Source organism: Coffea eugenioides, chromosome 7 (assembly GCF_003713205.1).
Source record: "Coffea eugenioides isolate CCC68of chromosome 7, Ceug_1.0, whole genome shotgun sequence".
In the NCBI taxonomy this organism is placed as follows: domain Eukaryota; kingdom Viridiplantae; phylum Streptophyta; class Magnoliopsida; order Gentianales; family Rubiaceae; genus Coffea; species Coffea eugenioides.
The window spans coordinates 20,643,529-20,715,617 of NC_040041.1; the positions used below are offsets into that span (position 1 = coordinate 20,643,529).

Below are 72,089 nucleotides of genomic sequence, written 5' to 3' on the forward strand. Positions count from 1 at the left end.
GCGGTAATGGGCAAAGGGGCCACTACTAGCATTAGACTAGTGTGGTGACGTCCATTCATCCATCACAATCATTCACGACCATAAAAAGCGAGTAGACATGCGAATCACTTATAAACACGTAGCACATAACACTTAGCATGCTCGACTAGATGCAAGGGCCTAATAAAGCAATTAAACACATAGCAACCAAAACAAGTAGTGAACCTATTACACTTGCTAACTAAAACAAAAGGGGAAGGGGTAATGGACAAAATGCTCTCCGAGCCCTATCTATTACAAGTCAAGAGGTGTACACATACCCCATAATGAATAAATTAATAAAAGCGAAAGTAAATGAAATAAATGAAAGGAATTAAGGAAAAGCGATGAAAGCAAAGTAGGCATGCAATTCTCACTTAGCACGTTGGATCACATAGGATCAAATAAAGTGGAAGTAGGGGATAGAATGTACCTCCCTTTGAATTGGAACTCTAATGAAGTGAATGTACTTATTTACCCTCCAAAATAAAAGAAAAGGTCAAGGCATCTCAAATAATCTCATAAATACGAATTTGAATAATCAAAGCCTTTAGTGCCCAAACAGCCCATAGGACCCAATTGAAAAGGAAAAGAAAGTTTAAGGGATCAATTTATTGAATGGGAAAAACCTTAAGGCGACACCTCTGAAAATCAATCATAAAAATCCACCCAATTGAATAGAATCAATTTACTACATTCAAAATGCAAAATACCCAAGATTCCACTAAGGATCCAAATTAAAGCTAAAATTTATCAAGAACACATTAAGTACTCAAAATCAATCCTAAAGACCCTAACCAATCTGCCCAAAAACAAATTAAAACATACTGAAGGCAATTGACTTTCAAAAGGGATCAAATTGAATGACTTCTTTTATTTTGGGCCTTGGTGGAGTCAAACAAAAATTAAGGGGCCAAATTACAGATCTTGGAAACTTTTGCATGCAAAACTCACGTAAAAGCTTGCTTTCTTCTTCATTTTTGTTCTGCAACTTCAGTCTATTTAACAACCCAGGAAACTAATAATGATTTTAAACAAAGCTTCAAACTTAAACACTGGCCAAACTTCATAAACCATCATCCAACCCAAGATTAAAAAAATACAAACAAGGAAAATCTAGGATAGAGTGGGGCTGAAAAATATAAATTTCCAAACAGATTTCTGCAACCTGGCCGAAGCATTCTGAAGCTACAGAAGTCCCTCCATCCAGCTACCCTTTAAGCATATAACACAGATTGGGATAGGGTTCTTCCACTCAAACATCAAAACGTCAAATTCTATTTCCCAAATATGAGCCGTGTATAACGAACCATGCGGCAAAACTCAGACAATAGGTTATTCTTGGAAGGAGGACAACGAAACACAAGAGATATGAAGCTTTTCTTCCAATTTTTTCCGGGCTTTCAGTGCAAGATGTGCAAGTTATTCTTTGTTAAATATAGCTAAAACTGAATCAGACACCAGCCTGGATCAATGAAATCACATAAAACCAACCATACAAGCATACAAACTTTCGGCAAGCACTTTCTGCAATTTTCTGGTTTCATGCCTACCGCGATCTCATCAAGACAAAGCATCCAACCAAACATCAACTTTGAACCAAGACAACTTAAAGATATAACTCCCAATGTCAAACAAATCAAATGATACACTCGGTCATAAGATTATAACAGAGAAATAGATATGAAACAGCAAAGAAAGAACAAGAACTGCAGAGAGTAAAAGGGAAAAAAGAAATCTGTCATAACATAAGACCAAACTTTGATGACGGAAGGGAGTTTAGAGATTACCCCTGATGTTTTAAACAACGGAACATCACATGATGCGGTAAGATGCGTAGACTCAAGGGTGAATGGGCTGCTGATGGAAAGCTGCAAAATTTCCTGGAACTGACGGGCCGCAGCTTGGAGCTGCAACCTAGTTTCTTCTCGTTCAGCCTTACACCTTCATTCTCCTCTGTTTTTCCTTTTCAGTTTGCAGCCGTCAGCTTGCTCTCCAAAACCTCTCCCCCTCTGCTGTTTTCTTCTCACAGCCCCTCAACTCCAGCTCTCTATCCGTATCCTCTCTCTCTCTGTTTCGTTTTTAGCCGCCGCCAACCTAAAACTCTACCCGTCCACTCTCTTTTCCTCTCGGTGGGTTTCTTTTGCTCAACCTTTGCTCGATGCTCCCTCCCCCAGATTCTTTCAGCTGCCTTTTCCTATGGTTTCTGGTTTCTTTTCACAGCCGACCACCTCTCTCTTTCGTTCTTTCGTTAATCCACAGCCGCCACCAGAAGCAATCTTCTGACCTTTCCCTTTGTCTAGTTCTTGCTCACGACTCACTCTCTCGGTTTTTTCCCTTTTGCTCTAGTTTTTCCGTTTTTGCTTTCTCTCCCCCCGCGGATCCTCTCTTTTGCGGCTGTCTTGCCTTTGCTATTTATACCAGCATCTCCAACCCTAAAACCCCAGCCATCTCTCCTATATTTGCAACTAAGGGACTGCCCAGGTCCTCTCTTGCAAGCTGCGAAAATACGCAGCTTGCTGTCGCGTGTACCTTTTTTTTTTTTTTTTTTTTGTAAAAGTATAATATAAATATAGATAACCAATTACCTACTAATAAATAATAATAAAAAATAAAAAATAAACGCAGAAATGCTAACGAAATGCTAATTTTCTTTCTTTTTCTTTATTTTTCTTTTTCCCTTCTTTTTCAAGAAAACATTGAAATTAAATCCCAAACAACTAAACATATTTTCGAATGCTTTTCTTTCTTTTTTTCTTTTTTTCGAGAAATTTTATGCTGAAACTTAAAAGTAAAAATAAACTAAAAAAACTAACACTAATAAGTGAATAAAACTAAAACGACAAATAAAAAACTAAAAATAAACAGTAAATAAAATCACACCAAAAATTTGGTGTCTACATATTGCATGTAGTTCTTTTGTGAGATCTTTCTCCATGCGAGTTGACTAGCTAAGTATAGTATTAAAATTCAGTTTTTTACTATTTTATGACTCGCTTTTAGTTCTTCCAAGCTTTGTTCTCTGTTTTCATTACCGTTCTGTTGTCTGTATTGGTTTGTAGCAATGCTTATCGTTGGCATTAATTTTGTATTAACTCCTTTTGATTTTTAGGAAGAAAAACAAACATGGTAGCATACTATTAGGTTTACAGCTTGCTGTTTGAGGTCATGAATGCTATAAGGTGCGCATATCAATCTTTATAATCAGCAATTACAAATGGATTTAGGTATTATATAGCTTTATTCAAATTTGAGTGTATTTGTTTTTACTACAATTTGTGCCATTGTTATTTTTGTTCCTTTAATCTTATTTTCATATATTGAATGTTGTTCTGCTTGTCAAGATAGTATCTCTTGTGGTTCAATTTGTTGTGCTTTGTCATATCTCTATTATCTTGCTCAATAATGGGGTGGCCCAGAAAATATGCAACTCTTCAAGACCTGTATATTGAAAAAAATAGAAGGCATCGACAACAGCGGCATGCTGCAAAAGGCAAAAATAAAAATGATCTTTGTACTGGTGTACGTGCGGTTGCAGTCATAGGATTTAGTATTGCTGAAAATATGATTCAGCAAGAAAATGTTGGGGCTGTTGATGGTCAACACAGGCCATGTGTTTCATCTACTAATTTTTGTTATCAAAAGTTTATTGGCATCAGTGATCCTAAAATTTGTGGTGGTGTAATGAATCAGTCCATTCTACTTGATAAAATCTCTGCAAATGATCAACATAGATGCAATCAGCAAGTGGCTCAGATGTCTCTAGTAGATGAGATTTCTCAATCAATGCTTTTTGATATATCAATTTCTGCTAAAAGATCTGATGATAATTTACAATATACATTACATAATGTTGCTGTTATTGTTGATAGTAGTTTGGCTGAGGTGACAACCTTACCCAATAAAGGCAAAGACCAAGGTCAATCATTGCAAGATAAAGGTGCTGAGAGTAGAGATAAACAACAGTATCAAAATATAAATCTTGCTAATCCTGCATTTGACGTACTTACTGATGTATGTTGCTCTCAATCAAGCAATGTTATTACTTCTTCCGTTCCATCAATGGTTGATGGTATGACCAAAAAGGATAAAAGACAGAAACTTACAGAGAAAGCATTAGACATGTCTGGTTTCTACCAATCTATAGATGGTTCTTTCCATGATCTTTCTCATGATGATAGTGTACCAACAAGTGAAACTTTACCGAGCACAAGTACTAGCTTTCAGGGTAATCGAAAGAGGAATCAGCAAAAGAAAAATAGAAGGATCCATTAGATGCCATTGCAACTGAGCCTAACTTGTTAGCAGCAACTCCTAACTGTCAATATTGAAATGCAAAGCGCTTCTATCCCGAACCTCCAAGATTTTGCTGTGCTTCTGGAGAGATTTAATTAGTAGCAACTGAGATGCCAAGGGAACTGATGCTGCTTTATTTTGATGATAGTGAAGATGCCATAGAGTCTCGTTGATGTGTTAGAAGCTATAATAATGTATTTGTCTTCACATCCATTGGAGTCCACACAAATCAATCTCTTGGCAAAACATACAATGGAATTTATACTTTTCGAATCCAATGATAGATGTACCACTATATAAATCAGCTCATTCCTACTGATGGTGAACAGCCAAAAAATCTTCAATTATATTTTTTAACATTGATCATCAGACAAACAATAGACTTTCATTATCTAACAGGTTTACTGAATCACTTATTAGTAAGTTAGAAAGTATCTTGAAAGTCAATCCTTATTTTGCCTTCTTTTGAGGATTGCAAACGTTGCCAAATCTTGATGATTGTAAAATTGTTCTGGAGGCAAATCCATTTGTTGACCAGTGAACCTTTAACAAACCAACAGTTTCATAGGTGGGAGGTGTTTGGCTTGAGACAAGTGATTGTGAGTAAGTAATGTCGAAGCATATTGAAGTATATGGCAAAAATGGAAAAACACAAATTGTCAAGCATTACTATGGCTATTATGATTCTTTACAATATCCCTTGATATTTGCAAATGGTGAACCAGCTTGGCATCCAAGAATTGAAAGAATTATGCAGAATGATGATCCATCATGTGAACAAAGAACATGCCAGGGAGAACAAGTGTTATTTTCTGGCTCAGCAGCTTTAACAGCAGATGACGTTATCCGTGCTGAAAATGAGGGTAATCTTATTCTCAAAAGCTCCTGTGTTATCTTTTTACAGAATGATCAAAAAACAAGGCTACATCTGCTTACACTTCTTATTTCCCCTCATTTAGTAATCAGAAAAACAAAACGGAAGAGAAAAACTGTTTTGTGTTGAGAGTATTACTGCTACAAGCTACACATCAGAGAAAGTGATCGATCGATGTTGCTTCACATAGGTCGACTCCTACAACAGTATGTGGTTGATATGTATGTCAAAATTGAATTGACAAGGCTTGATTTTCATCGAAACACTAACAAACGAAACCAGATGCACACAGAATTATACCAAGGCATAGTTGACAGTATCTCTCAAGGAGAAGCTTCATCTTCAAATGTTGGCAAAAGAATTTTACTCCTGCAATCATTTATTGGAGGATTGCATGACATGAAGCATGGATATATGTATTCTTTGGTCCAGCGATAGACATATTTTTGACAATGACATGCAATCAGAATTGGCCGGAGATTAAGAATGAGTTACTTAAAACTGATCAAGTTGAGAATCATCCAGATCTGATCTCGCTAGTTTTTAGAGCCAAATTAGAAATGTTGAAAAAGGAGCTACTCAAGAAACATAATTTTGGAAAGATTGCAGCATACACGTATGTTATTGAGTTCCAAAAATGAGGCCTACCACATGCTCATTTTTTTGTTATTCTCAAGCAAGGAAGCAAGATGTCCTCACCTCAAGCATATGATCGAATTGTCTGTACTGAACTACATGATCCTCATGATTAGCCATACCTACATAGTCTTGTTTTGAAACATATGATACATGGGCCATGTGGTGCAATGAATCCAAAATGTCCATGTATGAGAAAAAACATAAGTTGTAAGGACAAGTATCCAAAAGAATTCAATGAATGGACACGTCACAATAGCAACTCATATCCTATATACAAACGCTCCAATGACAAGAAAACAGTCAAAGTTCGTGGTCATCATTAGGATAACAGGTAGGTAGTCCCTTATAATCCTTATCTATTGTCAAAGTTTAACTATCATCTTAATGTAGAAATTTGCTTAACTGTTCGAGCTGTCAAATATATATATATAAAGGTCATGACAAAATTTTGTATCAACTCAATAAAACTGAGGTTGATCAGTCATTTGATGAAATTAAAAGTTTTGTAACTGCCAGATGGGTATTTGCTACTGAAGCTATGTGGCGCATATTTGCATTTGATCTCAATGAAATACACCCATCAGTAACTCTACTCCAAGTACATCTGGAAAACAAACACCCTTTAGCATTTCCTAAAAATAGATCACTTGAAAGTCTATTGCAAAATCCTATTTCTTCAACAACATTGTTAACTGAATTTTTTGCAATGAATAGGCAAGATGATCATGCAAAGTCTTTGAATTGTCTCTATGCAGAATTTCCAGAACACTTCGTTTGGAATAGAACAACAAAGCAATGGGATCACCTCAAAACAAAGAAGTAATTGGCAGGTTAGCTCCAGTTCATCCATCCGAAGGAGAACGCTACTATTTACGGATGCTATTAATGCATGTCCGAAAACTAACCTCCTTCGATGCATTAAAAATAATCAATGGGATTACATATGCTACATTTCAGCAAGTAGCAGATAAGCTTGGCTTGCTACAATCAGATGATGGTGTTGAATTGTACCTTTAAGAAGCTACTGTATATCAAATGCCATCTTCCTTAAGACATCTGTTTGCTACTCTTTTAGCTTATTGCATACCTAAAAATCCAGAACAAATATGGCTCAAGTATCAAGATTTCTTATCTGAGGATATTCATCAAGATAAATCTATTTGCCAAACTAAAGTTGAAAAGATAGTTCTATAGATTATCGACAACTACTAACAATCTATGGGAAAATCTTTGAAAGATTATGGATTTAGTAGCTTCGTTCGACAAAGAAATATCAAACAACTGGTCACAAAAAAGTTTAGAAACTGAAAATACCATTGTTGTTTCAGATGCCGATCTTGCTGCATTGCATCAGCTAAACGGTGATCATAGAATAGCCTATGGCAAAATTATGAATGCAGTATTAAACAAAAAATCAAAAGCTTTTTTTTGTTGACAGCCCTAGAGGCACTGGTAAGACTTTCCTATATAAAACTTTGCTTGCAACAATCAGGTCAAAAGGCAAGATTGCCCTTGCTACTGCGACATCTGGTGTCGCAGCATCCATCTTATCTGGAGGTCGAACTGCTCACTTCAGATTTAAAATTCCCTTATATGATGATGATACTACAACTTGCAGCATTGGAAAGCAAAGTGCCATTGCACATTTTATTAAAAATGCAGAGCTAATCATTTGGGATGAAGCTACTATGGCAAAACGAAAATCAATTGAGAAATTCAATGAGATGCTACAAGATTTGATGCAAACACATTTAGCATTTGGTGAAAAAATTATTGTCTTTGGTAGTGATTTTCACTAGACTCTACCAGTGGTGTCAAGAGGCCATAAGGAAGATATCAGCAATGCAAGTTTTGTTAAGTCTCCTCTTTGGAAACAACTGACAAAATTAAGGCTTTAACAAAACATGAGAGCACGCAAAAATCCTGATTTTTGCAGATTTCTTCTTAACATTGGTAATGGAACTCAAAAAATCAACAGTTCTGGTGAAGTTGATAAAACATCAATGAACATACCATTCGTTGATGATGATTCGTCACTTGAAACACTTATAAATGTGATGCGGTCATCCAAGCTACCACCAAGGACGTGGTGATACCAACCGGACCAATCACTAGAGTTCGTGCCAAGCGAATGAAGGAACAATTGAATGTCTTGGTACGTGTGGTACAAGAAATTAAGGAAGGTAGTTCGATCTTCGAAAACGATTCGAAACACTTGACTCTACTCCAACTAGAGGATCAAAACCCTTGACACAAGGCATTTCGATTCACAAGATCCATCAAGTTCAAGTTAATTAGTTTTTCGTTTCAATTAGTAGAATAAAGTAAGTGACTTCAGTGTGTAGTCCTTGCCGTTTTTAGTCATTAGTTGCCTTATTTTAGTTATTATTTTCGGCCATATTCAGTTAGAGGATTCGGCCATGATGGACCATAGTTGGGCCGATTTCTAATTTCCAAGCTTCATTAGGATTTGAATTGTAAGAATCTATAAATAAGCTTCAAACCTACAACACCAAGCAGATTTGATTCGTTAATAAAATTGAGAGAATTCTCTTGGCTTCTTGTAAGCACCCCTTGAACATCTTAGATAGGTTTCTAGGAAGCTCAACTTGGCTTATCAAACAAGAAACACACTTGTTTGTAGCACCATCCTACCAAAATTCCTTGGTTCTGTGAGGACTTGAAATTTTCTTATTTTATATTATTCTACTGGCTTAATTAAGTATTTATTCACCCATTTTCTCTGAATAATTTATTTCAAATCTTTTTAGACCCAATTACATGGAATTATGACTTACTTATATTTTTAAAATGACTCGTTTCAAAATTTAATTTTTGAAAGCTCGTAAAGTGAGAATAGTGAATACGCGATTGAAAATAATAATCGATTCGAGAATACAATAAGCTTGAAAAATTGGAGACTTGTACATTAGTCTTGAAATAGGTATTTTATGTTTAAGTGTTCAACTATTAGTTAGTGATACTATCGTTATAAGGATTTATTGGAATTTTCACTTTATCACGCACAAATCGAAAATACGCGTTTTTACGCGCACGATTAATTGAGGGACTTAAAACCATTATTTTTAGACCATTAAGAGTGAATAATAATAGTACGAATACAAGTGCATTAGAGGTTTAGAGCACAAGGGAAACAAACTCGAGAGGAATCGAGCACGAAACGCGCGCGTACGCGCACTATCCTTAGTTGACTTTTGGAGCAATTTTGGCCACACATTCTTAAGCTTCTCATGGAACCATCACACCAGATCAAACCCCTTCTATTCTCACCTCAAGTGCACGGCTGAAACTCTCATTTTCTCACCTCAAGAGCCGGCCAAAACAAGAAAGAAAAGAAGGGAACGAAAACTCTTCATTTTTACCTCAAATCTTACTCCAAATCACCTCAAACTTTAACCAAACTTTGCAATCTACTTGGTGAACCACTCAAGCTACAAAAAGGGGCTGCTTTCCACGATTTTCTTGAGCATTTTTGGACTGAAATTCCTGCCTTGGTTCATCTAAACAAGTAGGTGATGATCCATCTTGAAAATCTTGATTTATGGAAGTTCTATTGCACATATAAGCTCATGCATGCATGTGGGTAGCTTTATTTATGTTGAATTTTGGTGTGTGGGCTCTATGAATTCCCACTATGGTTGGATGGACTGATTTGATGAATTATGATATTATTAATGTTGGTTTAGTGCTTAATTTAGTGGAATAATGTTGTGTTGTTGGTGGAAACTCAAAGGATGTGAAGAGGGAAATTTTTTCGATTCTGCCCCTGTGAATTTCGTGCACTTTAGTGCAAATTTTTGAGGTTCTAATGACTTGTTTCTGATGTATATGTGTAATATAAGTAGTGTAAAAAGTTTGATCAAAAAATTTCATGATTTCGTTGGCCAAATGTTGTGTTTTCGGAAATCAGCAAAACTGGAAATTTTTTCCATAACTGCTCTGGCAATGTTTTTGTTTTGGCTATAACTTTTTGCTCCAATGTCGAAATCGAGTGCCGTTTGCGGCACTAGAAACTAGATATTCCTGTCTTTCTAACGGTATAAAATTCACATCTTTGTTCCACTTGAGTCGTCCATACTAATCATTTAAACATGACTGTCCTGTTTTGCGTTTACACTGGGAGCTCTGTTTTGAGCAGCGAATTGGTGCCCAAATATGAGCTAGCCGTGGATAGATTTTGGAAAAGATTTCTTCTAAGAAGTTGTAGCTTTAAAAATCTAGTTTTCAACGCCACCAACCATGCTCAATTCCTAGTTGAATTGAGTGATTTATGACCAGATTTCGAAACTGACTTTGTGGGAGAAAACCCTCATGTTGGACAGATTTGTAACCAATCTTGATTTGAGACTTGCTTTTCCAAATTCTTGATGTAAATCACCTACCAAATATTTCTTGGATCCTTGTTAGACCTGGTTATCATGAATGAGACATGTTTTAGGCATTTTATTGGCCAAAGGTTTGAGAAAAAGAAAATTAGAGGTGCATGGCAGCTTTGCCTTGGAGATTTGGAAAACTTTGATGGTTTTGTTAACCAACTTTTCGAATGAATTTTCCAATGAAATTTAGTAGAGGAATAGCCCTTATATGATAGAATAATACTACCAACCTTGGTGCCATTCCGAGTCCATTTTGATGTTCAACCAACGTCCCAAATTTAGCGATTTAAATCTGAAAAATTGACCTAATGGTCTCATTTTTCAGCAACTTTGAACCACCATATCTTGGTGCTCGAAATCCAATTCTGGTTCCGCTTTTTGCGTTGAAAACTTTGATTGTAACTCTAATTGATTTCCAAATTTCAGAGTCTAGCTTGAATTGTATGAGTTTTTCTGAATTTTCAAACTTTGTCAAAAATCAACCCAAATCTGTCTTGACTTTCTAAAACAGCAACTTTAGGCTAAATTTCAAATATCTTCCAACTGGAATCATGGAAAAGTGTCTTCTAAGAACTTTTAGTACTTTGGAAGTAGTTTCCAACGGTACCAAGTTTTCCAATTTTGGACTTGTAGAGAATAAGATACAATTTTTCAAAGTATGGGTGACAAATCTGAAATTTCCGAACTTAAAGGAAATTGAGGGTTGCGAACCCTCTATTTTCCTTCGATATTGCTAGACCGTTTTACACTTGATTTCAAAGATGAAAATCAGATTTCGCTTTTGTTTTAAAATCCCATTTTTGACCCTTGATTTATGAGTAATTAAAGCTCATTTTCGTGAAATTTTCTTAGATTGTACAAGTGTGCAATCTTCCTCGATAATTAGGGGTTTTAAGCGATAGTGTGTAATAAACAATTACTATTTGCTCAGGTGCTCAAGGAGACCTTCAAGAGGATCTAGAGGGGAACACCTAAAGACTCGTTTACGCACTTACTCTCTTATTTCGATTGGTGAGTGTCAAGTGCATGAATTTGTTGCTAAGTGGTTAACTGTTTCTTATCCGTTATACGAATTTGAACTTTGTGAGACGAATGTGTACTTTACCGCACTCGTTCTCCTTCAAATGAAATTATATTCGTATTTGGCTATGTGAATTCATATTCGACTTGTACTTAGTAATGTGGATGTGATTTGTATTTGTTTGAAATCGTCGATTTGAGCGTTGCTCATCGACTTATATTCGTATTCGTATTCGTATTCGGGGGACGCCCAAACTCGTTAGCTAACTTTGCGAATCGAGCTAGCATGGGCTTGGTCGATAAGCTTAGCAAACCATGAGATATTCGTAGAGCATGATCTCTTGGAGAGATCTTGCTCGGCATTACTCACGCAGTATTGCCATGATATACTCGAGTATTATAAAAAACTTTGATGAGCGGGCCCAGTAAAGGGGTGTAACGGTGACGGGATTCGAAGTAAAGTGGTGTATCTACGGATTTGATACTTATGTGGTTGACGGAGTGTCAACATGAGATGTGATCAAGACTTCGACTCGACTACGTGGAATTTAGTTCCTGAGAACTACAATATCCTTGAATTGTTTCTGTTTATTTTTCTATTCGAAATGTGAATTATTCGAACTTATAGCTTTACTTACTATGTAATTTGTGGCTACTTGGATTACATGTTTGCATGTGTGTTTCTTGGCCTCACTGAGTATTGGCTCATCCCATTAGTTTGTTTTCCTTAACAGGAACCCGATTGGAAGGAGTTAAGCAAATGCCGACTTGAGACACTTTTGTATTAGTGTTGTAATTGTAATCGACTAGACATTTTAGAAGTTGTATATTTTGGAGAAAGTGATTGTAAATTTGAAATTGTGATGTAAGACTGGATATTTATGTATGGAAATGATTTCGTACCTTTATTCCGATTTTCATTGTTAGTATTAGACTAAATTTGAATTGGATTTGTCTCGAGTCCTGACCAGAGTTGGGTAGGCGTCCCGCGGAAACCATTGGGTTCGCCCTTGGGAGAAGTGGGGGCGTCACAGGTTCGCTAATTCATTAAGTCGCGAGTTGAGATCGTATCAAGAGTGTTCGTAACTTAGAGGATTAGATTGGATCGAAAGGGATTCCACCAACCAAACCTGGAAAATTCTACATCAAGATCGTGGGTTTCGTGAGGATGAATTTCACCGTCATGGAGGAATTCGCATCAGTTGGCATCAGAGCTGGTTGATAGTTTTCCAGGTTATATCTTCTTAATTCCAGCCATTGTGTCATGTTTTCAATTCGTAGATGTGCCTTGTCTTGTTTCTTATTCGGTTAATCCAGCCAAAAACAAAACAAAACAAAACAAAACCCGCTAGTGTTCTTAGTGTCGCGTCCTTATTGCTGTTTCTATTAAATCTTGTGCAATCTATCCGTGTCTTGTTATTGTCAATTTCTATTGAGTCTTGTGTGTTAAATATGGTTGTGTCTTGCTGTTATTACTTCCACCGCTTGGGTCCAGCAAACTAAGGTGTCCATCGGTGTTGAAAATTGTGTCCAAGTCGCACAACAAAACATTGAGTCATTCGGATTTCTGTCTTTGCCGCACTTAACATTGTTTTCTTGCATTGACCAATCTAACCGAGTTGTCTCTTAATTGTTTGTGCCTATTTCTTGTTCAACATCTTGTTGTTATCGTGAGTAAGTCCAAACCTGAGTAAAAAAAAAAAAGCCAAAACAGAATCTGCTTGTGTCGCTAGGAGAAGGTTAGCCACCAACCTGATTCTTGTTGTTGCTTGCACAAAAAAAAAAGGAAGGGAAGAAGACAGCGACTGATTTCATTAAATCCTTGGATACCGATATCAAAACTTGAGTTTCTTGGAATTCTTAGTTGTTTACAACAACAATCTTGAAGTTCTTAAAACTTTGGTTGCGATTCTTGAAGCCCTTGAAACCCCAACTGTCTTTACAAAACCTGTGGTACTTGGGCTGTTAGGGGAGCGAACTCATCATCAAGTTGCGTTTCTCGAATTCTGGAAATTGATTCTTGAGTTCTTGAACGAAGCTTGAAGGTTGTTGGGAACCAAACTCGAACCAACCAGGCCGCCCAAAAGAAAAAAAAAATTTTCAGCTGCACCCTAGTTGCTTCAAGTTCTTGGTTGTCTAAAAAAAAGGAAACATTTAGCCACGAAATTGATGTTGAAGACCTCCCGAAATTGATTGTTGGGGGTGTCAAAAGTATCCCAAATGGCTGAACATCATCAGCCCCCAAAACAGCCACTAAACCCTACTCCAAGTCCAAGTTGGATTAGGTTAGTTTAGTCCTAATTGAACCAGCTGTCCAAGTTGTTTTGAATTTCATTTTTGATAGCCAATCAAATCCTTATTGGGATAGGAAAAGGGGAAATATATCCAGAATTAATACAAAAACTTTCGCTTGTCAATACTTCCTAAATCTGGTGCAACAATAACAAGCGGCAACAACATCCTTTGACTAGTGTCTTGAGTCCCATCATTGTAATATTCTTAAGTCGTTTGTCCAGATTATTTTCTAGCCTCTTTCCAGTCATAAAAAATCATTTTAAAAGTCCCGGCTTAGTGCTTCAAATTCCAGTTTTAAACGTCTGTCACTTGGTCATTGTTGTGTCATACAACTAGTACTCTTCCCGCAAAAAAAAAAATTTTTCCAGCTTTGTTTATTCCATTTTCCAGTCTCCATTACTTCACTTCAAATCTGACCATGCCCCATTTAAGTAGATTATTGGTTGAAGCTAGTTGACTTTTGAGGAAATTCTTCTAATTTCTTCAAGGGAAGCAAGTGGGGGCCTAGAGAACAGTTTTGTGAGGACAATTCGAGGGGAAACTAGAGTGCCATACATGAGCGTGAATGCATACACGTGAGGGAGTGAGTGAGGACAACACTTGCCTTCTTATTTTTTTCACTTGTTTGCAAGTTATTCCACTATGTCGCAAGAAGGAGAAAGGAACAATCCACCACTAAGTGCCCTTCCATTTGACATAAAGCTATTGGCGGAGGCGTTGGAGGCAAAATTCAAGAGGATGTTGGACGACGCTTTGGAACCTATTCATAGCGAGTTGTCCCGCAACAAAGGTTCCCTAGGTACACCTTATAGTTCTCGCGGGAAATCTAAGGTTGTGGAGTCTGAAAGTTTCAATGATGAAAAGGAATTCATTAGGCGTCCCAAGCCTCAGCCACAGACCCGAGAAGAATCCTCCGACCCTTTTCAAAGGCATTAAGATGAAAATTTCTGAATTTAAAGGAAGCTCGGATCCAGAAGCGTATTTGGAGTGGGAGTCGAAGGTGGAGATGATTTTTGCTTGCCAAAACTATACGGATGAACTAAAGGTGAAATTAGCCGTGATCGAGTTTAGTGAATATGCGGTCGTGTGGTGGGATCAACTTACCGCATCTCGATGAAAGAGTAGGCTACCGGAGATCATGTTTTGGACTGAGTTGAAGGGTATGATGAGGACTCGATTTGTGCCAAGCCACTACTATAGAGATTTGTACCAATGGTTACAAACTCTTACGCAAGGCACTAGGAGTGTAGATGAATATCACAAGGAGATGGAAATTCTCATGCTCAGAGCCGATGTTCAAGAAGACAAGGAAGCAACCATAGCGAGATTCTTAAATGGCCTTCGACCTGAAATTGCCGAGAAGGTCGAGTTGGAGCATTACCTAAAGCTCACGAGTTAGTGGCCAAAGCTGAAAAGGTGGAGCACCGTCTTAAGAGGAGGGGTACCACACGAACTGGATATTCTTACTCTATCCCGAACTCAAGACAATTCACCCTAAGGAATGAACGAAGGAGCGACGACCGAGGAGGCTTCAACCAAGCAAAACTCGAGTTTCCTAACAAAGTAAAAGTCGAGCCAACCAAGGGAGACAACAAGGGAAAATTGGTGACCAACCAAGCCAAAGTAGGAGAAAGAGATGATCGATGCTTCAAGTGCTAAAGGCGGGGACACATTGCCAAGCATTGTCCTAACCAACGGATCATGCTAGTCCTGCCTAATGGGAAAATTGTCACCTATGACGGAGCCGAATATGTCGATATGCCACCATTAGCTGCAGATGAAGATGACTCGGATGAAGGAGCAGAACGTGCACTTGAGGGTGAAGTGGGATTCGGGTTTGTTGCACGATGAGCCTTAACCGCGCGATCCCTAGAGGATGATGAGTAATGACAAAACATCTTCTATACACGTTGCTTAGTCCAAAACAAGTTATACAGCCTTATCATTGACGGCAGCAATTGCACGAACGTTGCTAGTACTATTATGGTGGAGAAGTTGGGCTTGCCAACAAACTTCAATGGTTTAACAATAGTGGGGAGGTTCGAGTAGTCAAACAAGTGTTGGTCTTCTTCAAAATAGGTCGCTATGAAGATGAAATTTTGTGTGACGTGGTGCCCATGCATGCAAGCCACATAATCCTTGGGCGACTATGGCAGTATGATAGGCGAGTGAACTTCGAGAGCATGAGTAACAAATACTCCTTCATGTATAAGGACCGCAAGATTACTCTTGCACCCCTATTGCCTAAACAAGTTCGTGCCGACCAGGAGAATCTTCAAAAAGAATTCGAGTTAGAAAGTGATCGGAAAAAGAAGGAACTTAGAGCCGAACAAAATGAAAAGAAAAAGGCATATGTATATTCGGCTAGTGAGAAAAAGAAAAGAAAAGAGGGAAAAAATGAGGGAAAGCATTTGATGCTCGTAAAAGCCAAACAAGTACAGTGAACTATGAGTGCACGACAACCACTTCTTGTATTTGTGTGCAAAGAAGTAGGGTTGTCCAATGATGACCCATTTACTAACTTCCCAACTGTTGTTGTTCCACTTTTGCAGGATTACAAGGACGTCTTTCTCGAGAATATTTCAAGTGGTTTACCACCCATTCGCTAGATTGAACACCAAATAGACTTTGTACCTGGAGCAACCATACCTAATCGTCTAACCTACAAGAGCAATCTCGAGGAAACAAAGGAGCTACAACGTCAAGTAAACGAGTTACTAGACAAGGGATGGGCGAGAGAGAGTTTGAGCCCTTGCGTGGTGCTGGTGATTCTAGTACCTAAGAAGGATGGCGCGTGGCACATGTACACCGACTGTCGAGCTGTAAACGCGATTACGGTAAAGTATTGTTACCTTATACCTAGGTTAGACGATATATTTGATGAGTTACATGGTGCAGTCAATTTTACCAAAATTGACTTAAAGAGTGGATATCATCAAATTCGAATTAAGGAAGGAAATGAATGGAAAACTGCTTTCAAAACTAAGTATGGTTTGTACGAATGGTTAGTAATGCCTTTCGGGTTGACCAATACACGTAGTACCTTTATGCGGCTTATGAACCATGTCTTGAGACCATTTTTAGGGAAATTTGTAGTAGTTTATTTTGACGATATCCTTATTTATAGTTGTAGCATGGAAGAGCATCTTGAACATTTAAAAGCTATTTTGGATGTACTTCGAAGGGAGAAGCTATACACTAATCTCAAGAAGTACAATATTTGTACTAACCGTCTTGTGTTTTTAGGGTTTGTGATCAGTGCACAAGGGATACAAGTGGACGAGTCTAAGGTACAGACTATCCAAGAGTGGCCAACCCCTAAGTCCGTTGGGGATATGCGTAGCTTCCATGACTTGCAGGCTTCTATAGGCAATTTGTGAAGGATTTTAGCACCCTGGCTGCCCCACTTACTGCACTCATCAAGAAAAACGAGAAGTTTATCTGGGGGGAGGAACAAGAGCAAGCCTTCCAAGCACTAAAGGATAAGCTAAAGCATGTACTTGTTTTAACCCTCCCTGATTTTGCTAAAACTTTTGAAATTGAATGTGACGCTTCAGGAATAGAAGTTGGAGCCGTGCTAATACAAGAAGGTAGGCCTGTGGCATACTTTAGTGAAAAGCTCAATGGGGCCGCTTTGAACTACTCGACCTATGACAAGGAATTATATGTCTTGGTTCGAGTAGTACGAGTATGGCAGCACTACTTGGGACCCAAGGAGTTCATAGTTCACACCGATCATGAATCTCTCAAGTACTTGAAGGCACAACACAACCTTAACAAGAGACATACGCGATGGGTTGCCTTTATTGAGACATTCCCGTTCGTCATCAAGTATAAGAGTGGTAAGAATAACAAAGTGGCCGATGCACTATCCCGCAGGTATTCTCTACTCACTACTCTTGATGCTAAGTTACTTGGTTTCGAGTTGCTCAAAGATATGTATGTGAGCGATATCGATTTCGGTGACATATTCCAGAATTGGCCTCGAGCTGCCCAAGGGAATTATTTGGTTTTTGATGGTTATCTTTTCTATTTAAATCGTCTTTGCATTCCTAACTACTCCATTCAATTCTTACTTGTAAAAAAAGCACATAGAGGTGGTTTAATGGGACATTTCGGAGTTGCTAAGACTCTATCTATGTTACAGGAGCATTTTCACTAGCCACGGATGTGGCGTGATGTTGAGAAAGTGGTGAGCCGATGCATCGTATGCAAGAAAACAAAATTTAAGGTACAACCCCATAGTTTATACTTGCCTTTATCAATTCCTGATGCATCTTGGGTAGATCTTTCAATGAATTTCATTCTTGGCTTACCTAGATCTAAGAAAGAGCATGACTCTATTTATGTGGTTGTTGATCGGTTTTTTAAGATGGCACACTTTATTGCTTGCCATAATATGAATGATGCATCCCATATAGCAGATTTATTTTTCAAGAAAATTGTTAGGTTGCATGGCAACCCTAGGACCATAGTATCAGATAGAGATGTCAAATTTCTTTCTTATTTTTGGAAGACTTTATGGTCTAATGATACTTGGATATTTTACGTATTTTTAGTATGTTTTATTAGTTAGTTTTGGTGTGTTTTATCTAGTTTTATAGTTAATTAACTAGGATTTTGGTCAAGATATCTATATTGCGGTTTAATTGGCAAAAATTGCATTTATATAGATTTTAACGAAAAGAACTTCATGTTTTTGTAGGTTTAAGGATTTAATCATCAGTTGGAGTGAATTGAGAAGAAAAGTGGATGATAATTGACGAATTGAAGTGGTTTAAAGAAGGCATGAAGTACAAAACATTCAATTGAGAGAATTCAAGTAAACGACAGTTTCGACATATCTTGATATTTCGATTATATCTCGAGCTACAATGATCAGATCGAGGTGATCTTAGTATCATTTTGAAGCTAAGAGATATATCTACATTTCGTATGAAAACATTAAAATCCAATTCAGCCGTTTTCTTGGTCAAAAAGTCGAAACACAGAAACTTATCTGGATGGTTGAAAGCTGAAACCCAGAATTGACCAGTCTATGGTATTTTGACCATATCTCCGTCCACCGATCTCCAAATTAGATGATTCTTGAAGCATTGGAACGCTAATTCAAAGGGTTACAACTTTTATGTTTGCATAATAGCCAGTTTGTGGCTATCATAAAGAAAATTGCAGTTGAAGTGAGGTCAAAAGTGAAAACGCGTATGACAGCCGAATTTCTGCAATTTGCTAAGTTATTTTTCTCATCTTCACACTACTTTCCAGCTAGAGTTGGAGAGAAAACGTAGGCTACACATGTTTCTGATGCACAAAGGAAGAAAAGTAGCTTATTGTCAAGTCAAAAATATACGGTAGAATCAAGAGGTTGGAACTTTGTTTTGTTGACTTGGTTAATACCAGATTTAGAGAATCAAAGGGGAGAAGAAAAATACGATAGGTGAATGGAGGATATCAGAATTTTAGAATAAAAACTAAGGCTGGTCATATTCTCTGGAGCTAACAATTTTTGCAGGAGCTTGGAAAGTGCAAGAATTACCACAAAAATGTAATTCTTCCATTTCTTTAGTGTAGGATAATTTAGCTAGTTGATTCATCTTTCTTGTATATTAGTTAGATTAGGATGAAGATGGAGATGAAGAATGAGGAGTTGAAACTCAAGTAACATGGGTTATCTCTTCTCCAACTCTTTATCTTTTGTATTGGATTCTTAAGTATGGTTAATATACAAATTTTGGATTTTATATTTATTATGTATTTCTAAAGTTAATGCCTAGAGTATGGATGAACTTTCTATATTTTGTTAGTGATGTTTATTTGGTTATTTGATGATATTATTTTGAGCAAGTTATTTATCACTTTTGATATTCTAATCATAATTAACTGGCCATTAATTGTGATTATCTAAGGTGTTAAATTTGCAATGAGAATTGAAATTTAACACTAGTTCAAGGAAGTGATAAACATAGGGAGTTCACTCACGAAAGTAGAGGTGCATCTATGTGGTTTAAGTGACTTGTTTCATGTAATTTCATAGAAAAAATGAACTTGTAGTTAATTTCATAATCACGAGAGTAGGTATGACTTAATTACAAGTATAGTTGATTCACTACGAGAGTAGGTTTCACATACATTAGAAAATTACACTATAACTAATCAAGATAATAGCATTCACTTAATCGGTAATCTCATTTACAAGAGTAGTGAGGAATTTCATATCTCTAGGAGTTTTCTAGTGTTAATTTTCATTACTTTTATATTTATGGTAGTTTAGATAATAAAGGAGTTCGAAAATCACCGGTAATTGCAATCTTCCCTATGGGATCGACCCTTAATACCCTATACTCGCTCACGATTCGTATACTTGCGATAAATTGCGTGTGGGGTATTTAGGAGTTTATAAATGTAAAATTTGATTGTGAATGAGCTAATTGTATATGTATACCCCGCGCACGTCATCTAAATTGGGCACTAAATTACTATTTTCAACCACTAGTCGTCCACAAACCGATGGACAAACCGAGGTTATCAATCGCACTCTCTCTACTCTTTTACACTCTATCATCAAATCTAATTTGAAAAATTGGGAGGAGTGTCTTCCTCACGTAGAGTTTGCATAAAATAGGCCTGTGCATTCCACTACTCAATACTCTCCGTTTGAAATTGTTTACGGATTTAACCCCTTGACACCTTTAGATTTGATCTCGTTACCTTTGAATGAAAGAGCTAACCTCAATGGACAACAAAAGGCTGAGTTTGTACGAAGGTTACATGAGAAGGCTCGCTTGAACATTGAGAAGCGTACGACACAGATTGTTCAACATGCCAACAAAGGTAGACGCAAGCTCGTGTTCGAACCAGGTGACTGGGTTTGGCTACACCTACGCAAAGAACGGTTTCCCATCCAACGTCGTAGCAAACTCTCACCTCGTAGCGATGGACCATTCCAGATCCTTGAACGCATCAAGGATAACACTTACAAACTGAATCTGCCTAGTGAATATGGTGTTAGTGCTACATTCAACGTCTCTGACTGAAGCCCATTTGATGTAGGTGACACGCTTGATTTGAGAGCAAATCCTTCTCAAGAGGAGGGGAATGATGCGGTCATCCAAGCTACCACCAAGGATGCGGTGATACCAACCGGACCAATCACTAGAACTCGTGCCAAACGAATGAAGAAACAATTGAATATCTTGGTACGTGTGGTACAAGAAGTTAAGGAAAGTAGTTCGATCTTCGAAGACGATTCGGAGCACGTGACTCTACTCCAACTAGAGGATCAAGACCCTTGACACAATGCATTTTGAGTCACAAGATCAATCAAGTTCAAGTTAATCAATTTTTTGTTTCAATTAGTAGAATAAAGCAAGTGATTTAAGTGTGTAGTTCTTGCCATTTTTAGTCATTAGTTGTCTTATTTTAGTTATTATTTTCGGTCATATTTAGTTAGAAGATTCGGCCATGATGGACCATAGTTGGGCCGATTTCTAGTTTCCAAGTTTCATTAGGATTTGAGTTGTAAGAAGCTATAAATAAGCTTCAAACCTACAACACCAAGCAAATTTGATTCGTTAATAAAATTGAAAGAATTCTCTTGGTTTCTTGCAAGCACCCCTTGAACATCTTAGATAGGTTTCTATGAAGTTCAACTTGGCTTATCAAACAAGAAACGCACTTGTTTGTGGCGCCATCCCACCAAAATTCCTTGGTTCGCTAATTCATTAAGTTGCGGATTGAGATCGTATCAAGAGTGTTCGCAACTTAGATGATTAGATTGGGTTGAAAGGGATTTCACCAACCAAACCTAGAAAATTCTCCATCAAGATCGTGGGTTTTGTGAGGATGAATTTCACTGTCATGGAGGAATTCGCATCAAAATGTAGTTTTCCCTAGCATGGAAAGCTTCATTATAAATCCAGCTGTAGTTGTTAATCGAGCAATCTTGATGACACGTAATGACTTTGTTCATGAGATCAACGACAGATTGATTGAAAATTTCCAGGACAGAAGAAAACATATCTGAGGTTTGATCAACCTATTGATTCTCGAGACCAGAGAGATACTCAAGATTTTCTAAACTCATTAACACCAAAAGGTATGCCTCCGCATGAGCTGAAGCTGAAAAGGAACTGCCCTGTAATGCTGATTAGAAATATAAATCTAATAGAAGGCTTATCAAATGGTACTCGATTAATATGCAAGCATTTCAACAACAATGTTATCCAAGCTGAGATTGCATCTGGATCATTTTAAGGAAAAACTGTCTTTATTCCACGGATTCCATTAGAGTGTTCATACGATGAATTCACATCTGTTCCATTTAAAAGAACACAGTTTCCTTTAAGACTCAGTTTTGCAATGACCATCAATAAGGCTCAAGGACAAACACTTGACTTTGTGGGATTGTATTTGAAAGAACTAATATTTTCCCATGATCAGCTCTATGTGGCACTATCATGAGCAACAAGCATGTCAAATATCAAAATCCTTATCAGGCCTCTCTCTTTATTCTAGGAAGCCACAAATTGCACCAAGAATATAGTATATAAAAATTTTTTTGGATTAGCTGAAAACAATTAGACTTATTATTGCCTCAACTTTTCTCCCCATCTTACATATTTGATGAATATATTTTATATCCATAATTTTTGCTCATCCCATATCCTAAATATTATCTTTTAACTTGCCTATCATTATTTTTTTGGTGACTGCATATTTGATCTGCTAGTGATATCGAGCAAAGATGTGTTTTGGTTCCTGCATTGATTGATACAAATGCTGATTGGTTTGCAAAATTGCTGATCATAAAGAAGACACCAACGCGGTTTAGCAAAAGTGGCGGATCTCTTTATATAAGATTGGTATTTGCAGATAAGATGGTAATTCCTTTTCAGCAACATTTACCTAGACTAATATGATTGAAATTTATATTTTAATACACCTTTTACTTAACAAACTCTGCTAAATCTTCTTTCTATTTTCTTAATTGTAGAACAATATTATCCAAACTATTATCTATGAAAAAGACATCCATGATGTCGATCCACTACTCCAGCTTCATTCCATTTATTATCTCGGCAATGCTTGGATCACGAAAATAACAATGCCATTCTACCTTGCATCATCCAACTACCAACTGACAATTTTAAAGAGAACCTTCATAGAACCTATCCCAACAGAGAGAGCATTACCACATGATAACTGCTATAGATTCACTCCATTTGAGGAACAGTATACTTTCATGGAGTGATACAACTGCAAAAATCAGTAAGTATACTATCACTTTGCCTTATTTTGCTATTGTAACAAATTCTACCACCTGACCATTAGTTGACTTAACGAAACTTTTTCTCTTTTATATATCATAGATATCTCATGCGCAGCAATACATACACTGCCATCTCGATTAGTTCCAAGAGGCTAGGGATATGCAACAATTCAAGAGTTTATTGTCCTTAATCATGAGTAAGCATAAAAAAATTTCTTCCAATTCCATTTCATAACATCTTCAATACTACAAACTACTGTTATAACATCCTATACAAGAAAAAGCCAATGATATTCACCATGTGGGACAAATTTCTCGCTGTTGAAGGTGCTATTCTAAGATCAATGATATCACAACAACCAATCATTACCATTGCAAGGCCTAGAATCAATTCTCACCATAGTAAGTAAACAAAAAATGACAATCTGGCAATTACCAAAACAAATAACTATATTCAACATACTAATTTTCTAAAACTTATATACACTTAGCTATATCAATTGGAACGCAAGCAACAATTGTGTTGCTGTACAATCCATAGATCACAGCAGCAACATCACTAAACAATTGGTAAAATGAATTTCAATCCTGTTCTATTTTCTATATATTTCTAAGTCTAACTCTGCTTTATTATAGGCTGAAAGAAAATACAGCTTACACTCGAACAGTCATTCAAGAAAAATTATATGATAAAGCTCACCAGATTGTACGTGCACGAACCACTGCCCAGTTGTATGACATTGCCAGCCAGCACTTATCAGGTAAAAAAAATTTACAGCACTTAATTTTCTCATAATGTTATAGCCATTACATTTCTCTATAACATGCTTTACTTTTACTAAAAACCAATCAATGATAGCCTATGCTTTAGAAGTCTTTATAAAATATTATTTATGTTGATACTCTTGCCATTAGCTACAAATTCTTACAATGTAAAAATCTGACCTCACTATTCCATCCTTTCATATATGTAGAACAAATCTTTTTGGATACAAGCAAAAATTCGAATTCCAACTATTGCACAACATTTTTATTTCCTCAGTTGTCCTAATACTGCATGTGTGAGACCCACTAGTGCAGCCATCAAGAGACGTTTCACCTGTAATTTCTGTCATATTGCGTACTCTGAACCATTACCAAGGTATAGCAATAAATATTCCTTTTACCCATTCACAATGTCAATAGAAAAAATGCACATTCTCTGCTTATATAACCATAAACGCATCAAAATTTTATCATTTCATCAGTCCGTGTATACATAGAGACAACTTACAACTATTTTCTTCATAACTTTAAATTATGTAGACTACGCTTTGAAACACAGCTATTTGATGACACGTCAATCCTGACTGTAACAATTGAGGATGAATACATTCAATCATTGCTTGGAAGCTCTACACAGACCATAATTGACATGCAAAAAGAGGTACAATTCTTTCATAAACTATCCTCACTTTAATTTCATAAGCATCAACTAACCTGTTCGATTCACACCTGATATGCTCCACAGCAACGACCTATTGATGTACACGCCGTCAACAAAAGACTCCAAAACCAACAATACTACATCCATGTTCAAAACACTGCTAGGCAGTCAGACATTCCACAAACACCATGATACATCATTCTTGCCTATTTGCCTATCCCAGCATAGGCAGCAACAGATCGGCATCTGCTGCTAGACTCTTCCACATCTACAACCTCATCATCACACAATCACCCTTCAACATATGAATGCACATCATCCTCAGTCAAAGCTGACAATATTATAAAGCATTCTGAACCTTCATTAGGTGTAGAAAGAACTGACTTGCATCAGCTTGAAAAATGCCAGATAATCCAGCCTGCTAACACTACAACCAAGCGACAAAAGACATAAGTAACATATCACCAATGCACTAAACAAACACAAAGATAACTCGGGTTTTGCTCTACAAAAACTTATGTAAATGAAATCTCTTTTGCATGCTATTTCGGCCAATTATCTACGTACTACTTTTAAATCCCACCAAATACTGTTAAGAAATCTAACTTAGTAGCTCTGTGTCCTTGCTCACTGATTTGTCTCCTACTTTCAGCGATGAATCCCTTTGACAGCTTTGTATTAACTGTTTTGACATCAGGAGACAACTACGTTTATTAGTTCTATGAAATCTACATCAAAACCATTATCTTTTGCTCCTCTTATATCACTTTTATTCATGCTTTGCTATATCTTTACTAAGATTCGTATTTTAGTAACTAAATATGCTTGCTAGCTGACTTGCATGCTGCATCCAGCTATTACTGCTCTTGGTGACTATACACATTATTGTTTAGTCCTCCTTTCATAAGCATTGAATACTCAATCAAAAAAACTAAACTAATTTCAAATGATTTTGTAATATGTATAGCAATATAACAATTAATTTTTTAAATAGCAAATCATCTTAGAAGGCAAAACACAATTGAGTAAAAACCATACATCCCAACAAATTAGATCATTAATACAAAAGAAAATAGTACAACTTTACTTCATCGTCACACCTAAACTTTGTTTGCACCAAGTACAAACTAATACATAACTGAAACAATAGACAAACAAAAACCACTTTATATACAATCTTCCTCTCCAAAGCCAACTGCAAACCTACGTAAACAATTTAGAAGCTATTTTACAATAAACCATAAAACTCATTGCCATGCACCAGCAACACAGTAAGTCAACAACATCTTAGCCTACTAAAAATAAACACAACCACTAAAGCCATCACAATGCATCAATTTGGTCCATCCCCTGCGAGTCCCTCATACCAGCTCCTCAATTCATTAGCCTCAGAAATGCCCACATCATACATGATAATAGTCCTCCTTTCTGTAGCCAAGGAAAGACCTAAAAAAATAAAAATGCATCAAACAAAATATAAGAACAACAATTCTGTTATTTAGCAAATCATTTGAGAAATCTATTAAAATGAAAATGGCTAATTTTAGGCCTGCAAATTAGAACAATAGAATGTTTATGTGCAATTTGCACAAGATATGCTCCATCTGTATCAATAAATTCTTCCCAGATCGCAAATGCCACTAGCATCATTCTATTAAAAATATTTGTCAAAAAACAACATATTACATATTAAAATATGCCAAAAACTGTATACTCTTGATTCATCAACAGAAATTCCTGAACTCGCATGTATCCGCCCCCGAACAAAAAAACATGCAATGGGAACACCTCAATCACCACACCAAGAATAGCTACAAAAAAATAATAATTGTTAATACATAAAAATAAATTTACCCCGCAACTGATTCCATGTAAATAAATAAAAAAAATATAAATCATAGTAATTATAGCATCTCGAGAATGCCTCAATGACTGCAAATGCCCAAACAGAATTAAATTATAAAGATTATTAATCGGCAATCCAGCTACACCATAAACCCACTCGATAAAAGTATGTTGTGTGAATGTTAATTCAAAAGAAACAGAGCCAAGCATTATTGAATTATCCATTAACCGACGAACAATCCCATTTCCAATACAAAATACGCAATAGCTTGAATTTGATCACCCTATAAAAAAAATAACTCATAAACAAAATTATAACGTGTCAAAAGAACGATAAAAAATAAAAAAAAATTAATCATTACCAAATTATCAGCAAAAACATATCACTGATAATGTCGACCCACATTAACATTACGACGAACAAAACTTTTCTCAACAAGAACAACCCAATCGCGAAACCCATCGTTCAGTTGACTAATAGATATTATATCTTGTTCTAAAACAATAATCCACAAAGTAAAAGAAAAAAAAAAGAGCAGAAACTGACTTCCAAGTCTACAAGTACATCTCTATAGACAAACTATTTTGCCTTTGCAATCCCGAAAGCTCCAAACTAAACACATACATTTATAATAGCGAAAATATTGCTACAAAGCAGAAATACTTACATGCTATCTCCATGCAAACATACTACAACTGACACCTATAAACATACAAGTGTCATACAAACTAAAATACTTGGCAATCATGCCAGAATTACAACCACCTTCAGTTGACACGCCATGCATCTCAAATCACTACATATCCAGACAAGTAGCTGGCACTCCATTCAATTCTTTCAATAACGTTACAATAAAGATTAATAAATAACAATTTTCCCATAATAACTAAGCCCTACCACGCCACTGCATCAGTATTACCATGCAACACTCTTCTCATAAATAACACCAAAATTATATGTACTAAACACAAACCTGGGAATAGCGTGGCCCCCAAAACTAGTCTTTAGTAAAAAATCATTTAAACACCAATAAATTTCAAAATTATTTTCTAATTTATTCTCCTTGTAACTTACACCTTTAATTGGAAATTTAACTATTTTATTAAAATACTCCAGCACTGTGCATCACTTCCAGAGGATTAGACCTCTTAAATACCCTCAGGTCCATTTATAACCTGGCAATAGAGAGAGAATGTTAAGCCAAATTGCTATGCACAATGAACCAATTTTTTTTTTTTAAATCAATGAATCAAATTTTTAAGGCAGTTAGTTGTGCATATATTGCTTTATCAGCAATTACAACTCTGTCAGGAATTTCTAACTTGGTTCCAGGTATTGTAGTTATTGTCACTTTCCCCTTAATACAAGAAGAAAAAAAAGGAGAAAATAAGAACTTAGTGCATTTGCCATATGGACACTAAACAAGAAATAACAAACCACACTGTACAACCACAAATTGCCACATGTCACAAGCAAATCTTCAAGGACCGATACATCCATAAAGCTTCAGAGACAGAGTAACAGGGAGACAAGTAGGTAGTTTGTATTACCTTCGAGGTGATGCCAGATCCAAACCATACGTCGGCGCTCATCTTTAGGCTATCTAGTTCAACAATACTGGGAATAGACTTAAAACGACTTAAGAAGTCGCCGACCTAAAAAGTTGAAAAACACAATTAGCAATATAAACAATTCAACCTGCAGAGAAAGATAGAGGGATTAAAATCTCAACCTTCTTAAATTCAGGTACCAATTCAATAGCTGGGTTAGTTGGATTTTTCCTAGCCACATTGCGGACCACATAGCCGTCATTAGACAAAGTGTAAAGGTTAGACTATAAAGGTTACATGCATGAATAAACGGCAATTCATATAGTATTCAAAACAGAATGCCATATATGAACCAAAAATTCACCTAGACGAGAAGCGGATCAAAAGTTGCCTTTACTGGGAGAAATCAAGATCGAGTAACATTGATGCCAATAGCACGATCAAAGAATTGATTGGCGATGGGGGGCGAAAGTAAATGATTATACTTCTTACTTTCGGTTGTTGGTAGAGAGGAGACAGCACAATGTGAAATGCTTTACTGATAAACCTAAACGAAAAGAAATGGAAAATAAAGATGTTTAAAATGAATATCAAGAGATAAGGTTAATGTACCCTTATTGCAGCACCATTAGCAGTTTCAAGTTGAAGAACTTTCACCCCATCTACTTGCTGTTAATCAGACAAAATTTAATAGAAGAACAGTTACATTGGCAAAATGCAGAATAGATAGTTAACAAATAGAACCTTTGGATTTGGCATAATCTCCATCTTCAGTGCACTTTCTTGTACAAGTCTTTTGATTGTTTTCAAGCTCAACCGTTTGCATGATAGCAGAAAATATATCATTCCATTGCATTTTCCATAGTGCATGAAGCAAATAACATTTTAGCTTAAGATGAGAAACATAACACTTACAAGTTGATGGTATTGAAAATTTTGAACTTCTCTATCGACTTGAATTCATTCACCTGTAAAACAAAGAGGAGCAGAACAATCCTTTAATATGAAAATGATGTCTATGAAATTGTGTAATCCAAGGAAAAGATGTTACATCAAGAATGGGCTGATTCTGGGTACCCTTTGTTTAGTTGCCTAAATAGGTCAATGCATCTAACTTCACATTAAGTAAACAATCGTACTCATTAACCTAGCTGGTTATATGTAACATACTTATACCTATACATACATTAATCCTAGGAACTTCTTATGAAGAAATAGTTATTTAAAGAGACAATGTTTAAATTGCACAAGAATGCTTGTAGTATGCCAACAGCTAAAAGCATTTCACTAAAAGGTAAAGAAACCAGAAGAAATTGAATCTCACATGTTCATCAGGAACTTGAGCAATTTCCAGGAGCTAGAACAAAAGACAGAAAATGAATTAATAGCAACTATTAAGCATGAAATACAAAACATTCTAGTGCATCATTGAATACATCTATCTATCTCATGGCATTGTTTAAAGCATTGAGCAAAAGACAAGTAAGAAAAATACCATGTAAATGATACAACATGTTTATCAATGTTGTCAAAATTTTACAAATAGATCAAGTTTCAATAGCTATTCCAATTTTCTCATAAGTACATTTGACAACTTAAGTCATTGTTAGATATGAAAAGCAATGCTTTACCAGCAACAACTAGCCTTGTAACTTTTACAGTGCCAACTTGATTAAATTTGTGGTCTTTCCACCACCAGTTAATTTTGTTAGAGTAGCTTTTACACCAAGCGATAAAAGTGATAAAACAGAAGTAGATGGACGTATCAAGCTACCTACAACTTACAACCAAAATATGGTTGCAAGAGAAAAAGATATAGTGAACAACAAAATTCAAGTTTACTGTTGCAACACACTGCAGTAGAAAAATGGTCTTTCTATGTAAGTCAGATGCTATCACCTTTGTGGAATTGCTAAAAGTCGAGGACTTGTGAAGCACCTTTTCTTTTCCTTTTCTCTTTTTCTATGCAAGCTATAGGGAGGAATACATACCTGCACTCTTCCTTCATAAGAAATAAGTGTACCACCTTTAACATCAACCAATGTTTTTGGGGTGACTTGCCAAACACAAGGGATAAGACTATAGGAGAAGTATTTAGACACATAGAAGCAAAAGTCTAAAGTCTCTTTTGTTACCTCCATGTAGCATTCGTTCTTGTTACTGATCAAGTGGTTTAAGATTTCTACAAGATTGAATTAAGGAAATAGAAGTACCACATGGTCGATAAGACATGCCTACATCTATGAATCACGTTAAAATTGACAAATTGAAAATTTTTTACCAGAAGACTCCTTGTGTTTTAGACATATACGTGTCTAAAATGATTGAGGAATTTGGCAGCTACTTTCAGTCTATTAGATTCACCCCACCTTTTGCTTCACATCCTTAACTGTGCGATACCCTTCTCTTTGTTCAGGAAAGTTTCATTATCCCCTTTCCTTTTTTTGTTCTTTATTTTTTACATTGGAGACAATGTAAGGATTAGGTGTGGGGGTAGTATATTGGTAAATTGAAAGTGTAACCATTATGGCATTTTATGGCATTTTTGTTGGAATTTTTGTTCGACTTTTCAAATTTTATCCAATTTTTGTGCATTTTTGTAGTTATCCCTGATAAACGATGGTTAGATTCTCAAATGTGATTATTGTTAAGGTTTTATGTGCTTATGTGTTAAGTATGACGTGGTAAGATCTAAGCGTGTCTCTCTGGTGAATACTTGAGATTTTGTGGCTTTTGCAATTTTTGGTTAACTTTTCTAGATATTGTAAATATATTTTCTAGCATTTTTTTTTAATGTAAATTGGTTCAACTATTAATCTTAGTTCTCTATGTCTGGGAAATGAAGCAAGATAGTGCTTCTTTAATTTAATTTTATTTTTTGTGCTTATTTGTGATCAATATTTAGTTGTACTCCACTAGTTTTCGTTGTCTAATAACCAGGAGTTTTCACCAAAAGTGTCAATTTTCGCGTCAAAAAGTGATGATAGTTATGAGTAGGTGGTTCTTGAGCGATGAGAGTTGAGTAACCGGATTTTTTCATTTGGTAGATGTTGGAGTTCGCATCAAAAGATTTGAATGACTAAGAACTAAGCAATTCCCCAAAAAAGAAAAGAAAACCTAAGTGTGGGCAACATGAAATAGTGTATATGAATATAAGAGTATGTGAATGATTATGTTAGCCTACTAATCCAAGATCGAGTTTTAATGTTGAGATCTTGCTTAATAGTTGAACCATTTTGCTGATGACTGCTGGTTGAGTATTTTATATTCTTAGATTAGTTAGTCGGAAATTGGAAGAATCCTTGGTTTTAAAAGCTAATCGGAGAGATATCTATTGGAGATTAGCCATTAATGCTTGACATTTGTTTAATTATACTTTGACAATAGATGATTTGAGTAATAGCCATTATTTGAACTTAATTACTTAGTAGTGCTTGATTAGCTGTTCTAGTGCTTGAGGACAAGTCCAGTTCAGATGTGAGGGTAATTGATAGAGTGCATATTAGTTAACAAATTTGTGAATACTTTCTTATGGTTTTGGTCAAATATTATATTATTGGATTGATTCTACTCATATTTAACAATTGGTGTTGATTGTAGAAATATGACAAGAAAAAGAGTAAAAAGTGGTTCAATGAAGAAATTTCTGGCAGAAGACTCTTAGTTTGTTCCACACGGGCGTGCTTAAGTCCAACCTCCAAGGTCGCAAGTTCGGGATTGTCTCGCGTAGACCGCTCCAATTCCAATTTGACCTCCCTGTGCAAACGAGATTCCTTTTCCAGACGTGAAAGCATCCATCTTTGTTTAGGACACTATTAATTTCCTCTTGTTTCCATTTTCTTTATTATTTCCTTTTGCCAAAGGAATTTGCATATGTTTTAGACAGCTACATAAATAGAAATAGACATTAGAATTAGGGTTGAGCTTTTTCTCCTTTTCTCTAGCTACCCATCAACTTTTTCTTGGTTTTTCTCCATGAGGAGCAACTAAACTCTCTTTCTAGTCAAGGGATAATAAAGGATTTGGTTTAATTACAACTATAAAATCTAATTTATCTGTTTATTTATTCATTAGTAGTCGTATGTTTTCTTGATTTAATTTCTCATAGTTGTTTTGTTGGTTGAATATCAAGGGTTCGGTATTTAATTGAACCTAGCAATCTATTGCCAATTAAGATAGTTAAATTTGTAATTGTTTAATTGTCTTAAATTAGTGGTAACTAGCGCGATTGGTTTCATGTTATGGAAATATATATAGTCTAATTTAAATAAATTCTGGTAGTGTGTTTATTGATTAGAACAGGACTTTTCTAGTTTTTAATACAACTAAGAAATTAAATTCTACGAGCATACTTAGAATTATTATTGGTTAGAAAAGTAGCTAACGAACGTACCTTAACTATCGATATAGTAAGAAAAAGTTAATTGTCGTCGCTTGTTTAGCAATTATAACATGTTTATTAACGAATATATGAAATAATTATTGCATTAATGAGGAGTTATATGAACCACTTCTGGAGTTTTCTCCTTGGTTAGAACTTCCTTATTATTGAATTAATTTAAATTTTCTTTCATTTGATTGCTTTTACTTAAATTGATTTTTTTATTTTAATTTTCCAAAACCCCCACTTAATTCTTGCTTAGAAGGAAATAAATCATCCAGTCCTTGAGGAGACAACTTTACTTACCGCTATACTTGAATTCAAGTTTTTAGAGTAGGAATTTTAATTTTGGTGGTTTGACACCCATCAACAGTCGTCATTGATTTGTAGCTTGTTTCAAGAATTGGCATTCTTTTGCAAGTGAGCGATTAGATCTGGATGGAGATGGTAGTTTTATACAGCATCAAAGGCAATCAAGGGCGCAATTTGTGCTGAAGCGTATGTGGTTTTGACATGACTTTGTAGCTTCAAATATCTATTTGTGGGATTAAATTTGGCTGCTTGTGTTGATTAAGCTGTCTGGATAAGATTACTCTTTTGAAGATAATTTGAGGAACGATTATAGCAAATACTACAAATTAGTTTGCATCGCTTCTAATGAGTAGATGAGATGCATTTGAATATTTGGAATGGGTAATAATAGATAGTAGTGTTGTGAAGAGTGAACAATGATGGTAATGAAAAATTAGATGAGTTAAGAATTTATTGTGTTTTAACCAGAGAAACTGTTTAAAAATTTTGTTAGACATGCTAATAGACATGAACATGAGTCACTATAATACATGTTAAGTACTATAAATTTATCAAATATATTACAAGTGCATTTAAAAGAATCAAAACATAATTTTTTTTAACAAAAATAAGGATTTCAAATTCTTAGTTAATATTAACCGAAATATTGGATTTTAAGAATGAATTGGAAATGTTTATGCCAAATTCTTTTTTTTCCAAACAATGTAATTCAATTACAAAGGATTTCAAATCCATGGACATGTAATCCATCCCTCTCAAATCCTTCCTCAAATTGAAACCCTTTGGCCCAAACATGTCTGGGACCTCGGTCAGTTCAAAATCGGGACTTTTTTTTTCTTTCACACAAATTCGAGACCTTGCTTAGTTCAACATCTAATTTTCTCCCTTTTATAGATTTTTATATGCATTTTATTCTTAATGCTTTATTTTGATTTCTTTTTCTTTCTTCTACTGCTTATCTTTCAATTTTTGTTTTTTGATTTTGCGTCATTATTATCTATATGTGTTTTTACTGTTTACTGCTTCCCTACTAAAATTCTTTTAGCTTTACAACTATGAATTTATACTTTGAATCAAGTTCAATGGCCCTAAACATGAATGGTGCGGATTATCATATATTTTTTGCTTGATTCTCAAGTTTCAATTGTCCCGCTTTTCTCTCTTAAAGTTTAAAATTTTAGAGTCTCCATTGAACTAAAATCTTAAAAAAAAAAAAAGAAAAAGTTTAATGTTGCTTCAAAAAACTACATAAGAAAAAAGTTTAATGTTGCTTCAAAAACTACATAAAGTATATGTAGAAAGTTATTCTCTAAAATACAGACGAGTCCACATTGGGTGCATCTATTTTTATACTTTCAAAATAATTTTAGTTGGAATAATATAGAAAACTATCCATGCCAAAATTTTACAATGGAGGGCTAGTAAAGACTTATCTAGTCAAGAAAAGAATTACAGTTAAAGGTCTAAAGTGAGAAACTGTGAAATTTAAGCTTAATCTTGTCACTCATTTTGTAGGTGCTCCTCTGAATTCATCTTCTCCATGTCCTTCAAAATTTAACATAAAAAATCAAAAGCAACACATGAGCTGGACATGTATGAAACTGAGTTGAAAGTTAATAAGATTCCAAGAATTGATCGTTTAGTATGCATGGTTTAGCTTGGAAGATCATTAACGTTGAATTGATTGTTGTGACACACTTGAATTTGTGTTTGAATTAATGCATTCCTAAGTAATCTTTTGGCAAATAGTAAAATCCTCTTTTGATTTTTGGTTTAATTACAATGTGCCCTTTCACATATTTAACAGATGGTAGCTAAAATATTTCGTTACTCATTCAGGTTGAATGCTCCATTTTCACCAACCTTTTGGCTTCGTCAAAAAGTCCTTCACAGTTTTCCAAAAAACATACGAATTTATTCGCTATCGTCTAGTGACACTTTAATCAGAGTAAGGTTGTAGTCAAATATATGTATACGAATTTATGGGCTATCATCTAGTGAAACTATTCTAAGAGTAAGGTTGTAGTCAAATATACATAGACCAGAATATGTGGCTAAGTGATTGCTAATCAGTGTCAAGATTTTTTTAATTGCTAAGGAAACTTAAGGCACCACAATTAAGGAAGCCAAGTAAATAAAGCTGTCATTTATTTAAGGAAATTCATATATTTTGTTCAAAATTTTATACTCCTAATATTTCTTAATCAAAATCCCACTATAGGAGGAGAAAATTTCAGTATGGAAGGAGCGTAATTGATTGGGAAAAAAAAAAAGAATTCAAGTCAAATATGGCAAGATTTAGAATATCAATTAAAATCTCCTTATGCAGGTTAACTTTCTCTTTATATTATTTACTTTCCTTCTCTAAAGAAGTTGTTTCTTCTTTGTAAAATCATGATTTAAAAGTGATACATGTTCAATTATATTTTTTCCTGATATGTGCTTGTTCTTGAGGGCAATAGACGATCAGAGTAACCAGGTAATGCTTCTCTTGTTTGCTCATGTTATCTTTCTCCTGAAGACAATAATATATCTGCACTTTTATGTTTATTGTTTTCTATTTTTTTTTAAAATTTTGCTGTAACGTCTAGATTGTAAAATTATTTGATGCCACAAGTATTGAACGATTGGATTAATAAACTTAGAATTGTTTACGTTATTTTATTAATGCATGATCTTGCTTTTATGTCAAAGTGGTTTTTTTAGTTGTAATTATTACTTTTGATATAAAAGTCATCAGTTACTTTTGAAAATTTCCCAGCAAAATGGTCCCTTTTGGCTGCGCAATAGGTTGATTAAAGAAAAAGCAAAAACACTGAAAAAAAATTAAAGAAATAAAAGGTTGTCCAGAAAAATAAAGATAAAAATGAGAACTTTATGATTAGGTACCCCTCTTGTGTTCAAGTTTGATTGTTTTTCCCAGAAGAATAGTTCCATCTGAACTGGGTTGTTGTTAGATTGAGATATATGCCAAAGAAAGTGCTAATGTTACCTTCTGGCATTTAATGTGTGTGTTTGTCCTAGTGTAGTAAAAAAGTATGCCCTGAGAATGGTCTTGTGAGATGGCCAAACCCGATGGTTAGGCTTGATAACCTGTGAATCTCCTTTTGATCCAGTGTTGTAAATGCATTAACACCTTGACAATGATGGATTACTATACCGCTGTGTTTTAGTTTGGATTGAAAATTTTGACGAAAGATTTGCAATTCATTCAAATTGCTCTAATTATTTGAATTGTTTAAGAGGCATTTTGATTTATAATTCATAATAATCAAAATATATTTTAAATACTATAATACTTTGTGGTTTATGAATTCAGATACTTCTTAAACAATCTGTGCAACTTGAGGGATTTGAGAAGATTTCAAATTGTTTGTCAAATCTCTCGATCCAAACACAGCCAGTAATTTCGATTGTGTCATATGGAATTTTAGTTCTATTTGTATTCAGTTCCTTTTACGATCTTCACAGCCCATCAGTTCCATTTCCCATTCTCACAGCACATAGTGAAATTAAGTGTGAATATTTTCACTGGTATGAATTATGACAGAGAAAAACCGAAAATCACCCCTTGCATTGGTCTATAAAATTATGACAATGTTTTTGAGTCCAACAACAATATTTACTACTTGAATAATTCGTCTTCTTATTGCTTTTTTTCATTCACGGATTCTTTCAGAAGGTAGCTCAAGGGGATATGAAAGTTATAAGTGGATTGAAATTGTCATAACACATGATGTTTTTGTTCCTTAAATTTGAACTTCCATCACATTATTTAAAACTATCGATGGGATACGCGCTTATAAAGATTCAAGTAATTGCTAATTATGAATCATAAGCACATAAAAGGCATATGTTTTAATTTTTTGTTCATGTTGATGTATGCGATATCCCTTGTTCAAATGGATTCTTGTGATTTCATTATTTCAATTTTCTTTTAGTTTGATTCATGTGTGGAACATTGGAGATACGTAGCACTTTAACTAGTTTACTTTATTTTGTTTTCCTTTTCTCCTTTCTTATTTTTCCTTTCTCTTTCGCCTTATTAGTAGCTTTCTTATCTTTCTATGCATTTCTTTCTCAAACAAAAAGAAGCATCATTTTTTGTTGCCAAGCGATATCCTATTTGCCTTGAAGTTCTGTTTATATTTCTTTAATTATGTGATGTGATGAGACAACTTTAAAATTAATCAACCAGTTGAGTTTACAGGTAAATTTTTTTTCTTTTTTTCTGAGCAGATTTGCAGCTAATTATAAATTAGTGGCTAATTATAAATTGGTGGTCTATATCAGGTAATTATTATTTTGTGGGTTACAAAATTGTTTGGTGTCTTTGTCTTATGACTGGTTGTTCCACTTAATTTCTTAGTATACGAACCATTTTCTTTTTTGACTTCCTATGACAATCTTGATACTAAACAAAAATTTTGTATATCCCAAGGAAAAAAAATAGGGTGCGGCAGATGTATAGAAAAATTTCTTGTTACAAGACACTTCTTGCATGGTTGTAAGAGGTACTGAACATATATCATCCATCCCACTTTGAATTTTATAACGTAAAATCATCACTTGCCAGGAATTATGGTAACTATTAACCTCATTTCATTGGGAGGTTATCGAAATTGGCAATGGATATTAGGATATACTTTTATGCTTATTTAAATCAAAATCTTACGCAATATAGAGGTAAAGGTAACAAGATATGTGATTTCAGCAATGGACTAGTTATGGTAATGTAATCAAATTAAGTTTGTAGAAATGCAGATGTGTATTGGAAATCTAGGAAAGTCAAACTTAAAAAGAAAAAAAAAACATAGAAAAATTCCGAAAACTACGATACCAAGAAACTTTCACGTACCATATGTGATTGTTTTCTTCTGTTTCTTAGATTAATTATCATTCCTTTCTTTCTTGGTTATGTAAGCATTTATAATTATTTGCTTTCAGAAATGGCTTAGTATTGGTATTGAAGGATTACCATAACATCAACATGCTTACATTTCATTGGTTGAAAATTAGTAGATAAACTATTTTATTTCTGTTTATTTAGATTACAGTACAATAAAAGTAGCTTTTATGATGTTCAATTTGGGATGTTAAAACCATTTAGTGTTGTTTTCCTACTAACCAAATTTGTAAAGCATTAAATTGAAGGACATCTTTTCTACTAGCTATTAGCTATGTGATTTAATACTATCAATTTAAACTTTCAATCGCTTCAGTTACCAAGACCTAGCACATGATATCAGGTTGTCTGTATATCCCATCTTCATGTATTACAAGTTACAACCTAGGCCTTTCAAAATTCGTACATGGCAAGGTTTTATATCCTTGAGTATTTTCATCCAAAATTCAAGAGTGACTAAATTAATTTTTATACAAGCAGTTGACTCCATAGCATAGTACCAATCACAAAATATATCTGTTGGTTTTACAGTAACGATTATTCTGCATGGCTCTCAAAAATTCTATTTTTTTTTTGGGCTAAAAAATTCTGTTTTGTCTGCCTTCTTCGTTATCATGTCATTTTTGTCCATTTTTTGCTCTTGCAGAAGTGTTAGGTCGCTTAATGTAACTCTAGATGGTTATTCATCGGCAGTCGCAACATTTTATGAAGGGGGTGGGATGCACTTGTACAAGAAACACATAACTAATGAGTGCTACTTCAGTGGAAAAAATTTGCTGTTCAAAAATTTTGTATCCCTAATCTTCCTTAATGTTGAACAATCGGATGTGAACTTGAGCTAAATTTAGTTGGATTGAGCTCAAGTGAGCTTGAGCCAGTCAGGTTTGAACGAGTTCAAGCACATTAAAATTATCATCTAGCTCAAGTTTGTGCTTGAGTTCAAACTTGAGTGATTTAGCTCTAGTCGAGTACACGATCTTTGGCTCATTTACACACGACTCATTTTGTGCCAATCAAGTGCACTTGGAGGTAATTTTCGGAGCATTCTTGGTATGGAGGATAACATATTTGATCTACACTTAATTTTCCTTCTTTGTTGAATCAAAGTTTGGGTACTACTACCATGCAGGCCCTTCCCTCCCTCCCTTTTTTCTTTTCATTTATATTTCAGTCTTCTACTTTCTGTTGTATTGAATTACCAGTTGGGTTGGATAGAAATGTTTTATTTGGTACATTAAGTCTATCATTTCTCGGTGCAATGGCCTACTTCCATAGCTCAGCTTTTGGTGTAATGATTCTTAGATTTCCAAGCTGAATACTTGTGCTGCAGGTTTTCTTGTTTTATGTAGTGAAACAATTTCTATTAAGCGTTAGTGAACTGGTTAGTTGTAATATTTCCACTCTTAGATGGAAATCAAATATTTAGTTATCCATTTCAAAAAAATATTTATTGGTTCTTGGATTTTCAAGAATATTTAATAAATGCATCCTTGTGGTGCAAAATTTCATTCCCCATCCTTGTAGTTCAATTATAACATGATCATGAGAAGCCATTGCTTGGTTTCATAGCTTTTGTAACAGAATTTAGTGATTCTCCAAATTGGTACTATAACTTAATACTGCTTTGTGCATATAGGTGATATGGATTTTGATTTCCTTTTCATCTTTCATCCTGACTATGTATTTGATAGTTTTATAACTAGTTTTTGCTCATTTCATCAGTTTGATTGGTGAATTCTCATGGTTTTTCTTCCAACTTTGTTGGGTCCTCATTTGTGCCAATTCTTTTGGTCATTCTTGAGTACTTGTTTTGCTTTCAGATTTACCATGCAGGAGCAGAGTGAGATTTCTGGTGCAGCAACAAATGCCATCCAGGAAATTTCTGATTCAAACAGTAATAGCTACGTGATCCAAAATAAGCGCCAAAAGCTAGATAATAAAGTTGATAGCCCAAGATTCAAAGGAGTCGTCATTCAAAAAAATGGACGCTGGGGAGCACAGATATATGCCCATGAACGCATTTGGTTAGGAACTTTCAAATCTGAGATCGAAGCAGCAATGGCATATGATAGTGCTGCCATCAAACTCCAAGGTGGAGACGCATACAGAAACTTTCCATGGACAAACATAACTAGCGAAGAGCCAAAGTTCCAGAGCCAATTCAGTACACAAGCAGTACTGAATATGATCAAAGATGGTTCTTATCCAGTCAAGTTTGTTGAGTATTTGAGGGCACAATCATTTATACAAAGTTTCGCGACAATGCCTAGCAACGGAGGATTGGTGTGCAAGAAACTGTTCCACAAGGAACTTACTCCTAGCGATGTTGGAAATCTTAATCGACTTGTCATACCAAAGAAATATGCATTAATGTACTTCCCTCATCTTTCTTGTGATGCAGAGGAGAGTGATGAGGACATTGCTGGTGAAGATGATGCTGAATTGGTTTTCTTTGACAGGTCAATGAGGTCGTGGAAATTTCGATACTGTTATTGGAAGAGCAGCCAAAGCTTTGTTTTCACTCGAGGATGGAATAGATATGTCAGGAACAAGGGATTGCAGGCGAAAGACGTCGTTAGTTTCTCATTGTTTGAGTTCAAAAATGGATCAGATGAGGTGCAGCCTATATTCATGATTGATGCTGAATATCATCAGAGTTTTCGTGGTGGTTTGATGCTGAATTCATCCAGGGACGAGAATAATTTTCCTGAGACAGAACCAAATGGTTCAACAAAAAGGGGATTAAAGCTTTTTGGTGTTCAAATAATTTGAAAAGCAGTCTACAACTTGAAGCAGCCAAGCAATTTCTAACAGAATTTCTTTAATTGCTTTTTGCTTGATGGAATAGCTTTTATGACAGTTTTAATTTTTTTTCCTTTTTTGTTTAACTTTCATCAGTTTTCTTGACCATTAATGATCTATGCTATTACACTAACTAGTTAGGATGCTTGACATATAAGCTCGATTTAACTTTCAAATTCTCTTTGTTTACATGGCATGCAATTCAAGTTTGGATGCGTTAAAAAATCTTGAATTAAATTCATATACCTCCTCTGAGGTTTATTATAAGAAATAAATATCAAAAACTTCTCTAGAGATTTTTGCCAATACCACTTAGTACCCTTGAACTTCTAAAAATCTTCCCTATTTTCACCTAATTCAAAGTTTTTGTAACATATTTTCCATTCTAAAGTTGCTCTTTATATTCTTTTACTTGCTAATTCAGGGAAGGATTCTAAGTTGCTAACAGCTGCAAAGATACACCTGCAAATGTCCTACCAGATTCTTGATTCCTAGAAATACATAAAGTCTAGTACAGAAAATTTCGGGTTGTGGACATGCTAGCCATCAATGGAAGACCACTAGACCAGAGAAAAAAGAGGTTAAAAATTAAAAACAGATGTTACAACCAAGGAAACAGCTCACTTCTCATGCATTACAACCGAGGAAAAAGCTCACTATTTTAAGATAAACGAGAAAATTTGGTGATCTTAATATGCTACTATGGACAAAGCTCAAAATTATGTTGCCAAAGGAATTTTTTACAAAATATCAAAATCACCCTTCTCAAATCAATTCAGTACCATTTGCAATTACAAAATCACTTGACAACGGTAATCTATTTATTTTAGGCATTAGAAATAGAATTTGTTGGGTGTGGGCCAGCTCATTTGTGGGCCAACCCAAAACCATAAGCCACTGAGACTTGAGGGTTTTCTCAAGCTTAAAAAGGCAAGCAGCAGCCGCAGGTAGCAATTCTTTTTCTTCGGTGCTTGTGCGACAAAAGAAAAAGAGCCTGCCGGCATTTTTTTGAGTGAGACGAAGAGAGAGAAAGGCTAGAGAGAGAGGCTTCAAGGTCTTGATTGGAGGGCGATTCGAAACTCGATTGAGACGAAATTTTACACACGTGATCCTCTCGATAAGCTCTACTCATCTATCGGTTCAGATTTCAGATTTCCTCTTCGTTTGGTAACACCTTTTCAAACCCACTTCTTTGACAGTTATAGTTTTTTAGGGTGATTTTGTGGCAGATTGGCTTGGTTGGTATTGGTGATATTATTGTCATCCGAATATTTCGGGTAGACCTGTGTATTCCCATTATTATGATAGTGAAGATTTTTGACTGGACTAGGTCCCGCGGTTTTTTCCAATTGGATTTTTCACGTAAAAATCTTGGTGTCCTGTGCCTTTTAATTTTCCTGCATTTTATTATCACTGTTGGTATTATTATTTGGTGATTTGGCTTGTTCCTGTTTTTAACTGGTACTTGGGGGAAGAGAAATTTGTCCTGAGTTAACTCTGATATTTTGTGTCTGTACTGGTACCCCTTTCCCAACAAGTGGTATCAGAGCAGTCAGATTAGACTGCTCATTTGTACTGGTTAAAAATGGATGATTCGGATAGTGGTTGCATGATAAAATTGAATGCCACTAATTATTCAATTTGGAAACCCAGAATGGAAGACTACTTGTATTGTAGAGATTTATTTGAATCTGTTCTAGGGGATAAAGGTAGACCAAGTGATATGAGTGATGAAAAATGGGCTAATATGCACAGAAAAACTGTTGGTAATATTAGAAAATGGATTGGTCAAAGTGTTTTTCAACATTTTGCTAATGACACCAGAGTTGATATATTATGGAAAAAGCTTGAAAGTATGTATGAAAGGAAGACCGGTTTGAACAAAGCTAGTTGTCTGAAGCAGATTACTCGAATGAGATATAAGGATGGGAAAGATATAACTGAACACTTGAGTAATTTTCAAGGATTGATAAACCAGGCAACTACATTAAATTTGAATCTGGATAATGAAGTGCAGGCTTTATTATTATTCAGTTCACTACCGGATAGTTGGGAAACCATGGTGGTCTCCATCAGTAATTCAGCTCCGAATGGTGTGTTGACCATGGTTATTGCAAAAGAGGCCGTGATGAATGAAGAGTTCAGGAGGAAGGAACAAGGAATTATCTATGAGACCCAGGCCCTGGTGACAGAAAAGAAAGAAAGAAGAGGGAGAAGCAAAAATAGAGGATCCCACAACAGGAATGACAAATCCAAAGGCAGGTCTAAGTCACGAAAAAATGTTGCATGTTATTATTGTAAAAAGAATGGACATTATATGAAGTAGTGCAGAATCCTAAAACGGGATCAGGCTGAGAAAAAGGGTAAGGCGAAGGAAAAAGATGATGAAGACACTACAGCAGTTGTGGCAGCTCATGATGATATGTTTGTGTTCTGTGATGATGGTCAGGTGAATATTATTTATTATGACAGTGATTGGGTAGTTGATTCAGGTGCATCTTACCATGTTACTCCTCATAGGCATTTCTTCTCAACCTACACCGAAGGAGATTTCGGATGTGTTAGGATGGAAAATGAGGTCTCATGCAAAGTTGTTGGCATGGGAGATATATACTTGGACACAGATATTGGGTGCCAACTGATATTGAAAAATGTTCGACATGTTCCTGACATTCGACTTAACCTTATTTCTACAGGAAAATTTGACGATGAGGGCTATTATAGCTCGTAAGGTGGAGGCAAATGAAAACTCAGCAAAGAAAATCTCGTTGTTGCCAGAGGAAAGAAGCATAGTACCCTCTACGTGATGCAAGCCAAGTTGAGGAAGGGAAAAGTGAATGCAATTCGTGATTCTTCGATTGACATTTGGCATAGACGACTTGGACACATGGGTGAAAAGGGAATTCAGACACTTGTTCACAAATACCTCCTACCTGAAGTTAGAGGTAATGCACTTAAATCTTGTGTTGACTTCATTTATGGGAAACAACACAGAGTTGCATTCAAAAATTTTCTTCCATCTAGAAAATTGAATCCGTTAGAATTGGTGCACACTGATGTTTGCTATATGAAAGATAAGTCTCTTGGTGGTGCTGTTTATTTTGTAACTTTTATTAATGACTTTGCTAGAAAGGTTTGGTGTTTTGCTTTAAAATCCAAAGATCAGATTCTGGATGTGTTTAAAGATTTTCATAGCAAAGTTGAAAAAGAGATTGGCAAGCAGTTAAAGTGTATTCGTGCTGATAATGGTGGTGAGTACAGAGGACCATTTAAAATTTATTGCAAGTCCCGTGGGATCAAATTGGAGAAAATTGTACCAAAAACTCCTCAAGAGAATGGAGTAGCAGAGAGGATGAACAGATCCATCACTGAGCGGGTCAGATGTATGCTCTCTAATGCTAAACTACCAAAATCCTTTTGGGGTGAGGCAATGAGGACTGCAGTCGATTTGATCAATTTTTCCCTATCAGTTCCTCTAGATGGTGATATCCCAGACAGGGTATGGACGGGAAAAGATGTGTCCTTTAAACACTTGAGAGTTTTTGGTTGTCGGGCATTTGTTCATATTCCCAAAGATAAAAGGTCAAAATTTGATGTAAAATCAAAGCAGTGTATCTTCTTGGGTTATGGACATGAAGATTTTGGTTATAGGTTGTATAATCCTATTGAGAAGAGAGTGATCAGGAGTAGAGATGTTGTCTTCTTTGAAGATCAAACTATTGAAGACATTGATAAAGATGATAATTCAAAATATTCAGATGATATTCCTGCTAATTCAAATTCAGATCCAGATCCAATTTCAATACCTGTTGATTTTAATCAAGGGGGAGCTGAGATAGAGCAGAGAGAGGATATTAATGATGATGATAATCCTACTGCTAATGAACCTAAGCATGAGGCACCACCTACTCCACCACCACAACCACAAGATGAGCTTAGAAGATCTACCAGAGAGAAGAGACCCTCTAGCAGATATAATTCTCATGAATATGTGTTGTTGACAGATGGAGGAGAGCCAGAGTCCTACAGTGAGGCTTTACAGCATGAGAATAAAGAAGATTGGTTGCGAGCCATGCAAGAGGAGATGGTGTCCCTGCATGAGAATCACACTTATGAACTAGTGAAACTGCCTAAGGGCAAGAGAGCTCTGAAGAACAAATGGGTCTACAGGTTGAAGACTCAGAAGCACAGCTCACAACTAAAGTACAAAGCAAGATTGGTTGTGAATGAATTTAGTCAAAGAAGGGTGTAGATTTTGAAGAAATCTTCTCTCCTGTGGTAAAAATGTCATCAATTCGAGTTGTTCTTGGTATTGCTGCCAGTTTGAATTTGGAGATCGAACAACTTGATGTGAAGACAGCCTTCCTGCATGGCGACTTGGAAGAAGAGATTTATATGGAGCAACCGGAGGGATTCAAAGAAAATGGCAAGGAAAATCTTGTATGCCATCTCAAGAAGAGTTTGTATGGTTTGAAACAGACACCGAAACAGTGGTATAAGAAATTTGACTTCTTCATGATAGATCATGAGTACCACAGGACTACATCTGATTACTGTGTTTATGTGAAAAATTTTTCAAATGGTGATTTTGTTATTCTCTTGATATACGTTGATGATATGTTGATTGTTGGTCGTGATATTGTGAAAATTGACAAGTTGAAAAAGGAGTTAAGTAAATCCTTTACAATGAAAGATTTGGGTCCGGCTAGACAGATATTGGGGATGAAAATCTCACGTGACAGGCAAAATGAAAAACTCTGGTTGTTTCAAGAAAAATACATTGAGAAAGTGCTCAACAGGTTTAACATGAGCAATGCTAAGGAAGTTTCAACTCCACTTGCAGGTCACTTTAAACTGAATATCAAGCAGTGTCCTACAAGTAAAAAAGATAAAGAAAACATGAAAAAATTCCTTATGCTTCAGCCGTTGGTAGCTTGATGTATGCTATGGTATGCACCAGGCCAGATATTGTTCATGCAGTTGGAGTAGTCAGTCGATATCTCTTTAATTCCGGTAAGGAGCATTGAAATGCTGTCAAATGGATTCTCAGGTACCTCAAGGGAACTTCTAGATTGTGTCTTTGTTTTGACAATGGTAAAACTATGCTAGATGGATACACTGATGCAGACATGGCAGGTGATCTTGATAATAGAAAGTCCATATCTGGGTACTTGATGATTTTTGCAGGGGGAGCAATGTCATGACAAAGTAAGTTACAGAAGTGTATCGCCCTTTCTAGTACGGAGGCAGAGTATATTGCAACCACTGAAGCATGCAATGAGACTCTTTGGTTGCAGAAATTTCTTCAAGAGTTGGGTATGAAACAAGAGAAGTATAGCCTTTACTGTAACAGTCAGAGTGCTATTCATTTGTGTAAGAACTCTACATTTCACTCTCGATCCAAACATATTGATGTGAGGTATCATTGGATTCGAGAAGTACTGGATTCCAAGTCGTTGAAACTTGAGAATGTGCATACAGATGATAATGGTGCTGACATGTTTAATAAGGCATTGCCTAAAGAGAAACTCTTGTTTTGCAAACAAGAAGCAGGTTTGGTGGAACCCCCCAAATGAGATGGAGGGGGAGATTGTTGGGTGTGGGCCAGCCCATTTGTGGGCCAACCCAAAACCACAAGCCATTAAGACTTGAGGGTTTTCTCAAGCTTAAAAAGGCAAGCAGCAGCCGCAGGTAGCAATTCTTTTTCTTCGGTGCTTGTACGACAAAAAAAAAGAGCCAGCCGGCATTTTTTTAAGTGAGACAAAGAGAGAGAGAGACTTCAAGGTCTTGATTGGAGGGCGATTCGAAACCCGATTGAGACGAAATTTTACACACATGATGCTCTCGACAAGCTCTACTCATCTATCGGTTCGGATTTCAGATTTCCTCTTCGTTTGGTAACACCTTTTCAAACCCACTTCTTTGACAGTTGTAGTTTTGAGGGTGATTTTGTAGCAGATTGGCTTGGTTGGTATTGGTGATATTATTGTTATCCGAATATTTCGGGTAGACCTGTGTATTCCCATTATTGTGATAGTGGAGATTTTTGACAGGACTAGGTCCCGTGATTTTTTCCAATTGGGTTTTCCACATAAAAATCTTGGTGTCCTGTGCCTTTTAATTTTCCTACATTTTATTATTACTGTTGGTATTATTACTTGGTGATTTGTTCCTGTTTTTAACTGGTACTTGGGGGAAGAGAAATTTGTCCTGGGTTAACTCTGATATTTTGTGCCTGTACTGGTACCCCTTTCCCAACAGAATTTTGGCAATATCATTTGCCATCGGGCAAGGCTACAAGTGTTGAAGCCCTCTTGCAGAGAAACTGCGAAGAATGTGAAATAATTAGACAGTGGCTGAAGCCTTTTAACTGAGTTTCTATTATTGGCTCTGAACTTCTTATCCAGTGGCTGCATGAAAAGGGAAATTAATCAGTGGAAAACTGCAGCAAGATAGAGCTATGCTAGAGAAGAGGGCAAAATGCAGTACCTGCTCTTCCACAACAGCATGAACTGCCGCATTAGGCACCACTGGTTTTCCTATGAAAGTGGTTGTTTTAGTTCCAACCAGCAAAACTTTACTTAGAATTATCTGCAAAAAAAAAATTAGGATTAAAATTAGTCAACCAAAGAAAAATTAAATATTAGAACAAGAATTGGAAAAATCTAGGGCATGTGAATTAAGCAACTATACAAAACTACTAAGGTAACATAAAAAGAGGAAAAAAAGCAAAATTAAAAATTAAAAAAAAAAAAAAGAAAAGAAAATTAATGGGACCCAATGTCTTGATTGTGAAAAGGGAAAATTTCAGAAACCTTCCCTAAGGAGGTCTCTATAGTTTCACTATCCTTCCCTAAGGTTTTTTAAATTTTACTTACCTTCCATGTCAGTCATTTGGGACCAATGCTTACATCACTAATGGCCAAATGATCTATTACCCTTATAATTTAGGATATTTTACACATATATGTGAAGGAAAAAAACAATTGCTAACTATGTTAACTATAGTTTGGAATATAAAAAGTTAATTAATTTGTCATCTAAAAATAAAACCAATACTAGGTGTACCTTTTTTAATTTTTATATACTTGACAAATACAAAAAATCAGACGTAATGCACTTGATAAATTAAAGGATTTAGGCATGAGAAACAATTAAGTCATTTACAAACTAAATTGACCATAATTTAAAATGTAAAAAAGAAAAATCTAATTTGGCATCTAAAAAAGGATCCAATACTAGGCATCCTTTTTCCAATTTATGTAATTGACAAATGAAAGGAATAAAATATAAAGAGATTTCAGTTGGGCTAATTTTTCTTATAATTGTGGTAATAACAAGAATCTTAAAGCATGGAAAAAATTGTTTTGTTAAATTTTGAAAGTTGTTATTTTTGCTATGGATGATGGAAATTTTTTGTTTGACATGTGTAGCAATGGTCCCATAAGTGGATTAACAAGTTAGACCAAATTTTTAATCTAACTAGTATAATAGTTGAGGGACACTTTTGGCATAAAAAAATCTTCTCACAACTGAAATTATTTTTTTATTGTTGCTTTTTTTGAATTGGACTGAATTGTTACAAGACAAATGGTTTTAAGGAAGGTTAATGATATGTTTAGAATTCAGGGGAGGGTAGTGAAACTGTCAGAAATTTCAAATGAGGTTTCTGAAATTATCCCTTGTGAAAAAGGAAGCTTAATGACAGACTAAAATGTCTTGAACATATGCACAGTCTGCGATCCCCATGTTTTCTCAGTACTAGATTAGTACAATCTGGATCATTAATGCTTAAGTGATATAACTGTATTCGTTCAGCTTAGCCAACATGAAGTTCAGTATTAATGTGTAACAATGGATGACCAACAGGAAAACAATGGCGACAGAAAGTAGTTATTAAGGAAGAGACCTTGAAACTAGTGAATGCAAGACAAAAGAGACAGGAAGAAAATGGAAAAAAGGTTGATCTGCAAAAGTTGCTAGGAAAATAGTTACCTGGAAGCCAACTTCGCACGAAACTCAAAAAGGAAAACAATATGAACTTATCAAGCCCAGACCAAATTTTGATTATTGAGAGGACATTCATGGTTCCTTGCAATAAGTTGAGAGCCCTGTTCCAACCTGCCACCAATCCATTAACAGCCAACCGCTCGACCATTGAACTACTGAAGAATAATGGAAAATTAGATCTCATAGAGTTCAATTCCTGTTCTCAAGCCATGATCAATACGAGCTAGAAGCTTCTTTGGTAACTTAAGAATTTCTTTGTAGTGGCTCCCTTCCATGCCTCATTTCAGAGGGAAAATTAAAGTGGCTCTATTTCATTATATTCCATTACCATTTCATTATAGAGCAAATTATCTGGTTGGCCATTAAACTTTTGCCATCTTTGAGTTTTGGTCACTCAACTATTAAAAGTTTGGTTTTGATCACTAAACTATATAAAGTTAAGATTCAGGGCCATTCCGTTAGATTTAGTCGTTAACTTTATCTGATCTGTCTATCTGCGCAATTTTCAAGACAAAAGAAAGGGTTAATTTAGGAAGTTCAATATGCATCTTCTTCTTCTTATTGTATAAACCTAAAGAAGGCAGGGTGCCAGAGAAACTACAAGGGAGAAGGAAATGAAAGAAACCCAGCTTGGATTAGAGGAAGTAGGACCAAACTCAATACCACCAAGAGCCGCGCCAGCAAGTTCCATTTCCCCATAGAGGGTTTTCTGGAATGAACCCTAAGTTGCTAATCCCTTAGGGGAGCAGTGAAGACCCTTGGATTAAGGCCAGTGTAATTTGGGGCATGGAGGTTGGGAGTTCTTGGGAATGGGTTGTTGCCCCTCTCTGCAATTACGCTGCTGCCGATGATTTCATTTCAATGCAAACAAACAACCCTGTACACCTCTTGAGGTTTCTGAAATTATTCTTTTATCTTTTGATACTACTCTGTACAGCTTCAATAGCAGATCGGGAATATCTTATCAAAGCAACCGAAGGACCTGTGCTTAACTTCGACCATCCATAGCCATCTCCTTCCTCGAGTCTGCCTTTCATTCTGGTTACCTCCTTCTCCTCTCCTCTCCAAATTTCAGCACCACCACCTGTTGCATATGATATGAAAGCCTTCTCGTCTTCTTTGGTCTTTTTATTTTTGCCTTCTTCTCTTGAATCTCTGCCACCCACTTGCTGAGTCTTTGAGCCATGGGCAGATTCCTTCGATTGAGGCAGTGTAATTTGGGGTAGGGAGGTTGGGAGTTTTTGGGAACGGGTTGTTGACTCTCTCTGCCATCTAGAAGATGCATGTTGAACTTCCTAAATTGATCCTAACATTTGTATTGGAAATCGTGCGGACAGACAGTATTTGTCTACTTAACGGCTAAATGTAACAGAATGATCTCGCGTCATACTTTTATACAGTTTAGTGATCAAAATCAGACTTTTAATAGTTAAGTGATCAAAACTCGACGATTGCAAAAGTTTAATGGTCAACCGGATAATTTGCTCTTCATTATATTACCGGAAATGAGATTCAATTTATGGATCTAAGTTGGGTTTGGGCAAAACCCATCCTATCAACATGCCTAGATGGAAAGAACTCAGAGAGAAAAATAATCAAGCTTAACAATTATGGAAATAAAATTTTGTTGTTGACAACTTTTCTCAGGGTGGTGTTAGTGTCATAGGTTGAATGCTATTTCCATTAAATGAAATGTCAAAATTGCCCTTCCAAGTCCAATGCATTCAAACTTAAGTAGAGCCAGTTTTGTCATTTTCAATAAGAATTGATGTGGAAATAAAAGTTCAACCGTGGAATTTTGATAGGTTTCTCGTTATATCACTCAACTCCTTTGAAATTTTAAAATCTCACTTATCTCCCCAATCAGGTTGACAAGACTAAATATTCCTATCAAATATCACAAATTAAAAATATTATCCTTGTTCTTAATTACTATTTAACCAAAAAACAAAATAAAATATGTAGATTAAAAAATAAATTGATATCTAATAATGGCCCATATTTCTCTATATCAAGGTCGTGGTAGGACAACAAAGAACGTGAGTAAATTAAATCTAGTCAAAATCGACCACTTAAAAAGGATTTTGGTAAGTAATTGATATCTTCAAAATTTTCATGAATAGTTATAAGGAAGTCAAGAAATTTTTTTAGGAAATATATTTTAATATATGATGTAGTTTAAGTTGTACTAAAAACTAAAATAATCTCTTCATATTTATGAATTTTTCAAGGTTTGAATTTTGCTTTTATTCCAATACAACAAAAATAAATAGTTCAAGTCAAGAAATTTACACCTTATAAAAATTTAACCTTATTTTATTTTTTTTATTGTTGTTGTAAATTTCATAAGTAAGATAACATAAGGGTAGTATTGAAATAAAGTTTTATCTTTCTTGTATTTCCTCTAAAGGGGCCAAAATGTTACAAGAAATGTCAATTTAAGGAAGGTAAGTGAGATTTTAAAAACCTCAGAAAAGCCAAGTGATATTAAAAAAAACCTCAAGAGAGGTTTCTAAAATTATCCCTTTTTATAATTGTCCATTCTACATTTTGTAAAGAGTTTGCTGCCTAAAATTTTAAAAATTAGTTATTCCACAACATGTACAATTTAGTTATCGTAGATGCAACATAATAAAGGAAGCAGAACCGAGTATCCTAATGTACTTTTTGACACATAAAAATACAATAAATTATCAAAAGTGCATGCAATTCAGTTTTCAACAAGCTTTCCTTGATAATCTACCTCTTGGCTGTTCAATTATATACAAACTTTCTTGCTTATCCCACAAAACAATAAAAAAAAACTCTAAACCTAAATAGGAGTCGGATAAATTTTCAAAGAGGAATAAAAAGTAAAAGGATAATCTCAAAAACCTCCCTTAATGTTTTGTGATAAGTGTGCATTTTAAGTGTTTTAAATGTATTTTATTATTTAGTTTTGGTCCTTTTAGTCATTTTTAGAGCTAATGAACTAAGTTTCTAGTGAAATTATACATTTTGTGGCCTAAGTGAAAATTTTCATTTCTATGGATTAAAGTGGTCAAAAATTCATGTTTTTGTAGAATTCAAGAATTCAATCATCAATTGGAGTGATATGAGAACATAATTGGATGATTTTTTTATGATTTTAAAGGTTTTAAAGAGAATACGAAGTGCTAAATACTCAAGAGATGAAATGCAATTAAGTATAAAAGAAAGAGGAATTTGACAGTTTTGATACCTGTTGGTATTTCGGTTATATTTTGAGTTACAAGTATTAGATTGAGATAATTCTTAAACCATTTTGAATCTAACACATAGCTCTACATTTCATATGAGATATTAAAATCCAGTTCATGAGTTTTCCTAGTCAAAATATCAAAATACAACCGGCCATTTTGTTGTCGAAAGCTGAAGTAGGGGATTGACCATTCTTGGATATTTTGGTGATTTCTTAGTCTACATAGCTCCAAATTGGATGATTCTTGAGACATTGGAAATTAATTCAAAGAGTTACAACTTTTATGTTTTGTAAAAGAGCTAGTTCAACCTTTATCATTGAGAAAATATCAACGGAAAGTGGTGTAAAAACAAAGCAAAGTTAAAGACTGACCAGAATTGAGAAAACCTACAAAAGAGGAAAATGTGGGGTAATACGTGACCTCAAGCCCGCGTTTTCTAAGGTCACATTTTCTTCAATTACAGCTGCAACTTGTACTGTGTTCACACAAGTTTTTTGATCAATTTTTCTGCAAAAATTTCGGCGGGATATGAGCAAGCATGTATAGAGACTTCAAGAAGCAACTTTTGGTAATTTCAAGGGACAATTTTGCCAACTAGAAACAACTCACTTTGAGTTTAAATTCTCTATAAATAGAGACCTATGGAGAGCTGGTTTGATAACTTTGGAAGGCTAAAGACACTACCAAAATATAGTCTTTACTAGTTTTTCTTAAGTCATTAGTTTAGTTCATTAGTATAATATAGTTAGTGTAGTTTATCCTTCTTGTACTTGTAGTTAAATTTGAATGAAGAATTGAGGAGCAAATATGGAGAGTTGGAGCTCATGTGATAAGGGTGACTTCTCTCCTATCACTTTCTCTTTTGTATTTGAGTTCATGTTTAACTATAATACACGTATAGTCTTTCCTTTCATTCTTTTCATGTTTTACTAAAGTTTATGCCTAGAGTTATGGATGAACTTTCTATATCTTGTTAGTGATGTTTACATCGTTATTTGATGATGTTATTTTGAAAAAGTTATTATCACTTTTGCTTTTCTAATTATAATTAACTGGTCATTAATCGTGATAATCTTAAGGTGTTAAGTTTACAGTGGGAATTCGGATTTGAGACTAGTTCAATGAAATACTAAACCTAGAGAATACACTCACGGGAGTAGAGGTGCATCTATGTGGTTTTAGTGACTTATTCCATATAATTTCATAGAAGAAATGAGTTTGTAATTAATTTCATAACTACGAGAGTACGTATGGTTTAATTACAAGTATAGTTGATGTTGACCTTGGTCGATCAATCCTTGGTTTTGATGATTAACAAACCAAAATGTAGATTTGGGCTAATGTTTTTATGTGAGCAATTTGTTAGAACAGATTCTTGTCGCACAAAAGAAGAAGCAAAAACAGGGCACTCATGTGGGACGTCCGAAAGGAAGCTATCGGACGTCCGAAAGGATGAAGAACATCAGGAAGGATATTCTGTCGGACGCTCGTGAAGAAGCATCGGACGTCCGGATAGATCGGACACACTCTTCGGACGCACATCGATCGTGTCGGACGTCCTAAAAATTCCACGAAGATTTGATAACTCTCTGGACGACGTTCGGACGCAGGGTTCGGACGTCCGACAGGTGGTTTGGACGCAGGGTTCGGACGTCCGACAGGTGGTTCGGACGTCCGACAGGCCAACGGCTAGTTTTGACAGCATTTAATATTTGACCGTTGGAGAGCCTTTTGGAGTCATTTCTCACCTTCTATAAACACCCCAAAGCACAAGAAGACGAAAAACTTTTGCCAACACAATATACAAGCTTACAAGTGAGATTTTTGAGTAGAAAGATTCTTTGTTGGTTGTATAAGGGGTTAGGGAAGTTGGGTTGTGAGGTTGCTCAAGTGAAGGTTACTCTCTAGGAGGAGTAAAACCTTGGTGAAGGTGAACCTATCACTTGAAGTGGTAAAACCTTGGTGAGGGTTGCCTCATTTGTATAAAATAGTTCTTAATTGGGTGTGTGATCTTTCAAGTGTAGGTTGTTGAGGGTTAACTAGAATAGTTGTAAAACTCCTTGGCTCAACCAAAGTGTGTTTGGGGTGAGGAAGGAGTGAGCCTTCACATGTACATCTTGGTTAGCATCGCCATCTATTGAAGAGGCTATTGGATTGATATTTGGTTTGCATTTCTTATCTTTTCTCTTTAATTAAGTTTTCTTTATTGTGCTTAAATTTGATATATCTTTGTGCATCATTGTGAAATTGTTTGTACTCATTGGGTTGCACCAGGCCTTACAATTGGTATCAGAGCTTGGTCTCTTTTGATCAAGCTTAACCGCTTAGAGTAAAGATCATGGCAACCATAAAAGTTTCTTTTTTAGAAGGGCAATCTATTGATAGACCACTTATGTTTAATGGTTCTCATTTTAGCATGTGGAAACAAAGAATGATGATTTTCTTACAATCCGTTTATATTGAATTATGGTATGTGGTAGAAGATGGTCCTTATGAAGCCAGAATAATTGACTCTACCACTAATTTGAGTAGATTAAAGACTAGACAAGAATTGAATGAAAAAGACAAGAGATACCTTTCTTTGAATGCCAAGGCCATGTGTATATTGTACAATGCATTAGATGTAAATGAATCTAGTAGGATTAAAGGTTGTAAATCAGCTAAAGATATTTGGGATAAATTGTGTTTATTTCATGAAGGTAACCAAGATATTAAAGAACAAAAGAAATCTTTGCTTGTTTCTCAATATGAATTTTTCAAAATGCATCCTCTTGAAAATGTTGATAAGATGTGTAGTAGATTTTGTGACATTATTCAAGATCTTAAATTGCTTGGAAAAGAATATTCTTTGGGTGAGAAAAATAGAAAGATTTTGAATGCCTTACCAAAAGAATGGGAAAACAAAATAAATGCTATAGAAGAGGCAAAGGATTTAAATTCTATGTCCATTGAATCTCTTGTGAATTCTCTAACCTCTTATGAATTAAAGCTGAAATTCAAAGTGCAAGAGGAAGAAATGCAAGAATGTTTAAGAGAGGCATAGCTTTTAAAGCATCTCAAGTGGGGGATAACCCATCCTTCATGGGTAATGAAAACATGGAAGTGGACAATGATATAACTCCTCACATCAAAAGTTTCAAGAAGATCTTCAACAAGAGAAGTTCAAGAGGAGATTGCAAAATTACATGGGATGAATGCAATTCAAAAAGAGAAAAAGAAGAGTTGGCACAAATGGCACTAATGGCCTTTGGAGAAGATGAGGTAAATTCTTATCACTCTTCTTGTGATGAAGATAATGAAGATGATGATGTGAAAATTCTTATGATTAAAATGCATAAAAGTTTGAGAAAATCTTATGCTAAAAATAAAGATTTGAAAACAAAAATAAATGATTTGTTGGAAGAAAACTCCAAACTTTTTCAAGAAAACAAATGTTTGAGAATGGAAAATGATGATTTAAAAAATAAAAAAAGTGTTTTTGATTGCAAAAATAATTTGAAAAGGAAGTTGGAAGAGAAAACAAAGTTTTATGAAAAAATGTTGGAGGAACAAAATTTGTTAAAGAAAAGAATTAATGACTTGAACGAGTTTCTCCAAAATGAAAAACAAAAGTTTTCTCAAACAAAAGAAAGCAAATCTTTTCAAGGCACAAATAAGTTTGCTATGATAAGAAGTAAGAAAATTAGTTGCATTAAATCCACCTATGTGCAAAATACTTCTATCATGTGTCACTTTTGTTGCAAATTTGGACATATGCAAAATGATTGCTATGTAAAGAAAAATATGAGAAAAGGCATGAAATCCATATGGATTGCTAGATCATGTCGTATTAACTCCCAAGAACCCTATAAAGAAGGGGTACCAAATGAAATTTCTCATATTTAGGTACATCATGAAGATTTGATCCAAGAAGTGCTAAATGGTTGTAAGTACATTTGAAAATTTTGATATTCAATATGGTCTTGATTTGAAAAATAAAGGGGGAGTTTGTTTTTTTTGATTGATGCCAAAAGGGGGAGTAGAATTTATTGAAATTTCTTTGTATGTTGGCACTTTCTAAGGGGGAGCTTTAATTGAACTTGTTTGATAAAAGAAATTTTCATTTTGTTTGTCATCATCAAAAAGGGGGAGATTGTTGACCTTGGTCGATCAATCCTTGATTTTGATGATTAACAAACCAAAATGTAGATTTGGGCTAATGTTTTTATGTGAGCAATTTGTTAGAACAGATTCTTGTGGCACAAAAGAAGAAGCAAAAACAGGGCACTCATGTGGGACGTCCGAAAGGAAGCTATCGGACGTCCGAAAGGATGAAGAACATCAGGAAGGATATTCTGTCGGACGCTCGTGAGGAAGCATCGGACGTCCGGATGGATCGGACACACTCTTCGGACGCACATCGATCGTGTCGGACGTCCTAAAAATTCCACGAAGATTTGATAACTCTCTGGACGACGTTCGGACGCAGGGTTCGGACGTCCGACAGGTGGTTTGGACGCAGGGTTCGGACGTCCGACAGGTGGTTCGGACGTCCGACAGGCCAACGGCTAGTTTTGACAGCATTTAATATTTGACCGTTGGAGAGCCTTTTGGAGTCATTTCTCACCTTCTATAAACACCCCAAAGCACAAGAAGACGAAAAACTTTTGCCAACACAATATACAAGCTTACAAATGAGATTTTTGAGTAGAAAGATTCTTTGTTGGTTGTATAAGGGGTTGGGGAAGTTGGGTTGTGAGGTTGCTCAAGTGAAGGTTACTCTCTAGGAGGAGTAAAACCTTGGTGAAGGTGAACCTATCACTTGAAGTGGTAAAACCTTGGTGAGGGTTGCCTCATTTGTATAAAATAGTTCTTAATTGGGTGTATGATCTTTCAAGTGTAGGTTGTTGAGGGTTAACTAGAATAGTTGTAAAACTCCTTGGCTCAACCAAAGTGTGTTTGGGGTGAGGAAGGAGTGAGCCTTCACATGTACATCTTGGTTAGCATCGCCATCTATTGAAGAGGCTATTGGATTGATATTTGGTTTGCATTTCTTATCTTTTCTCTTTAATTAAGTTTTCTTTATTGTGCTTAAATTTGATATATCTTTGTGCATCATTGTGAAATTGTTTGTACTCATTGGGTTGCACCAGGCCTTACAATTGATTCACTACAAGAGTAGGTTTCACATATATTAGAAAATTACGCCATAACTAGCCAAGATAATAACATTCAATTAATCGGTAATTTCATTTGCAAGAGTACCAAGGAATTCCATAACTCTAGGAGCTTCTATTGTTACTTTTATTTCATATTTATAGTTTAGATTCAATTTCTTGCACCTATGATAGTCTAAATAATAAAGAAATTCGAAAACCATCGGTATTGACAATCTTCCTTGTGGGTTCGACCCTTAATATCCTATATTCAATCACGACCTGTATACTTGTAGAAAATTACGTGTGGGGTATTTAGAATTTTATAAATATAAAATTTAACTGTAGATTGAGTTTAATTATTATATGCATACCCTGCGCTCATGTGTTTTTGCATAATATTACTCAGCTCCCTTAGGTTTTTAAAGTCTCATGTAGCTCCCTTGGATTGACATTTCTTATAATATTTTATCCCTTTTCGAGGTAATGCAAGAAAGATAAACTTTGTTCCAATACTACCCTTGCATTATCCTACTTATGATGCTTATAACAACAAAAAAAATAAAATAAAATATGGTTACAAAGTAAAAAGATGAAAATATGAGCGATTATAAATGCAATAACGAGTAATTTAATAGATATGAAATATTTATATCTAATATAAAGCATGATGTTTAACAAAAAAAAAAACAAATATTCCCAAATATATATTTGGTCATTAGATCATTTTTGATGATTTTTCAAATTCTAACTTATTTATAAAATTCATTTTTCTATAAGTAGGATTTATATTGCAAACTACACATATGAAGAAATTATTTTAGTTTCAGTATAACTTAAACTATATCATGTATTAAAACATATTTCCTAAAAATGATTTCTTCACTTCCTTATAACTGTCTATGAAATTTTTCAAGTTGTTAATTACTCACAAAAATCCTCGTAAGTAGTTAATTTTGACTATATTTAATTTATCCATGTCTTTTACTATCCCACCATGAGTTTCATACAGGGAAATATGGACCATAAATCTACATTTTTTTGGTTTAAAATTTTATTTTTTTGACTTTTTGATTAAATATCTATTAAGATCAAGGGTAATATTATCAATTTGTAACCTTTGATAAGAATATTTAGTCTTGTCAAGCTGACAGAGAAAATAAGTGAGATTTTAAAAACTTTAAAAGAGTTGAGTGATAGTATGAGAAATCTCAAGGGATGTTTTTGAAATTATCCCAAAGTAAAAAGTCTTCGCAGAAACTAAGTGGAGGGCCCAGTGCAGACCAAGGAACTTCAATAGCTGAGGTCAGTCCCCACCCCTACGCCACCGGCTGTCAACAAGGAAATGAAACCGTCAAATATTGTTTGTTTGTCTTGTTATTTGAACCCAATCCCACGTTTCAAGCCAATTCCACTATGACCAGTGCTTTTTGCATACATGCAAGTGCGATTGTGTGATTAATGGTAGACTCCACTAGACCAAATTGCAAGGAGTTTGAAAAGTATATGATTGCTAACAAAAGGCCAAAGACTGTTATTCCAAGTAGTTGGCCAGATGTGATATTCTACTAGCAAAGAAGATTTTATTATTTGAGTCAAGCTCTCTTGTTCTATATTCCACATTCCTCACAGTCAAGTTCTTTTCTTGATGCTTTAAAAGATCGAATACCAAGTGACGGAATCATACGATTTTCAAAACGATGGGTTGCTCTTTCTCTTGCGAATCTTCATCTGTATGCAAAAATATAAGGGTGGTACACTTGAATGGTCATGTAAAGGAGTATGATTATCCTGTTTCAGTTGGTGAAGTCACGTCGAAACAGCCAAAGCATTTTGCGTGCATTTGTGCTCAGCTTCTTTCCACTTGCTCACCGCCTCTCATGACTTATGGTTTCTTGGAACCATATTCTGTATTCCAGTCCAATGCGTCTCCCGCTGCTTTGGCTCCTCAAGCCAGGAAGTTGACCAACATTGCAAAAAGTTGTCCGTCCAAATCTACCTCAGGGCACAGAACTACGTTGATTGGATTCAATGGTGCTAGTCCAGCTTGTAGATCACCAGCAGGTAGTCCTGACCGGTTTTCAGATTCAAATCTGAAGGTGGAAACAGAAAATTGTTCTGCAGAATTTGAGCGGACGGGGTCATCTAAGTCACGGTCATGGAAGCCGAATTTATCCACGATCAGGGAAAGATCATTTAATCAGAGAAGTGAATCCAATTTACAGGAAAATAGTTAATGGCGTGTTAACTGGATATAGTCAACCATTGTACTAGAGTAGGATGTTAATTGACACAAAGGATCATTAGGACAGGGCCATTGCAGCAATTGGCCGGTGCAATGATCATTGGATTTAGAAGTTTTCTTGTTGAAACATCCTCCATTCCTATTATGTAAATAGCTGAAATTTCCTGTTTTTTGGGCTTTTGTCTCATTTTTGCTTGCCACTGCTACAATGGCTTAATAATTTGTTCAATGTTAAACATGGTTTGGTGTAAAATTACAAAATTAATGGTTTTAAATGGTGTTTTATATTTGTTTTGACAGGATTTCAAAAATAATAATAATAAAAAGGTACTTAAAGAGGTGCTTAAAAATGATGCTTAGATGCCAAAAGACATTTAGAAAACTTGGAGAAAGATGGAAATCAAGTTAAAATTGTCTTGAAGAAGCTAAGGGAGATAGTTTCCCAAAGAAATTCGGCTCTAACGCATCTTAGTATTTGGCTATAAATGAATTACAAAGATCAGATTGACGTAATTGTTTATGCGTTTTGAAGTTTATATCAAGGATACAATTCTCATGAAGACATCAAATTCCTATCCAAAAGTCTAAAATATAAAAACTATTTTTTGGTACTAAATTTTAAAAATTTCTAGAATTGCTATATCTGACCAGTCGTTGACACAACTTTACACCTAGATGTCTAAATGAGCTAATTCTTAAACCATTGGAAATTAGGTAAATCTTTTATACACTGACAGTGTATATACTGAGGGGTCTAGATGCATGCCACATATATAAAATTTGATGTTTAGATTCTAATTCAGATGGCGTGGCATTCATCCAACCCCATCAATATGCATACTAAAAGTGTAGGAAAGATTAATCCTTATAAATTTTATCAATTTTTACAACTTTTCTCATTTGCTCAATGCCTAGTATTTGACTTTCTTCATTGAGTTATTTACGTCCGAAGTTGTGGCTAGCAGATTCCAAATCTTACCCTGACAAGGATTCTTATTCCTAATATGTTTCTAACTTTTTCATCTTTAAAAGGGCACAATATGGACGAATTTGGAGAACAATTTAGGCATACTTTGGAATCTATTAACAGTGTAGATCTCCATCTTTTCTTCTTATTTATCTTAGTTAGGAATTTTATTGAAGATTGGAGGAAGAAGAAGTAACCTCATGCCTGTCTTAGATAAGATTTTCTTATCTCCTTCTTAATATTTAATGAATTTCACATATTTATTTTCTTTTCTTTTATAATTAAAAGAGCTCTTGATTATGAAGTATCTATGATACTAACTAGTACGCTAGAGTTGTTAATTAATTTTAGCTGATAAAAGTATAGGCTTTATTATGTAACTCGCAAAAGTAGGAAATCACATATAAAGGGTGCTTGTAAGATGTCATGATTCTAACGACTTTTTAACTTGTCTTTAATCATGGAAGTAAAGTTAGACTTTTTTTTTCAGATAATTAAAGTTGATGTTGTAAATTAAGGAGATTTTACAATAGATATTGCACAAGAGTGAATTAGTTAACCAAGAAAAGATATTTGGCTATGATAATTGATGAAATCTAAACCTTGGAATCCTTTTATCGTTGTTAATTTTTTTTTTTTGGTCAGTGGAAGGTTTGAACCTAAGATCTCTTACTTACACTCTCTTCCACCTTGTTACCAATCCAACCCTCCCTCAAGTTTTCTCTTTTATTTGCTTCTATGTAGGAAATGACGCTAGAGTACTTTTCATACTTGCATATGATCCATACACTTGCGAGTGATAAATAGGGTTTAATTTAACTTTGCATCAGTTCTTTTAATACCTAAACTTTGTATATATTGACTAGTTGGTCATTGACATTAGTTATGGACAAATTGTTTTAAAAACACTTTTGCATTGATTCCATCATATAAATAGATATCTTTTGATTCAATTTGTGTTTGTTTTGTTTTAGTCATATTTTGTGACATGCACTTTTAAGCATCTATTTTGTAGAACATTTATTTCATGGCACTATAGAAAAGTTGCCACGACAAAAAACTTTTTCATGGCATTATAAGAAAAAGTCCCATGAAAATGGAATTTTCAACTTTTAATTATGGCACTAGTGAAGTCTCAATCTAGTCATCACTAGTGAAGTAAATGTATAAATTCTTTACTATCCAACATGAGTTAAAAATTTGAAATTAATATAGAGGAATAGGAAGATTGCATAGCTTTAATCATTCATGCATAATTACTTAAAATAAATTGAACTACTATCAACCTTGCTATCATTGGTCTTTGCATATTTTTTGGCAATTTGTCAAAACTATTGAGTATATTTGATTCAAAAGATTAATTGGAAAAATACAAAAATTGCTAAAAAAATATAAATAATAACACAAAAAATATAGAAATTTTAAACATATGGTAATTGTTTATGATATCTTTTCAACTCCTAGAAAAGAAATTTTACAAAAAGTAATCAAGTTGAAATTTTTATTTTCGAGATACAAATTGAAAACTACCAAATTATTATATGCATAGTTGACAAGTATAAATGCCAAAAGGCATCTTGCAACTTAAAAAACAAATTCATGTTGCAAGGGAAAGACGAACAAAAATATGCTTTCTATTGAAATTTAAAAATGCAGTAAAAATCCCAACATGCATATTTTATGCAAAGAACTAAGAAACAAGATATTCAAAGTATGATGAACTTAAGTACAAAAAACCTTAATCGTAGTGTAATTATTGCAGATTTTCAATTGAAATAGGTGTTCCGCTAATCATGCTAGTTGCAAGCAAATTTGAAATATTTAAACGAACACTTATATAGATGAAGCTTCCTTGTGTTAGTAAGTAGAGAATAAACATAAGAATATCATTATGCAATTCACTGATTCCTATGTTCATGCACTATAATGCTATTGAGTTTAGGCAGTAGAATGATGAGCTTTATTTGAACACCACAAATAAGAGGCCGGGAATGAAAAAAATGAAGAATTATCACTAGTTATAGAATACTCCCTATTTTGGGTAAATGAAATGGATATCTATAGTCTATCATTTGAAAATTCTTGTAACCAGTCTTTACATGTTATTTGTCATATTATCCTATACGTGAAGTACTACTGGATTAAATCAAAACTAGAATTGGTAAAGTTCATGTAGTGTGAAAGAAATTTATTAAAGCAATTAAAATAGCGCTAATGTTGTTCAAAAGCAACGCAAGCTACCAATTCGTGTTGAAATCTAAATGCGCAAAAATTTTTCAATGCACAAGTGACAACTTTATATGAACAATATGTACTAGCACAAATTTTCTAGAATTAACATATGAGATAATTAGTTCTTATTCTCTGCATCCATCCAAATTGATTCATAAAAAATTGAAACAAAAAAATGCTATACTACTTCTTGACATCATCTCATCCAAAAATATAGCTAATAATGACAAACAATAAATTCTATGAATAAAATAATACTAAGGAAAAATCATTAATAAGATATCAATGTTGATAAAAAAAGGCTAATAATAAAATATTTTAAATCTAGTAAATGCACCTTTGATCCATGATTATTCTTAATGAGAAAAATTTCATTTGGTAATGTACAACAAAGGATGCTAGAACTAAACATGCTTGAATATATGATGAAAGTCAGGTATACTAGGTATTAGTATATGATTTCTTCTACACATTTTTATAAAAAAATATATGGTGCAGAAAATTATTTGTTAAATGATCATTATTCAAAATTTTCTAAAGGCCATAAGAATGTTCTAGAACTGCTCGATCAAAAAGGCAAAAGAATAGTCTTTGCTTACTTTGAGATTGTCTATTTGAGGACAAGATTTACATCTAATGAAACAATTTCAAGGATGATTATGGAGTTTTAGATGTTTTTAATCAAAATATTGGTTTCTCTCAACATTCATACATTTAGCAAGGAAAAAGATATGAAAAGAACAAAAGAAGGGTGAGAAGGTACAGAGGGGAGTCATGAGATGCTATTACTAGAAGTGAGAAGTTGAACATGCCTCTATTTCTATCGAGACATATATGTAGCCTATGTGGTGAAAAATAGATTATAAAGGTAATAAAATTGGAAATTCGATCATTTTAGGTATATTTTTTTGAAAAAGAGTTAGATTGGCAAAAAAAACTCTAATTTGATTCAAGTAAGTTAATTGCAAGCACAATAAATGCACACTTACTCATTATTTAGGAACTTATATAGAAATTTGGGAATAATGAATTTGTATTCATTGAAGTTAATCACATTGAAAAAATTACATAGATTAAGTTATTTACCATTTTCCAAAATATCCTACCTAATAAATTAAAGTAAACCTACAACAATTTAACAAAGAAAATGTACAAAATTATAAACTTTTAGTAAAATTTGATCAATAACTTTTCCCTCTAAAACAAATCATTGATCTTTTCCCTTCTACCTGACACTGCAAGGATTGTTTCCTTATCCTTACTAGTTCTAGAATATGATAACTTGGTTAGTGAGTGAAAATGAGTTTGCAACAATCATATCAAGTTACAAATTATAGAATATGCATGACGATCTAAATAATAAGGAAATCTTTATATCAACTTGTAATACCTATTAGTTAATATGAAACTATACTAATTATACCATAAATTTGAAATGGTGTCAATAGGATGTAGGAGTGCTGTCGAGTCGAGTCGAACTCGAGTAGTGCACTACTCGAGCTCGACTCGAGGCAAAATAACTAAGCTCGAACTTGAGCTCGAGCTCGGCAAGCTTTTAAAATTCGAGCTCGCGCTCGAGTTCGACATCAATTTATGGAACTCGAGCTCGAGTTTAATTAAATGTAATTAATTCAAATCAAGCTCAATCGAGATTATTCAAGCTCAATCAAGCCTAATCAAGCTCAAGTAATAAAAATTAATATTTTATATATAATTTTAAATAAAGGATATTATTGACATTTCACAATAATAAAAATTAAAATAAATATTATAAAAAGCTCGATAGAGCTCGTCGAGCTCTCGAGTATCATATTTTCAAGATCGAGCTCGACTCGATAGCTCTAATGAGTAGCTCGAGCTCGAGATCGAGCTTGATCAACCGAGCTCGAGCTCGAGTTGCTGACCAAGTAGCTCGCAAGCTCGAGCCGAGCTACTTGGTTCAGCTCCAGCTCTAATAGGATGTGCCTAACTATTAATAGCCAAATATACTATTCACAAAGTGTATTCAGAAAAAAAAAACTCACGAATACCTATTAAATACCAAAATTCATGAGGGGCCGAGTCTAGGTTTATTTTTTCAGACCCATAAGGATCTGGATTTGAGTTTGGATCTAACTAAATTTAATGAATCTCGATCTAGATCAAAGAGATCCAAATCAAACCATATCCATTGACATACCCATTCCCAGTGATATGGCTGAATTAGGGTCTCTTGTTGTGATACAAAATACAGCCATTCGAGGACGGTCATTAGAATGACCATCCTTGGTCCAAATTCTCTCTATACCACTTCTTTCTTGGACTAGCAAGAGTTATCATATCATTTCTATTTGCCATAAGCTCAACCTTATTTGGTTGCATATTGTTGGAATCCAACTCCATCCATCTTCAATACACTTTGGGCTCCTTTTATGTAACTAAATATTGTACCAAAGAATTTAGTTTTTGAGTTAGCCACATATATTATATTTCTTGGGTAATTTGCATAATATAACTAGAGTTCAACCTATTTAGTCTCATGAAAATGACTCAAGTTTTTCTAATTTTTTTATAAGTTATTTACTTTGATTTTTGCTTTTTCGTTTTAAATAAAAAAGGATTCAAAAGGCACCTTAAATGTGCATGCCAATCTTTGTAAGTAAAAGCATATTTCTAAAATTTTTACTATAAAAAATAATCTTAATTTTTAAAAAAGTAGACCACCAGACAATCCAATTAACAATTCAAAGGAACAAGGTAATTAAGGAAGAGATATTGATAATCTTTATGGTACTAAAACAACATGGTGCTAATTCTCTAGTTGTATGGGCATCATTTAAAGGAATCAAATAAATCCAAACCTAAACTTTAAAAAAAGAATATTTTTCCAGACTAATGGCCTAGCCTGTCTAGGAAAGTTAAGAAAACCATCTTGGGTACAATTGAAAAGAAAAAAGAAAACACTAAAAATTCTTGATAGTCTCAAATTTAACCAAAACCAATGTGTTCTAAAGCCATGTTTAAAATAATATCTACTCATTCTGTTACACTAGAAAGACCCATAAGTTTTGGAGACTCAAGGTACTATAGCTACCTCAATTACAACAATTATCAATTAAAAAGTTAATGGTATTAAAGTGAGGTTCATAATTATACTAAAAAGAAGGCATTGACTAATACTTGCCATTTAAATTTCATAGCAGAAATGGAAACTAAGTTTAGACTAAGATGAATTTAGATCATGCATTGAGTCTTCATATTAGTTTTAGATAATTAATAGATGAAAGGATGTCTGAAGTGATCAAAATAGAGTTTAAAAGAAAGAGAATGTAGAGAAGGTAAGGAAATAAATGAGTTATCATACAAGAATATGAAAGAAGTGAAAAAAGATGCAAGGAAATAGACTGGAAACTTATTTTTAAAAAAAAAGAAAAGAATCCATATTTAAATCCATATCAATATCATACAACGATAAATGAAAAAGATTAGCTTACAAATTACCACTAATTGCATACATTACATATGCAATATCTTTTTAGTCTATGATAATTAAGGGTTTTTAAAATATCCCAAATGTTCCCAAAAAGAAACTTAATAATCTAAATAATGCAGCAAAATAGTTCTGTGAGTTTTTCACTATAGAGAAAAAGATTACGTTCCTACACACTTTATGGTTATGCATGCCATTGATAGCATTCCAAATAATTGTTACATATTTTATATGAAACAAGAAGTGGTTGGTGATGATACATAAGTCTTGCAATGTTTTCTGAGCTTTAATATTGACAGATCCTAGCTTTTGGAGATGGAACATTGTTATTTGTATTGTATTTTTTTCTCTTCCTAATTTGAAATGCATTAGTTTGCCTTATATATTATGCCTTTCACTACTCTTTTTGTTTAATCGATACAAGTTGGTATAAAAGGTAAAGTGGGTGAAACTAATAAAAAGCTAGATAGAGAAGCGAATAAAAATGCCATTGCAAAAGTTTAGAAGAGATATACAAATGTCTTAATTGATTGATGTTGATGCGGTAGAGTTGCTTTCAGTTTCTATTCTTGTGGCTAATTCTTGAATTTTTTTTAATTGTAAAACCTGGTAAAGCCTTTTCATTGATTGTGAAAATTGTTCATAATTTAGGGACATTTTTCAATCAGGGTCTCGATTTTTCTTTAGAAATGCAAAAGAGGGCTACAAAAACAGATTTCAGACATCTAGTATGGCCCCTAATCAGGAGTTAGGTGCTCGAATTGGTAAACTTCCAATTGACATAGAGGGGTATAATAGAGGTAACCTTGCAAAGAAATAAAAAAGACAAGTAGTAGCATCCAAGAAAGAAAAAGTTAGAGCAAAATTAACTCATACAAATGACTTACACCTTGATGATGGAGATCACGTTTCAATCCATGAAAAATCTGATTTTATGCTATCAAATGAGCTAAACGTAGTGCATAATTCCTCTAATAAAGCTAGTGCTAACGAGTACGGGATATGCATATAATAATTAAACTTATTTCACAGTCAATTTTTATATTTATCAAATCATAAATACCCCACACGTGATTTTCTATAAGTATATAGGTCGAGATTGAGTATAGAGTATTAAGCGTCGAATCCATAAGGAAATTTGCACAATTACCGGTACTACTAAAGTTTCTCTATTATTTAGACGATCAACAAATCAAAAAAAAATAACACTATGCTAAACTATGCAAGAAAATAGCAAATGAATGCTCCTTAGATCATGATATCCCTAACTACTCATGCAAGTGCAATTCTTAGATTATTGAGTATTACTATTTTTAGTTTCTTAGTTAAAAATGGCAAAGTCAAACCACAAAAATGTAGTTCTTAGCTAGTTTCTTAGTTCTTTAGTTAGAGTAATGTAGGATAATTTAAGTTAGCTAGTTTCATCCATTTCTTGTGTGGAGCTAAACTTGGATGCAGATTAAAGAGTAAGATGAAGAGTTTGATCTTATGTGATTAGGGTGATATTTCTTCTACTACTTTCTCACTTGTATTGGATTTCATATTTAGTTATTATACAAGTTTGGATTCTATGTTTATTATATGTTTCTAAAGTTCATGTCTTGGATTTTGGTTAAACTTTCTATGATTGTATTATATTAATTTTTTGGCTATTTAATACTATTATTTTGAACAAGTTATTTAGCACTTTTACTTTTTAAAATCATGATTAATTTGGTACAATTAATTGTGATTATCTAAATGTGTTATTCCTTAAATGAAAATTGGGATTTAATACTAGTTTAAGAAGTGCTAAATTTAGGAAGTACACACACTAGAGTAGATGTGCATTTTTATGATTTTAGTAATTTATTTCATATAATTTCATAGAAGTAATGAATTTGTAATTAATTTTATACCCATGAGAGTAGATTGACTTAGTTACAAGTATAGTTGATTCACTACAAGAGTAGGTTTCACATGTACGAAAAAATTATGCCATAACTAACCAAAATAATAATACTCAATAATCCAAAAATTACATTTGCATGAATAGTTAGGAATATCATGACCTAGGGAGTTTTCATTTGTTATTTTCTTACATAGTTTAGTATAGTTTTATTTCCTTTGATTTGTTGATCGTCTAAATAGTAGAGAAACTTTAGTAGTACTGGTAATTGTCCAATCTTCATGTGGATTCGACCCTTAATACTCTATACTCAATTTCAATCTGTATACTTGTAGAAAATTGTGTATGGAGTATTTAAGATTTTATAAATGTAAAACTTAACTGTAAAATGAGTTTATTATTGTATGTATACCTCACGCTCGTCAAGTGCAAGAATAAAATTCAAACTACTGAGGTTCAAACTAGAAATTGGCATGAAAGACCCAAAATTTTATTTTGGTCAACAATTTGATGATAAGCATAAGTTCAAGATGGCAGTGGACAATTATGCAATCAAATAAGACAAGGACATTAAGTGGGTAAAATAGGATAAGCAGAGAATAAGGGTGAAATATAAGGCTACTCATTGTGAGTATATAGTTTGATTCTAAAATTGAAGAAGGTAATGACTCATTTGCTATCAAAATAATGGGACTAGCATATACATGAGGCAAAAACTCTTAAGAGAGCTACCTCAGATTTCTTGGCAAGAAGGTATGTAGACTTTCTAAGGCTGAACAAGAGAGTAATAGTGAAAGAATTTAAAGATGAGGTATATAGAGAACTGAATGTGCATATCACCAAAACTTATGATTGTAAGATGTTCATGAAAGCAAAGATCTTGATCTATGGGAGTTACAAAGATCTATACAAGAGACTATGAGATTACTATGATAAATTGATAATGAAAAATTCAGATTCTATAGTGTATATGGAGACAACATTAGATGAAGAAAGTGAAAAAGATTTCAGAGGGCTACAACATTAGATGAAAAGAAATTCGGGTTTCATAGTGTTAACAATCTTTTCTCATCTCATCGATTGTCGAATAAACTATCTATGTTCCTTTTACTATATTTTCATCTTTAACTCTATTATACTATAATAGTTAAAATGTATTCCAGATGATAACTAGCCCAAAAATCAAACCAATGTTTGGCCTTTTACGTAATTATAGATAGTATCGTAATTTTAGCTCATTTTTTCATTTCATTATATTTTTAGTTTTCTATTTAGTTTAGGACCTATCATCTATAATAAGGATATATCTATGGTTTTATTACATAGATTTTGACATATTTTATCAAAATTTCAACACCTTCGTGTTGGATTATTCCTATTCTTAAGAGTTCTCAAGTTTTAGATTCTTATTGAATTTTGTGTGGGTTCTTGTTGAATCATGATTTTTCCTTTAGAATTGATCATGAATCATCATTGGTTCATTTATTCAGATTAGTTTGTGTAACTATTCCCATACCTATACTTTTACTACCGCGTTAGCTAACACTAGAGCAAGTTTCTCCTACAATGATGATTGTTGTAACATTTCACCAGAATCATTGGTTTGATTGTACTATGCTACTATACGACAATATCTCGTAAGTATTTGATAGGCTTGAAATACAAGACTACTTCAAGAGATGTGTTTGTGATGAGCATGCGGTTGCAAAACAATGACGTAGGCGATGTATTCGTAATAGATATGCAATTAAGAGGTTCACTCCTAACGAATCTACTATTCATACTATATCTCCACCCTCTCGTAATTATCAAATTTATGAGACCAGTAACCAAATCAACCAAAATCATCATCAGATCTGTGAGACTAAAATACTAGTTATTGTAGCAAAATTTGAGTTAGAAAAGAGAAGTTTGAAATCAAATAGAAGCAATAATTTGTTTGTGAGCTTGAGATTGAGAAGGAGGAATATATCTGTGATCCCAATGGAGAAAATGAAGAAGTTGAATTTTCTTCATACTTGTCTATGATAATATCTGAAGTAGATCTTGATTCTCTAACTATGAAACTCGAGAGTTAGAAGAATTTCAAATTTTGGAGATTGAAGAATTTTTTTTATGGATAATTCGCTAACAAATTTGGCCCTAAAGGGTTCATTGTCTAATAATTCAATGGATACAATTATTTTCTCAAGTCAATAAAATATTACTCCTGGTGAGAAAATTATTGTTGGCTAATCTTTTTTTATTGAAATATTTTTTGCATAGACTCATATCAAGTTTTTTATCAACAAGGGAAAAATAATCAAATTTATCTTGACCATGAAAGATAAGGAAGCTATTGGTTTTGTAATTTTTTCAAGATCATATACAACTTCATGTGTTCATAATTAAATGCAAAAATTTGTATGCAACCTTAGGTCCTACAAGATTTATGGAGGAGTCGTGGCTATTTCTTCTTATGGTTACTATATCAAGCTTTTTCATGGAATTCAAGGATGAGTTTTTCTTAAATGGGAGAGTCTGATACAAAACAAAAAATCCTAGGTTTAAGAACCCGTTGTCCGTATCCATTGATAATCGTTTAAAATTTTTAATTAGAATATTTTCTATAATTTTATTGATATGTGTATTTATCTTTATTAGGATTATTATTGTTATTATTAGTGTAATTGTGATGGCAAAGGAATATCCAAACGGAATTGAATTGAGGAGTAGAAAAGAGGACTAATCATTTGGAATTTGCAAAAGTCTAACCCTATGACTGGACACAAGCATGGCACCTGACTTCATTCAGGATGTAATCTAAATGATGTCCAATCCAATGGTCAGACTAATTTCTAACTTCTGACATCATTGTAGACAACATCGTAGTTTTAGCACATTTTTTCAACTTTTATTGTGCTTTTCATCTCTTATTTAGCTAAGAACTTGTCACTTATAAATAGGGATATACTTAAGGTTTTATTACATAGATTTTGACATATTTTGTCAAAACTTTAACACCTTCATATTGAATTATTCCTATTCTTGAGAGTTTCAAGTGTCAGATTATTGATGAATTTTATGTGTACTCTTGTTGAATGATGATTTTTCCTTTAAGGTTAATCGTGAATCATTTTTGATTTATTTATTCAGATTAGTTTGTGTAACTATTCATGTTCTTATGCTTCCGCTATCATGTTATCTTCTTTCTTCAAATTCTTTGTATTTATTCTCTAATTTTTGGATAAGAAATGTGTCTTCTAACAAATCCTTGTACTATTCTTTTTCCACTGTAATTTGCAATCTAGATTTATGTCATCTCCTTTCAAAATAATTTTCTATTTTTTCATAGAATAACAAAAAAAATGTTGCTATCTCTTTTTTCATATTCTACTCTATTCCTTCTTCTGCATCTTATTAGTTTAGATATTTAGTGAGAAAGTGTGAGAGAGACTTTTGTGTAGTTGAAATATTAATGAGAGTCAAAGAAAAGCAAATGTATAAAATATCAAATTTTGTGAAATTAAAAACTGATTGCAACTTTTTGCACTAAATAGGACAATTTTACAAAATGAATTCCACTATTTGTTAACTTTCGTTTGTTGGCTTATATATTTCAGTTTTTATCTTTTCCTTTAAATAAATGAAATGACATCACTTGGTTGATTTCTTGTTCCCATTAATGTGGCTGAATTAGGGCTCTTGTGGTAACCCAAAATACAACCACTCAAGAATGGTAATCAAAATGACCGTCCCTAACCTGAATTCTCCCTATACCACTTCTTTCTTGAATTAGCAAGAGTTATCATTTCATTTCTATTTGTGATAAGTTCAATTCTATTTGATTTTACATATTGTTGGAACCTAACTCCATCCATCTTCCATACACTGTGGGCTTCTTTTGTGTAATTAAATACAGTATCAAAAAATTTAATTTTTGAGTTAGCCACATATACTATATTTCTTGGTTAATATGCATACTATAACTTGAGTTAAAACTATTTAGTCTAATGGAAATGACTCTAATTTTTCTAATTTTTTTCTTTAAACTCTTACCTTTGATTTTAGTTTATTCTTTTTAAATAAAAAAGGATTCAAAAAGCACCTTGAATGTGCATGCCAATCTTTGTAAGTAAAAGCATATTTCTAAAATTTTTACTATAAAATATAATTTTAATTTTTTTAGAAAATAGACTATTAGAGAATTCTATTAACAACTCAATGAAAAAAAAGATAAAATAGGTACAAGAAACAATTAAGGGAATGATATTGATAATCATTATGGTGGTAAAACAAGAAGCTACTGATCCTATTATTATATGGGTATCATTTAAAAGAATCAAATAAATTCAAATCTAAACTTTAAAAACTATGTTTTAGTCTAATCTGTCTGGAAAAATTAAGAAAACCATCTCATTTATTTTAAGGTTGCAATAGAGCATATAATTAAAATAATTTCTTGGGTACAATTAAAAAGAATAAAGAAAACACTAAAATTCTCTATAATCTAAAGTTTACTAAAACTAGTGCATTTTAATGCCATGTTTAAAATAATATGTACTCAACTTGTATATTTATATGAGAGGATTCATAAATTTTAAAGATCTAAGGAGCTATAGCTACCTTATCAATTAAAAAATTGATGGAATTAAAGTGACGTTCATGATTATACTAAAAAGAAGACATTAACTGATACTTGCCATCTAAATTTTATAGTAGAAATAAAGACTAAGTTTAGAATAGGATGAGGTTAAATCACGCATGAATCTTGATATTGGTTTTAGATAATCAATAAAGGGATAAATGTCTGAGATGATCAAAATAGAGTTTAAAAGAAAGAGAATGAAGAAAAGGTAAGAAAATAAATGAGTTATCAAACAAGAATATGAAAGAAATGAAAAAAGATGCAA

General features: G+C 34.2%; 1 protein-coding gene and 1 pseudogene across 1 annotated transcript; one reads left to right on the forward strand and one right to left on the reverse strand.

Moving 5' to 3' along the window:
- Positions 1-24,181: 24,181 nt before the first annotated feature.
- LOC113777105 lies at positions 24,182-31,427 on the reverse strand (annotated as a pseudogene).
- A 7,628-nt stretch (positions 31,428-39,055) lies between these two features.
- LOC113777106 (AP2/ERF and B3 domain-containing transcription factor At1g50680-like) lies at positions 39,056-40,525 on the forward strand. Its single transcript, XM_027322152.1, has 2 exons — positions 39,056-39,983; positions 40,455-40,525. Exons 1-2 carry the CDS (start codon positions 39,056-39,058, stop codon positions 40,523-40,525), a joined length of 999 nt encoding a protein of 332 aa, XP_027177953.1.
- Positions 40,526-72,089: the final 31,564 nt, after the last annotated feature.

Coding starts and splice junctions, on each gene's coding strand:
- LOC113777106 (XM_027322152.1), top strand. CDS start 39,056: ATGCAGGAGCAGAGTGAGATTTCTGGTGCAGCAACAAATGCCATCCAG. Junction 39,984..40,454: donor AAGGGGATTAAAGCTTTTTG/GTGTTCAAATAA, acceptor TTGCTAATTCAG/GGAAGGATTCTAAGTTGCTA.